We start from the raw sequence: 59,275 nt of genomic DNA, 5'->3' as shown, positions 1-59,275 counted from the left end.
GCAAAGCATTTTCTGTGCAGCCTGTCCAAGCATCTGCTTCTGTACAACTGTTGCTTGGGCTCACTTTTCCTTTCACATCATCTTCGAAGAACAAGAAAAAAAAAATCCATCCACGCTACGGTAACGAAGCATCCGAACAGCTTCCAAGTCCTTTAAAGGAGAATCCTAAAAAGGGTCCTGAACATTTCCTCTTACCCTGCCTGGGTTCAAACTTCAACTCCAGGGTATGCCCAAGCCCCACCCCTTGCCTGTCATCTAATGAATATGCAAATACAGTATAATTGGCAGCCAATGGCGTGGGTTCTAGTCACATGGTGCCCTGGTAGGTGAGCGGACAGAAGTTGTGTGTCGGTGAACAGAGACGGCTCTCATTCTGGGGCGAGCGCCTGAGTGAGCGCGGACGGATGCTTGGGCAGTCGTTCCTGTGGCTGCGGCGGCAGTAGTGGTGGCAGGAGAGAGGAAGGGGGAGGGCCCCGAGGGCTACACACGCTCACACTTTCAAGTTCCCTTGGAGGGAGAGGAGGTGGGGCTGCAGCGAGAGGAGACCCGGAGCAGTTGCATCCGTCCCGTCCCGTGCTGTCTCCCCCTCTTCCTCTTGCCCCCTGCGCCCCGGCTCTGTGAGAGTTGAGGGTTCAGGTGTCGGTACGCGGCAGTGAGGGCAACAGGGCCAGGAGAGTGGGAAGCGGCGCCCAGGGTGCGGGGGAAGATGCCCATCCTGCTGTTCCTCATAGACACGTCCGCCTCTATGAACCAGCGCACTGACCTGGGCACCTCCTATTTGGACATTGCCAAAGGCGCTGTGGAGTTATTCTTGAAGGTAAGGGGAGGGGAGGGGAGAGATGGGAAGAGCTCCGGAGGGATGGGGGTAGTGGGGGATTTGGGTGCTTCTGTAACGCTTGTGTCGTCCCCTCCTCCCTCCTTCCCTTCGCGGCCCCCTCCGTCATCTCTCGTCCTGCAGCTGCGCGCCCGGGACCCGGCCAGCCGCGGAGACAGGTACATGCTGGTCACCTACGACGAACCCCCGTACTGCTTCAAGGTAAAGGGGTCATGTGGGGAGGGCCGGGCGGGAAGCAGGAGCCAGTCGCCCGGAGCTGCTAACCCCTCGCCCCCGCCCCAGGTGGTCCAGCGGCGCCCGGCGGGGTGTGCGGGAGGGGGCGCAGAGGGCGGGCGGAGCGGTGCCCGCGGAGGCTTCCGAGTAGCTGCGGCACCGGAGATCGCAGAGAGGGAGTCGGGGAACGGCAGCCCCGGGGAGAAGCCGCAGGACTGCCGGGCCGGCGGCGGCGACGACCGCAGCCGCCTCGGAAGATGGCGGACATTTTGCTTTTGTATGAGCCAGAGAGGGAGACTGAGGGCGCTGCTGAGATGGAAAGGAGGGAGGGGAGGGGAAGGAGGGCCTGAGACCCGGAGGGAGGCTACAGGGCGGATCCACCCCTTCGGGGCGCACCACGCGCCGCGGCGGCGGAGGGGCCCGCCCGCGTCGTCCGCGACTCCGCCCGGAGGTGCTCGGGGCCGGCGCGCGGGCTTTCCTGCCGCCCGGGCTCCGCCCTCAGCCCCGCCCCCCTCCGCGGCCCCGGCCCCGCCTCTCCCGCCCCACGTCGGCGCCGCCTTCCTCCCCGGGGCGGGCCCGCCCTCTCCCCGGCCGCCCGCCCGCTCTTCCCTGCCTCTTCTCCCTCTCTCCCTCCGGCTCTCCTCCCCTTCCTGCTGCGAGCGTGGCGGAGCCCGCCGCCCGCCGCCCGCCCGCAGGGCTAGCCTGCCGCCGTCGCACTTCTGCAGCCGCGTCCCCACCCCCACCTCATGGAAAATCTGTCCCCAAGCGAGCCTCCCACCCCTCAGACCCTGAGAACTCTTTTTCTGCTCTTCTGAGTCGCTCAGGTTAACCCTCTCCGTTAGTTACCGTACGTGCAGTTTCATTGGAGGCTCTGGGAAGCCCAGACGGGTGGGGCGCGGAGATGCCGCTTGGGAACCCGTCAGGTAGGGACCCGGCCTACCTATTTACATCACAAATGCGGTTTGTGTTAGCCGAGTAGGAATTGATCCAGGGGATAGAAGGAAGCTGGAAGAGGTCTCCATCTCACGCACTTATACTAGTCAACTTCCACGATTTGATCTGCAGTATTCTGACCCACAGGAGAAAAGTATGGAGGACTTCACCTCCGTGCGGCGGTTAATTTACGTTCCTAATGCTGAGGAGATAAATCTTTGCTTTGCCTGCAGTGACCCGATAAAATTGCACTCATTAAATCAACCTCCTTAAGAGTCCAGCTTGCATACTGCAATTTAAAATATATATTACCACAGTCCTTCTCGTCTTTTGCTAGACGCCCTCCCTTTTCCCCCCAGAATTAATCTTCATAGCGATGGATGGGGAGGCGCAGTCCGCAACTGTGGTGATCAGTTTCAGCCCAGAGGTGGCCAAAGAGTGTTCCTTCAGACCATTGAGACTTTAATTTTCAACTTGTAATTTAGGTTAGCGGTTGGATTCATAGGTTCCTCTTAAAACTTTGCTGGTTTCCATGCTTTGTTTTCAGTTTTTGATTTGTCTATTTAGAAAAACGGAGCAAGTAGACAGCTTTCAAAATGCCATAAGCATTCTTAAAATGTCAGTTTCCCAAAAGGGTGTGACTGGTTTTTTTTTCACATAGAAAAGCAGATGTTTGAACATCCTAAGTCTGAACGTCTGCACCCTATAAGTACTAATACAGGTAGAACTCCTCATTTGTAGTGTGTCATTTAAAGTTCTCCTTAATTTGAAGTAGTAAAAAGGAGAAGCTACAAAGCAGTGTCTCTTTTTTGTCTTTAAAGGAATAACTTATTTAAAACATTTTTTCTGAATACCAATACTCGTAGTTTAAAAATGAATCTTGATCTATAAAACTCACGTGGCAATATTTATAGATTCTTTGGAAAGGAAAAAGAAAGCCTCATCCCCTCTTACCCACCACTACATCTTTTTACCTATTAGTGTAACCACGGGGTGCATGTTACTTTCTCTTCTGCTTTTTCCACGTATTTTCGGCATGAATTATTCCAGGTTGCCACATAGCCGTCATACTAAAAAATTTTAGTGACTGTGTAAATGATCCATGCTTTTTTAGAGGCTCTGCATAGTTCTGGGAGCAGAGGGGAAAGTTGGATTTTGGTTTTAGTGGAAATTTCATGTTAACTCTTTATCTTGCCATCTTATGGGATACATTTTTTCCTAAAGTAAAAAAACATTCTTCCAAATTGAGTTTGATATTTTTTCTTTTGTGGATCAGCTATGGGAAAATACCTTGCAGTACTTTTATTACTATAGCCTTTGCTATCTTAGTCTTTATGCTTTTCCAAGATTATAGGTTTTCTGTTTTAGTTTTTCATAGCTACATGTGCTAAGAAATCGTCGGTAATCTGACTTTCTTTTCATTTTGCCATTTATACCTGAATTACCTAAAATATGCCATATCTTAGTAGCATTTTCCTTTTCTGAGTCTCTTTCAGCCACTCTCTCCTGCGGGCTCTGACCTTCCCCTCAGCATGTGGTAACTATTTGTTTTGTGTGTGTGTGATTTTTGGAAAGTCTGAAATTTTAGAACATCTGGTGAATTTTTCTTAAAATTTACACTAGTCTTTCCCTTGCTAGTAGCTGGGAGCCATAAATGTCTGTTTTCTGTCACACTGATTATCAAATGGGTCTTTGATTGTCAGCAGGCATCTCAGTTCCTGCTTAAAACTTCACTCTTCATTAAGAGTTGGAGGACCTTTCAGCAAAATGATGCTACATAGTATTTTATTTGTAGCTTACTTTTCTGTAGATAATGTGGAGTTTTTCTAAGATTGGAGGGCCACTGTTCATCTTTTCTCACAATAACTGCTCATTTCTAATGTCGTGGTTATATCCAACTCTACAAACTGCAAAATGCAGTGTATTTTCTAGTAAAAGATTCCATTCTGTTGGTGTTGCAATGGGGCATGATTTGTGCATTTGGTTGGGAGGCTTTTTTGTCCTAATAGGCATGGAACTATTCCCAGTATATCCACTTACTAGCTCTGACAATAAATCTTGTGAAAAGTTACTGTGACTGAATTTTTTCACTAATGTATACCGTTGAGTATGTGAATATAGCATTTCACCGAGGATTTAGTAACTTCTTACTGCATACCCGGTAGGACATGGCTGTGTGCTCTTTTAAAATTAGTCATACCTGTTACTTGCAGTCAGCTTTGCATGGATGGAATTACGTTTGATTTGGGGACCATGTCGAAAACATATGAAATGGACTACATCTGTTTCAAGTGTTGCTTTGTAGACAAGTTTTATACATAGTGTCCGAAGTATCAACACTACCTTTAGACAGTGGTATCTCTACTGTACATAGGTAGGATGAAACGTTGTTTAGTGTTTTAAAATTTCCAGTGTAATCTCATAAGATTAATACACAGTGTTTAAAAGTGTTTTTTTTTTTAAGTATAATTGCTCTTAATAGTTTTGGCTGAGGTCCTGTTGTCTTGGATGTTTTGTTTTGCTATGAATCATAATTTCCTTTTATTCAGTGAATAGCAGTGGTATGCTTGTCATTACTACTAACTGAGCAAAATTGAGGGTGCCAAGAAGAAAGTGGGGTATATAATAATGCAAGTATTCAAAATAGTTTGGTGTTTTAAGCTACTTTCTTAAGATGATTTCTTTTTTATTGAAGAAGTGTTTTTTTGACAAAGAGCCAAAATGTTTTTTTAACAAAAAAAAAAAAACAAAGTAACTTTTCTAGAAATAGCTAAAACACATGTGTAAATGGTGGACAGAAGTTTTTTATATATAAATAGGAAGAGATGTATCAAAGACATATCCCAGTCTAATTTGAAAACACAGAGCATTTGAAATAGTAAATGTCCCCTTGTGTGCTGCTGTTTCACATCCTGTAGCAGTTTGCTTCCTGGTATCTGCATGCCTTTGTCAACATGTAGCAGCAAAAAGCAGCATTTGGCTTACAGATTTAGGAAGTAAACATATGCTTTTTTATGGTCTGTGTCCCAAACATTTATTGGTATTTTAGCTAAGGCATGACTTTTCATATGCCCATGAGTATTTTATGGGCCTTATTTGGAATAGGTGTGGCTTTTAGGGGACCCTTTCCTGTGCTAGGAAGCTGAGGAAGTACTTTGGGTAGAAGAGTAGTAAGTGGCCTGTAAGAGTAACCTGAGACAACGGAAGGTGCATTTAAAAACACAAAATGCCACAAAGGCAGAGCCTTGACTTACATGATGAATTGTTTTCCCCCTGATCTCCTTTCCTTTTCATCTTCCTCACTGGTCATTTGAGGCATGTAATGATAGTTAATTTGAAACATGAAAAGGAGAAACCATCGACAAAATGGAAAAGCAGATGGGAGAGAATATTTGCAAGTCATATCTCTGATAAGGGTTAATATCCACAATAAATAAAGAACTCATACAACTCAATAGCAAATAAGTAAATAACCCAAGTTTAAAACAATGAGCAGAGAGGATCTAAATAGACTTTTTCTGAAAGAAGATACACTGAGGGGCAGCAGGGACTTGAAAAGATGCTCAACATTACTAATCATCAGAGAAATGTAAATCTAAACTACAATGAGCTATCAATGCATACCTGTTCGAATGAGTGCTATCAAAAAGATAAGAAATAAAAAGTAGTGGTGAGGATGTGGAGAAAAGGGAACGCTGTGCACCACTGGTGAGAATGTAAATTGGTGCAGCCACCGTAGAAAATTGAACTGCCATATGATCTGGAAGTTACACTTCTGGGTATTTATTAAAAAAAAACACACACTAACTCACAAAGATATATGCACTCCCACATTCACTGCAGCATTATTTACAACAGCTAAGATGGGGAAGCAATTTATGTGTCCATCAATTGGTGAATGGATAAAAAAATTGTGGTACACACACACATACACACACACACACTGGAATATTATTCACCCACTAAAAGGAATGAAATCTTGCAATTAGCAGCAACATAGATGCACCTTAGGGCATTATAGTAAGTGAAATAGGTCAGGCAGAAAAAGACAAATACTGTATAATCTCACTTTTGTATGGAATCTAAAAAATATCTTTATGTTCATAGATACAGAGAACATATTAGATGGGTAGTTGCCAGTGGCAGAGGACAAGGGGTGGCAAAATGGGTTGATGAGGTCAAAAGGTACAAACTTTCATTTATAAAATAATTATGTCCTGGGGATGTAATACAATGTTATGTGTACATACATACATACATTGGAAATAAATGCTTACAGATTTTTAGGCAACCTACAAATTAACTACAGTTTATTGGGAAATATTTTGGGAGTAAAGTATCTGAGAAGGCTTTTCCTCTAATAGAAGAGCAGAAGACAGAGGAGTCAGACCTTTAGCTTATACAGTTAACCCTTCATCACTCATGTGCATACCACTTTTGCTAGTTGTACTTTAGTTTATGGCTTTGTTTTGCACTGAATAAAATATTCTTTGTTTGAAAAAAAGGAGAATGTTATTAGTAGAAAACTAGATCTCTGGGCAAAAGAGTAAGTGCTATCTTCAGACTAGGTGCCGTCTAGAAGGTGGCACCTGGAAGATGACTGGAGAGTGCTGACAAAATTAGGCAGTCCTGTCTGTTCTGTATGCCGAAGCTGTCTTCTACCCACTCGTCCCTATTTGTTCCTCCCGTGTTTCAAGTTTCTTCAGTCTCCATCTATACTTTTGTTGCAGCAGTTACTCGGATGGTCTCTCTACTTCCACTCTGGCTCGCCACTGAGTCCCTGCCTCACTCCCCCTTGCTACTAGATCATTTAATCTTAACATAAAATAAAATGTCATTCCCCTATTAAAAATCCTTAAGTAGTTTCCCATTACATTTCAGAATAAAATCCAAACTCCTTCCCCTGACTTCTTAGGCCCTTCATGATCTGGTCCTTTCTTAACCTTTCCAATCATGTCTCTCCACTCTCTTCTCATGGACCGCAGGCTCCAGCCACAATGAAATCTTAGGGTATCCTCTCCATCATCACTATGCCTCTTGCTTCTATGCCATTGAATATGTTGTTTCCTCTGCCTGGGGCATACTGGTTGGCCTGACATGCTTCAACTCTTCAGTCTACATTCTCAAAAGTCATCTTGACACTCTCTCTGCCCCAGCCCTACTCTAAATGGTGTAACAACTCCCTCTGTGACCTTCACACATTGTCCAGATCTTAACCACAGCAGACAGTATGGTGTATGGTGATGGCCAGTGTTCGTGTTAGCTTCCCTAATGTCAACACTTTAGGGGCACGTATTTGAACTTTGCTGCATTTGTATCCCTAGTATCTGAAGGAATGCCTAGATTTTAACAGGGATTTGATAATTAGGGGGAAAAAAGGTTTGAAGCAATATGTAAGTGTGAGTGCTGCCTAGTCCTCCTCTTCCCATTTTCACTTTTCCTCAGAGGATGACTGCTATTAACAATTTGATATGGTCGATGTTTATTACAGCTCACATTTTCATCTAGGTTTGGGTTTATAATATGGTTGAATCACATTTTTCACAAGACCAATGCAGTTGTGTCCTCTTCCTTTTGCTTATTGAAGTATAATTCATATACATGAGAATACAACCTGAATGACTGTGCATTTTTAAAATCTTTGTATATTCATGTAACCTCCACCCCAGACCAAGATACAAAGCATGCTCATCAATCCAGAAAATACCACTTGTATCTTCCTGCAACCCCATCATCCCCTGCAGGTAACTGCAGGTTTAAATTTTATCACCATTGTAGTGATCTGATAGAAATAGTGTTTCTTCTGGAAAATGAGTCAAACAGTGGGTTTTTTCTACAGCGACCTCGGCATTCATTTACTGTACATTCATTGTCCATGAAACACCCTCTCTGGACTAAGTTGTGTTATAGGGGCTTAAGGTAACACCAAGAAAGACCTGGCCCAAAGAGAGATCAGAATAGTAAAAGAGGTGATCTTAGTCACTAAGGGTCTTAAGGTGGATCATTGGGGAAAGATGACTGGAGAGTGTAGGTGAAGGTGTGAGAGGTGTCAAGAACAGTGGACTCATTTTATTTTTTAATGAAGTACCATTGTTTTACATCCTTGTTAGTATTTTGACAGTGTAGGATTCCTCCACTCAGGTGTGGTCACCGTAGCTCTCCCACCACCAAAAGACCCACAGTCCATTGTGCTACCCCTCCAAAAAAAAAAAAAAAAGAACAGTACACTCCTAACCAATGGGTTGGAGCGGGGAGGGCACACAGGATACAGTGAGAATTTAGTTTATCCAGTCAAGATTGTGAGTAGGTGACACTGCGTGCAAAGGAACTGTGAAACCTGCAAGCTGCAGATTGTACTTTTCTCCCAGAATGAATTGCTATGAGGTGGATTTGAAGAGAGCTAGATCAAGGCTAGTTGGCTGGGTGCTTGTTGGGTTATCATTAAACTGAAACATATCTTGAGGTGGGCTGAAGGGAGGGGAGACTCAAAGGTAGGGGAAGCCCAGCAGCTGTAGTTGAAACTGCTTAGTTGCCTTAGTGCTGGCTGCTTGAGAGCTTTTGACCTTGAAGTTGGGATTGAGATGGGAGGGATGGCAGGAGGGCAGGACACGCATAAGGAAAGGACAAACATTGTCCTTTTCCCTTTGCCTTTGCTTCAGGCAGATAATTAAAACCGCTCTGAAGACAGGGTTGTTGGTTTCACAGAGTGGTCAAATGGAGCAGCTGCTTCAGGTCTTGGGTGGGGGGCAAGATATGCTTCCCAGGGAAAAGCAGGATTGAACATCCTCTGCATGGGGGGCGGAGCATGGACAGGAATGAAGAAGGGAACTGACGGGTTTAATTTAAAATCCTCAATGAAAAACTCTTTGTAAACATGGCCTCCAGTTCCCTTTCACAGAGTGTAAAGAGAGATGTGGGCAGTCCCTTTGTGTGCTGCTGGAGGCCTGGGACAGGCTAGCTCCTGGATACAATGTTCTAGATGGTGATTAGGTTCCCAGACCTTCCTCACCAGGAAAGCGTTTTTAACCCTTAAAGTCACTTAGCCTTACAGCTATTGTGCTTGTTGTTGTTTCTTCTGGGAAGTGCATTTGGGTTTCCAAGGTGATGTCTTAACAACACTTCCTTCCTGCCTCACAGCTCTGGTGGATTAGTGGTCCCAGTAAGGGATGAGGCCATTCAGAGGGATCCAGCAAAGAGGGTGAGGGACTGAAATGGCAGTGAGGGTGGCCCTTCTGATGTACCCATGATTACTCTTTTAGATTGGCTATATTTACACCGCTCAGCACTGCATCCACTAGCCCCTTGTGGTTATGGAGCCCTTGAGACTAGCCCTTGGCTAGTCTGAATCACGATGTGCTGTGAGTATAAATTCGACATTGGGTTTTGAAGACTTAGTACAAAAAAGTTATAAAATAGCTCACTAACAAGTTTTATATTGATTACAAATTTAAACCATAGTATTTTTGATGTATTGGGTTCAATAAAAATATTATTAATTTCAGCTGCTTCTATGTTTTTAATGTGGCTACTTGAAATTATAAAATTATACCTGTGGTTTGCACAATATTTCTGTTAGATAGCAGTGTTGGTCTATATTCTTTCTTAAGATACATATGATGTTCAGGGTCCTAGAAATTGTTTCCGAAGGAAGATCCCTTCTCTGTTTAAATTGAGTCTGTAAAGGACTCATTTGTGCACCAAAGGTTATCACAAAGTTCAGAATTGATAGGTTGATCACCTTTGGCCCTGGGACAAACTACAAAAGCATCCCATTCTTGTTTGTATTGAAAGCCACTTTTGGTTGCTTAGACTTTTGGATATAGCTGGTGATCCAACTGGTTGAATTAGATGTTTTTTTCCTCCTGAACTCAGTACAATTGGATCTATATGTGAACTCCTAATGCAACTACAGTAATACCAAATTCTATTTGTAATATGCACTAAATATTCCCTGCTTTTTGAAATATATAACATATTCCTTGATAGATTTATATAACTCCTTGGCTCCAAGCATTCCCAGGAACAGAACTCATCAAGAAAAGCAGGATAAAGGATAAATTCTCTAGCTTAGCATAGTGTAAGACTAAGAAACAAAAGGGGCTTGTATCACTTCTCTTATAAGAGGCTTTCTTGATGTTCCCTAGCAGAGCCTTTCTCTTCTATCATGGGAAGTCATCCGTAGCATTAAAAGGAGGGAGGAAGCTCACACAACAGGAGGGCTTGCATGATTATTACTTTCTCTAAACTCTGTCCCTCTCTAGTGGGGATTATGGGAGTGATTATGTTCTATTTTGTAACTGTAATGGTTTCCATTTAAGGAATAAATACTAACACCTAATCCTAAGGCTGGGTGAAAGCGCGGATATGCTAATGAACAGCCTCTGTACAAGGTGTACCAGTTTTATAGCCCCAGTTTGGGATCCTTCTAAAACCCATCTTAGAGTTAAAGGTATTATCTGGCTTTCACAGATAGAATTTCACTTACATTTACTTCCTTATAATAATGAACAATAATTTAATAACTTTCTAATAATAGCAGCTGACATTTACTGAGTAATGCTTATGTACAGGGCAAAGTGCCAACGAATGTAGTGCTTATTTAATTCATCTTCCCAACCAGCCTAAGTCCCGGGTATTCTAGTTATCTTCATTTAGCAGATAAGGGACCCAGAAAGGTTAAGGAGCACAAAAGAATGGTAACCCAGGTCTGTCTCTATTCCAGAGTGTTAAGTAATGAGCCACTTCACTTTTTCTGTGAATCATGATAGAGCATTACTTTTAATAACTTCTCTCTGGTATTTTCTCATTCTCATATATGTCCTGGAACTGTGTTTTGTAAGACACAATTATCGGGCTATTATTTATAGTTACTTTTGATATAACAGTGCTTGGTATTATAGCAAGCACTCAATGAATAAAAAATATTACTTCTAGTGTTACCATTTTTATTATTTATCTGACTACTTCTAGGTGAATAACATGGTATATTGTTTGTGAAACACTTGGGCCTTTGATGCCCCAGAGTTATGGCCCTACTCGGGACAGATGTGGTGTTGCCAGGACTCTCAGCTGCTGGAGCTTGAGATAATATATCCATTGGGGGTGGCGGTTGACCTAGGTGGCCTAGGCCGAGCAGGCTATAAGGGAAGAGTGTGGTAGTCTTTGCCTGTCTGGTGGCCTCCAGAAATGGATTTGCCATTTTCACTTTGTCAGTGTCGTGATAAATGTTTTTCTTATAGGGAAAAGAAAGATCTTCCCTGTGTGTTGCTATAACCATGCAGTATCTTGTAATCCAAAACCTGTGGGCAAGGCAGGCGTGCTTTTGTAAATGCACCATTCTGAATGCACCATTCCATCGCTGCAGAGTTCTGTGTCTTGGCCGGTGCCTCGCCTCCTGGCCCAGTCCTCATTCCGTCCAGGTCCCCGCTCTCCTCTGGCCTCACTGCTACCATCACCAGATATTGAACCAGAGAAAAGTTCTAGTAAGACTATTGTACTAAAGTGGAGGACGTTCATAGAAAATAGAGATCTGCATATTAAAACCTGATTATTATGCTATTCATTAATGGCAGTTGTTCCTTTTTTTTAATCTTTTTTTTTAAAGATTTATTTATTTATACAAGAACCGGGGTACAGGCCAGATGTGCAGGAGAGTGAGAGGATTCACCAGAGACAGAGAGGGGAACAGAACAGGCGGACTGACGAAATACACTGCTGAGGGGAGCAGTGGGTGAGACAGGAGAGGTCTGCTGCGCCATGTGGGTTTTCTCCCTGGCTGGCTGGGATCGAACCTCTGCTGCGGAGGCTGCAGACAGCTTCACAGTGCGGCGCTCAACCGCCTGAGCCACCAGGGAGGCCCTGTTCTTTCATTATTTATATCCCACCCTGTCAGTCCAGTAGTTCAGTAAACATAGTACTAAGACACAAACTCTGAACTTGAATGCCACTGAACAAAAGACTCAAAACATTTTATGTTTCTGTAAGTAAGAAATAGAGTGCTAATGAAAAAAAATAGATATGAGTTATTAAAATCTTAGGATTTACTCTATTGCTACTTGGGTCAATGGACTAATGTTTATACTCTGTCCTCCACTGCATTTGAAACTGTTACTGCTCCTTCCTCCCAGAAACATCACCTTCACTTCTGTTTCTCTAACCCTTTCTCTGATAATTCTTTCCCATCTTTCAAGTTCTTTTCCTTGGTGAATGTATCCAGTCTCACGCATAGTTCCAAATATTCCTTCTGCATGGACTTTACTCCACTTTCAGCGTCTTACCCCGCACCCCTGGCTGACTACAGAGCATCTCCACTTGGCTATCCTGCCACCAGCTCGGAGTCAGCATATCAGAGAGCATCCCTGAATCTAAAACCTATTTCCTCTGCCGTACTCCCTGCCTTTTAGGGGAAACTCCCAGGATTGAAAGCTTGGCATTATTCAGCTTTGAACCTGTCCTTCCAACTCCTTCTAAGCTCCATCTATCATCCCTTGGAAATGTCTGTAATATATGTTCCTTCAGCTCAATTTCAGCTGTCCTCACTTGAGTCCATGGCCTGGCCTTTTGGGCCTTGAATACGATGACAACCTTCTGTGTTGTCTACCAAGTGTCTCTCAAATTCCTACTCACTACCCACACCAACTGCAAAATTTCTAAAAATCAAAGCTGGTTTCAGCATCTCATTCCCCCTACACAAACTTTCAAAGAGCCCCCACACCTATGGAATCAAGTCGAAATTGCTCAGCCTGCCATTCTGAACCATCTGGATTTGTTCCACATGTCCGTATAAACTCATTTCCCATCATTTCCACATAAAAGTTCTGCAGTTCAGCCAAACCTGTGTCTTCCACCCCCGGAGTGTGCTCCCCATTTCTGATGCTGGTAGTTAACCAAAGAGGAGATAGAGAGCTGGGAGAGCTGGAGGCCTTGGGGAAGGAGAGAGAGTGAATTCCATTAAAGGTGTGACTTGAGGGACAGGATGTGACAAAGGTGCTTTAAAATTTATAACGATGAAAAGTTGCACAAGGGGAGGGGCGTGGGTAGCTGGACTATGACCTTTAATGGTCGATTAGCCTGAACTAGACCAAGATGTTTGGATTTAAATTTGCCTGGAGGCACTGCTGTTTAATCAGAAGCCCAGGCTGCGTTTGTCTCTGCAGAAGGGAACTCACATAACTAAACAGTAGACAATAGGCTTCTAGGGAGACTAGCCTTTAATGCAACTCTGAGTAGAACTGGAAGGTTTGGGGGTCCCTTCTGTTTATTTCTTGTAGGAGGATGCTGAAGATATGTAGAGCGAAAACTCCACTTAAAAAAACCACATTTGTATATAGATACTGAAAACTCCATTTCTTAGTGATGTTATGAGCTGTGATAGAAGCTCATGGTACTTTAATAAAAGACAGGTTTTTAAGTGGTCACAGTGTAGCTTTTCTGGGAAATCACATCATCTGTTGTCATGTCCATCCTGCAAGTTGTGTTTCTTTAGCAGCTCTGTCAAGAGTGCTGGATTGGAAAGTGCAGCCCAAGTTCTTAGCTGAAGTCTGCTGCTGATTAGATGGATACACAACCTGCAAGTCACTTAACCTTTTATCGAGTCAGTTTCCTTATCTGTAAAGTGAAGGGATTAAACTACATTATTTCTACTTTTCTTCCCAAAAAGTACAGGAGAGAATTGTATTACTCAAAGGCAGGATGTGGAATAAAGAGGCTTGGGATTCAGGGTGATTTCAAAATTACTTTAAATTTTAGAAAACAGTTCTTGACTGTGCTTAATGTGCTGTGTCACACACTCGCGGTTAAATCAGTAAATGTTACTCCATCTTATTGGTCTCATTTTTACTTGCCACTCACAGTTCAGGACATATTTTATCAATGGTTACCTCTGAAGAGTGGAACTGAGAGCTTGGCAAAGACATAGACTAACTTTGCATTTCTGTTGGGGTTTTTAACAATAAAAGTATGTTACTTTTATAATGTAAACAATAGCCTTTTGGGTAATTGTATTTTTTCATTGTAATTTTTTATTCAGATAACATCGGTTTCCCACACTATGTATGATTTAGGGGTATAGGATCACAGCTCTTCAGATGTATGTGACCATGCCACACCTGCCACCAAGGCACCCGAAGTCCTCCACCGTAATCCATTGGGCCCTCTCCTCCTTTTGTTCCCAACTTGTCCGCTTCTCCCTTTATAACCTCAATTCAGTAGTTAAATTTCTAGGGTTTGGTTTGGTTTGGTTTGGTTTGTTCTTTTGTATCTCTGTACTGCACATGAGTGAAATCAATCTGGTATTTGTCATTTTGCTTCTGACTTCCAGTTCCATCCACACTGTTGAAAATGGCAAGTGCTCATCCTTTTTTATAGCTGAGTAGTATTCCAGTGTGTGTGCCATCTTCTTAATTTATTCATCTATCTCTGTCCTTGGGCATTTAGATTGTTTCCACAACTTAGCCATTATAAATAGGGCTACAATGAACATAGGAGTGCCTATGTCCCTTTGAATTAATGTTCTGGTATTATTTGGGTAGACATCTAGGAGTGTAATTGCTGGATCATCTGACAAATCTATTTTTAATATTTTGAGAAACCACCATACTGAACAACTTTTTATTTTTTTATTTTTTAAGGTTTATTTATTTATGCATACAAGAGCTGGGGTGTAGGCCAGAGGTGTGGGGAATGGGAGGATTCACTAGAGACAAAGTGGGGAACAGAACAGGCAGATCTGCTGAAATACACTACTGAGGGGAGTAGTGGGTGAGACAGGAGAGGTCTGCTGTGCCACGTGGGTAGCTCCCTGGCCAGCCGGGGGATCGAACTCATGCTGCAGAGGCTGCGGACAGCTTCATAATGCTGTGCTTAACCCCTTGCGCCACCAGGGAGGCCCTGAACAACAGCTTTTTAAAGGTGGCTAAACAAATAATGATGAGTCTAAAATATCTGCAAAGTACATTTTTGACTTTTCATTTCTTATCCTCAGAGAATTAGAAAAAAAAGGTTTTTGAGGTAATCATCTAAAAAATTAGTCTGGAGGGCCTCCCCTGGTGGCGCAGGCAGTTGAGTGCCGCGCTGTGAAGCTGTCTGCAGCTTCTGCAGCGCCGGTTCGATCCCAGCCAGCCAGCAAGGGTCCCACATAGGGAAGCAGACCTCTCCTGTCTTGCCCGCTACTCCCCTGAGCAGTGTACTTTGTCAGTCTGCCTGTTCTGTTCCCTGCTCTGTCTCTGGTGAATCCTCTCACTCTCCTGCGCATCTGGCCTGTACCCCGGTTCTTGTATGAATAAATAAATAAATCTTTAAAAAAATAAATAAAATAAAATAAAAAATTAGTCTGGAGGAAAGATATGCTATAAAGTATTTAGACAGTGATGAATGTCCACTGTGCTATCACCTCTATTCAACTCTGCTGTGTTTGGGTGGCCTAGTCTCCCTCCAGTCCTTGTGTATTTTTCCAGGGCCACCTTTGTTCATTTCTATTTTGTGTGTTCATAAAAATGTCTCCTATTACAACTGAACATCTAAACAATTGAACATGTGGTCTGTAAAATAGCTGTGTGTGTGTATTTTTTTTATAAAGGTATTGGTCAATAATTATAGTTGAAATCGATTGAAAGTAAGAGGAAACATTTAACATTTATATCTGACCAAGTTTGGTAAATTATTTGCAACTCTAAGATATTTTTCCTTCACTACCAGAGCAATTGACTCTTTGAGGAGAAAAGTTTCTAAAATTCATTTTCTACATGTTAGCATGCTCTGGTGAAGATCAAATTTCTTTTGATCTTATCGTGCTTTCAAGTGAACTCTGAGAGGTGTGTCACTTTATAATTTTATCCTAATGCTCTAGGGGTAAGAATTGAAAACTCACAAATGCATTTTACAGATATTTTAGACTAATCCTTGATTATTAGGCATTAAAAAAAACTCAGTAGGCATTTTTAAAAGACCTGTAACACAAAATGTTGAATTTTTTATCAGTGGAATCAAACTGTGAATCATTTCTTAACCCAGTTTACTTAAAAATATGTGCTCCTGGGTGTGTTTAACCATCTGCTGAAAAGCTATTCAGCAGCGCATGAATTGTTAAAGTTTCTGCAATATATTGGGGGGCAATTTCTTTTTTTTTTTTTTTAATTTTATTTTTATTTATTTTTTTTTAATTTTATAGAGGCATGTTTTATTTATTTATTTGTTTGTTTGTTTGTTTATTTATTTATTGTTTATACATGCACTGGGTACAGTCAGAAGTGCGGGAGGGTGAGAGAACTCACCAGAGCCAGAGCGGGGAGCAGAGCAGGCAGACTGACGAAGTACACTGCTGAGGGGAGCAGCGGGCGGCAGGAGAGGTCTGCGCGCCATGTGGGACCCTCCTCTGGTGGCCGGGGAGCAGCCGGGGATCGAACCGGCTCCGCAGAGGCCGCGGGCAGCTTCGCAACCCAGCGCTCAACAGCTGCACCACCGGGGAGGCCCTGGGGGGCAATTTCTTAAGAACCGTTTTTAAAAAATAGAAGGCTTCTATATAAACTAGATTTCTTTTTTGTGATCTTGACTGGTAGTGTTTCCTGAAGGGTGTGATTAAAAGTTGGGGGACTGAACCACAGAATGATAGCATTCAGAGTGCTCAAGAAGAGAACCTATCAACCAAATGAAATGGACAGAGCATTTTAGCAAGTTCAGAACACTAAGAAGTGTCCTTGGGGAAGTAACTTTGACAAAAAAGAATCCAAAAGAACTGGGTAATCTTTTTATTTCCCTTTTCATATTTATACACTTTTAGAGTTAGATAGGAAATGACACAATTATTAACCACCCCATTTGAAATAAAGAATTTTGATTTCATGAATGAAACACAAAATTCATTGCTGTATGACAGTAATATATTTCCTGTTATGAATATTCCTTGAATTTGTTTCTAATATTGCTATTTATTCAAAAAGAACATTCTTTTCTACGAAGTAAAGCTTAAAAGTGCACAGCAGTTGGAAACTTTATTCCTTTTTAGAATAAAATATTTTGATTGATGTTACATCGGTTTACAACACTGTATAGGATGTAGGGGTACAGGTTCACACCTCTGTGGATATATGTCACTATACCCACCATGAAGGCACCAGTAGTCCTACCACAGTCAATTAGTGCTCCCCATTCCCCCTCTCCCGACCTCTGGGAAACTCAGTTCTGCAGTCATATTTCTAGGGTTTGTTTTATTTAGTTTTGTCTGTTCCTTTGCTTTGTTTCTTTATATTCCACATATGAGTGAAATCATCTGATACTTGTCTTTCTCCTTCTGATTTATGAGAACTGGATATTTATAAAACAAGGAATTTTATGAGAAAAAGCTCTGTTAGTCCACATCAAAACCACAGATGATAGAATGCCTCCTTTGAACCTAGAAGTTTACCAGTACTTTGCGTCAAGTGATGAAACTAAGAAAGCGAGATTAGGCCAAATTGCGATATTATTAAGGGGGGAAATGCACCAGACAGGGTCAGAAAATATAACACAAGAAGAAAGTTTTAAAAAGAGGTACAAGAAGCAAGTAATTCTGTTGTCTTTAGGGTCTTCCAAATGCACTCCTCACAATTTTAACAAACTGCTTTCTAGGTGGACTATCTGTAAAAAAAGACATTTTAAACTTCCAAGGTGATTCAGCTGTCACAGTATTGTGTTTGCCCTAATGAGGACAAACTTTGTGTTATATTTTTTCAGAATAAGAGTTCATTTTGTGAGAAGAAAGTTCTTGAAGTTGTAAAGCTTTAACTCGCACAAATATTCCATATAAGACTAAGGGCAAAGACTAAGGGAAAAATCATTTGTCTCTTCAGGAAAGAGTTGATTGGAAAAGCAGGGCTTCATATTTTTCTGTGTCGTTCTATCTCACTGGGCCGTTTACCAACACAAGAACAGTTTGTGATGGCAAAGACCATAGGATGCTAAGTTGGAGGAGAAAGCAAGTTGGTTGAAAAATGCTGTTGAAATTGATTTATTCACATTGTCTGCGATGCCGCAGGGCAACCTCCCTCCAAACTTATGGAGCTCAGATGGAAAAAGGGAAATAGTTTATCTTTCAACAAGAAAAATGATGACCTGGCTAAATTTAGACTCCAGCTTTAACTTGTGACATCTGGCAAAATACTCAAACCCTTTAATCATCTGGTTTGTGACCACCTAGAAGAGCCCAAGGTCAGGTCCATGCCAGGTCTCTAACATGGCATTGGAAAAGGCCTATATTACCAAGCTGATTTCATTTCTTTTAATGAAAGATAAAAATTCCTGTGAAAGAGGAGAGCAACACGTAGTTCTGTAGATTCCAAGGAGGCTTTTTACTCACTTTCACAGGCTTGCCAACAAGCTAGGAACTTGGACTAGACAGTTCAGGGAAGTGTCCGGATAGACTGTAGGTGTGTGTGACCAAAATGGGTATGTGCAGTGACCGGCCCCCACGTCAGAGGGACGTAGCAAGTAGCACCTTCCAGCAAGAGCCTCCCTCGCTGTGTGAGGGAGGCTGGCTCGGCGCAAGTTAGAATAGAGAATGGATTAGTTTTGCTCTGTGAAAAGATTCACTGTCATTTCCTTTCACTAACTGCCACCCTGGAGAATATTACTTCTTCATTTGTTGAGGTACAAATATTCAATTTACACAGTTTTTAAGGGGCACGTCTCTTATGGAAAGTTAGTCAGCTGCCCTAAATATCTTTGTTACCTTGTGGGGAAATTAATAGCATGTGTGTTAAATCTGCACATTATTAGACTGGGTCTAATGAGATCTTTTTACAGAAAGGGGTAAAGGGTAACCTCCTGAGACAGAGCTGGGCTTTTCAAAAGGCCTCTTGCGCCCCTCCAACATCCCTTTAAGGACAGTTAGTTTGCTTTTACCTCTCTCTTGTTTATACTTCCTGGCAGGATTCCTGATGGGGAAAAGGGTTCTTCTGTTTTTTTTTTTAAAAAAAAAAAAAGTAAAAATCAATGAATCAGAGAAACCATTTTCCCCAAATGGGCTGAAGTTCAGGAAGGACAAGTATTAGCATGCTGAGGTTTGGGGGAGCCACTAAAAAACACCCTCCCTTCCCTCCTCCGTTGAAACCAAGGGAGAAATAAGACAGGACTCAGCCAGAGTTCCAAATAACAGTTTTATTCCTGATAAAAGGCTTTTTCCACTCTGGAGGATAGAGCCTAGATGTGTATTTGCAAAAAGCTTCCAAATGGTTCACATGTGACAGACATCCCAATGGATCTGTTGTAGGGGCTGAGCCTGACACTTAAAAACCGTATGTCAGAGAACATACTAGAAAATTAGAGTTTTAGCAGCAGGCCTGGAGGGAGCAGGCCCAAGCCCACCTGTCAGATGAGAAGATGGGAATAAGGGTGCAGAGGGTAGAGCAAAATACTTCTTTTAGACTTTGCCCCTCTGAGGAGAGGAGTACACATTCTCTCAGTTCTGTGGTGACATGAGTGGAGCCTACATAATGAGTGGGGAGAGCTGGCACAAGAACCGAGGCCACTGACAGACTGAAAGGCCCATACCTTTTCTCTTGATATTCAAAGAGGGTTTTAGTTGACTATACAAATTTAAACCAGGCCCAAATTCACCTATTTGCTAAGACAGAGGTATTTCTTTCTATAAGTCAGATCTACATAAAGAATGGGTATAAGGTATGGTATTATGGGCTACAACAGGGACCCTCCAGTTGTTTTTTCAGCCCTTTTGTGGCTTGAAGACAGAAACAGCTCCAGGAAGGGTAAAGGACTTACTCTTAACAACTTGCCTGGTTAGTTTGTGAGGGCCACAAACAGACCTCGTCACTGCTTCCTACACCCAAGTGGTTTGAATTTAGACAGCAGGGGAAGGTAGGCTTAAACGAAATTTGGAAATTCTATTCCACTTCCAAACTTAAAAGCTCATATAACCAGACCCATCTCTGAGGTGAACATGTGGAATAGGTGGAAGAACCTTTAGTAGAGCGGTTTAAATTTGTCGGGTCTAAAATTAGACCACCTGAGTTCAAATCCTAGCTGTGTCAGGGCCATTAAGCCACAAAAACTCGCTGAGCTTCTCTGAACTTCAGAGAGCTTGTCTGTAAGATGGAGATAAGAATAGCACCTCCCTCATGAGGCTCAGATGAGAAGGTTACATGAAAAATGCTCTCCTCAGCTTATGTGAGTTCCTGACACAAAGGTACTGATAAATATCACCTATAATTATTCTTTATCATCATCATCCTTTTACCTCTGGAAGACTTTTAAACTTGACCTGTGAATATAATAAACTCTTCGTTTAGGATTTCACGCATCTGAGGTTACTCCTTGTTCTGAACCTCTAGTCTTTGGGTCTCGCAGGCTAGAAGCTTTGTGACCATCTTTTGCTCTCTCTCTCCTTCAGGCCTATGGTCTGTCTGTCACCAAGTCCTATTCTGTTTGTTGAAAATGTTTCTCAACTAACCCCTGGCTCCCTCCTAACTCAGGCCTTGATTCCCTGAGGCATGGATTACTAGTCAAGTCTCCTAACTTCTCTTTTTCTGACTTCAGATTCTCTTTCCCCAGTCTTTCTTATTTGTCACTGCCCAGTCTCATCTTCCTGAGACACTGCTTTGATCCTGTTTCCCCAGCCTTGGAATCTGTAATGAGTGTATTGTCTACCGAATCAAGGCGAGATCTCTTATGTGGCCTTCAACTCCCTCTGAACATCTCTGTACCATAGCTACATAAAATTTAAAATTATCTGGTAGCCATATTTAAAAAAAACAGGTGACATCTTTGTAATATATTTGATTTTACTGAAAACATCCAAACACTTATCATTTCATCATGTAATCAATATAAACATAATGAAATATTTTCATTCTTTTTTTTACCCTTTACAATCCTCAAAATCCCATGTGTCTTATGCTTACATCACATCTCAAGTCAGACTAGCCATGTTATAAGCGCTCACTTTCCACTTGTTTCCACTAAGGGCTACTGCTTTAGCTAGTGCAAATCTAGAGTGGAACTTGACACTACTGCCACCCCACAAAGTAAAATAGACCTAACTTTTACTTCTTTCTCGTTTGTTAAAACAAAATAGTGGTGGCAAGACCATGCATATTTTGTAGGGTTGTCCTAAGCAAATGTGAAGTGTGAAAGTGCTTTGTAAGGTATAAAGTTCAGTAAGAATGCATGGAAGTTATCAGGAGTAAAGGTTGTACTGGCATGATATGTAGGATATCTTTGGAGTATTACAAAAGAAAAGAGTGTATTAAGAATGAAAATTGGCTGTCCTGGATTCATTTTTTTATGAAAAAAATAAATTCCAAGCAATGAGTGGAAAGTATAAATATATACTTTTCCCACTAACTCTTCAGAATTAGCTTTTTGGGAGAAATGGGTCATATTAATAAGGTTCCCTGGGCATTTAAGTTAATCTGCAGACCTTTTTTTCCCCACTCAGTATTCTCAGAAATGGACGTAGGGGTAATTAGTTGTTCTCTTAAAATAGGAGCTAGACAACACTAAGAGGCTTATGGCTTATGGCTTTTGGTAGCGAATGTAGCCCAAATGTTTCATAGTACTGAGGTAGGTGCGTTGTTCAAATTTCTCATATTATCCAATTCATTGCAAAGAATTAGAATTAACCAAAACAGAAAAGTCCAGAATGCCAGTGATTCAGATGCATAAACTATTTATAAAATGCTCTTAATTCATATATAAAGGAAAATTAAAAGAGCAATTATTCTGACAGATTGATGAGTAAGAAAGCTAGCAATCAGCATCATTATTACATAATTTACAATAATGATGAGTTAAAATGTATCGATACTTGATTAAGTGGTACCCAAAGCTTATCCCAGCTGTTTACCAAATCAGGTAGTCCACTCATTTTCCTTTAGTCATGTCTTGAAACTATCCTGCGGCTCTCAGGAATTCAATACTTGTTGGTGCTGTAATGTGTAACTGCACATTCTCAGTATGGAAGTAAGATTGCTAAATGAAGTAACTCCAAAGAAAAGTCACATTATAAAGTGGCTTCTGGGTGAAAGACCCCACCATTCACAGGTTTGCCCAAGCCAGAAATCTCAGCCTGGTGTATTACCCTTTCTCCCTGACCCATCCCTTTAATTAGCTACTAAATCCTCATGACTCCACTCTGAAATTCTTTCATCTGCAGTCTCCTCTGCATCCCCACTGCCCTAGCTCAGCTTTCATCACTGTTCTCATAAGCTGTTACAACAGTCTCCAAACCAGTTTCCCTGCCTCAAGCTTCACCCTCCGTTCCACCCCACAATTTATTCTCCAACTCCCAGCAGAACAATCTTGCTAAAATACAGATCTGATCATGCCACTCCCCTAATTAAAAACCTCGTTATTCCCAGGGCCACCAGATAGATCCAAACTACTGAGCATGGTGTGCAAAGCACTTTACAGTCAGAGACAAATTTATCGGCCTTGCCTCTGCCAGGTACCCAGATCAGCGAGTCCTGTGCTTTTATGAACTGTCTCCTTACATCAGTCTGGGGAGCCTTTTAATCATCTCTTTGTGCCATTAGGTTTCCTCAAATGCACCCTCTTCTGTGAGAAGCCCTCCTTCACTCTCTGGCTGCTTGTTCCTTCAGCCTCCATAACTACTTTTCTTATTCCTGTGTGGCAGGAGCTCCTCAAGGTCTACTTCCTCTCACGCCCAGCATGTGTCTATAGCATTCTGCCCAGCGTGGCATAGTTGGTCCATAAAAACTTGTTAAATAACAAAAGAATCAATGCTATCTGCCCCCACCCAACTGCACAGCTTTCTCTTCCACCCCAAAGAAGAAAGCTAGTCTTTAAATTCAGTGTGACTTATAATCACCTGCTGATATTTCTAGGCACAGACAGTCCCTGAGTTCAGTGGTTCTGTTTGCATTTTTTGACTTTATGATGGTGCATAATATGTTATGGATATTAAAAGAAAAAACTAAACACATCTTTAATTTCACAGAATCCCAGACTGTTGGACTGCTGTGGAATACCTCCACTTGTGTGGTTATGCAGGTTGTGTGCTGTTCAACCCTAAAGGGGGTCATTCTCAGGGTGTGAATGACACTCATCTTCAGGGTTGTGTGACACACAACCTAACACAGAATCCCAGCTTATCTAATCTTTCTTTTCAAATAAGAAACTAACAGATTTGCTTAAGGTCATGCAGATGCTTCATTGTAGGGTGCAGCCAACAATCTGCCCCCTTTCTGCCTGTTGGCCATTCTGCTGATCCAGATTGCTAGAAAAGATAGTGTTTGCTATAGTTGTATGGACAATGGACAATATGCCTTTAGCTAAATATGAAGTTTATCTCTATTATTTGTTCTTACCTCCCACCTGCAGCTGTTGTGGCCTGGTTGGCATGACTTCACCATTCAGCACACCACACTGCTGGCCCTCAGGGCTACCAAGACTCAAGTGACTGTCCCATCAAGTTGCCAAGCTGTGCTGTCCGCTCCCTCCCTTGCTGGCCTATTCCTTTGCCACTTGCTGTTAGCTACATCTTTCTTCTGGCTTGTCTCCTTGACATTGTGTGCTGCTTTGTTTTTATACCCACTGCTGACAAATCAACATGATCTTTCCTTCTATAAACCACACAAGCACAGCATGTTGGCTGTTGGCCTTGGGTCTTTGGTTCTTTGCTGATATTCATAGCTACTGAGAGTGCCCAGGAGATGCTACCTCTTTGCCAAGCCTTTTTTTTTTTTTTTTTGTTTTCTTTCTCCTCTTATTCTAGATTTGGGGCTTTCTGAATGCTTGAAGATGTAGAAAGGGTTGTCTCCAAATAGTTGTGGCTCTATTCCTATAATCCCCCCTATACTCTCATTTAAAGTGAAAATATTGTTTGGGAGGAAGAATCTGTTTAGAAAAATTCATGTAGCTAATTGTCTCTATCAAGAACAATGCATTTTAAAAATAACTACTCCTTCCTTTCCCCTTACTCCATCACATCATCAGTGTCAAGCTAAGGTAAATAACTGAGGTCTTTTGTTAGATTTGGTTGACCCTAAATAGAAAACTGGACCTCTTGAGCCAAAGACCTCTGGTCACATGGACAAATGCATTGTTTGCTTGAGTTCTTTGCTCTTGGTCAATAACGCTGGCAGATCTTTCTGAAACTGCTTGCTTGAGTTCCAATTGATCAGTTAAGATAGAGAATAGAATTGGATTAGGAACTATTAATCAGGTACAGGATTGATAGTTGCTGTTTAGTGGTTGTTTGCACTATATGTATTGTTCATTGAATAATCAGAAATTTCTTTATAAATGTTTGATTTTCAGGCTGGTTGGAAGGAAAATCATGCAACGTTCATGAGTGAACTAAAAAATCTTCAAGCTTCTGGACTGACTACTCTTGGTCAAGCTCTAAGATCCTCATTTGATTTGTTAAATCTGAATAGATTAATATCTGGAATAGACAATTATGGACAGGTAAAACATTTTTTTGAGTGAGTATAACTAACTTATTTTGGTTCCTTGGGGGTAAGAATTTTAAATTCGGCATGGTTAAGTTTTCTGCTACTTTTCATAATCTTCAAGGGGGGTTCATATATCTTTTAAATGCAAAATTTTAAAAATAGATCCCTCTATTTCCAAGTCTTGTATGTGACTTGATGATAAAATAGTTTAAATTGCCTACCCATCAGATCATCAGACATTTGAGAGTGGGATGAATAAGTTGCTGAGAAATGTTGGAACAAGACAATTGAAGAGACACTTTTAGTGTCCTTAACTCCCTCACTCCTCCCAAGCTCTAGAATAAGAGGAAGGCAGAGCAGCTTGTGCTGTGCCACAACTGTCCTTTCCTACTGCAAAAGGTGTGCTCAAAATAGCCAGAGGCACTTTGCAGGTTGTAGAGCATGAGTCAGTAATGCCCCTGTCAGGATTTTGACTCAGATCAATGGGTTCAGTAGCATGGATACTGATACCATTATAATCTCTTTAATATCTTTCTTTTATGATTGCTTGGAAAGCAGAGAAAGAGGCTGTTTGAGTGCTATAGTTTGGGGAGACCCTGAATAAGAATTCCTCTGTTCATTCTGAATGCTATCTCTTCAAAGATTGTTGATTCCTACCCACTTCACTCCCTAATCTTTTCCATATACTTGAGACAATTGGCAAGGCAAATATAAAAGTTGAAATAAAATTTTATTACTTTACACAGCTCTAATACTTTTTAAATATATTTTAGGGGAGAAATCCATTTTTTTTAGAACCATCTATTTTAATTACCATCACAGATGGCAACAAGTTAACAACTACTGCTGGTGTTCAAGAAGAGGTGAGATTTCATTTATTTAAATTTCATTTAAATGGCAAAAGATATGCAGCTATTTCTGTGGAAGGCATAAATTTCCAGTTAAGAATAAGTTTGATCAAACCTTCCATCTTGGTAATCCTTGAAAGATTGCTTCATTTTATTGAGTACGTGAAAGAAAATTGAAGTCTTCTTCATTTTTGTATACACTGTTATGATGAACCATTTCAAATTTGCCTTGTTAGCTTCATCTTCCTCTGAATTCTCCTCTGCCTGGAAGTGAACTAACCAAAGAACCTTTTCGTTGGGATCAAAGGCTATTTGCCCTGGTGTTGCGCTTGCCTGGATTAGCAGCTACTGAACCAGAGCAATTAGGGAGCGTACCAACTGATGAATCTGCTATCACACAGATGTGTGAAGTCACAGGAGGTATTGATCATAATTAATATTCCTAAGGGAGGAATTCAGGGCAGCAAAGTGTAGTTTTTCTTAAGTGCCGTATCTGGTCTTGTTTTCCTTCAAAATCTTTTAACTCTGCTGCTTAAATTCATCATTAGTGCAATGCTTGCTGCCTGTGTAGTTAGGATTATTTTAAGTTATATTTTAGGACTTCAGTGCTTGCATTATTAAATAGTATTTTACTTGATCAAACTTGTACTATTTTTTTCCCCTTCTACTATAGGTCGCTCCTACTGTGTTAGAACACAGAGAATGTTGAATCAATGTTTAGAATCTCTAGTTCAAAAAGTTCAGAGTGGTGTAGTTATTAACTTTGAAAAAACAGGACCAGATCCACTTCCTATTGGAGAAGGTATGGTTGATAACATTTTTTTTAACTCTAAAGTGGTATATAAAAGAGTGGTTTGAGATTGAGAAGCCATTACATCAGTCTTCACTGTCGACATGCATTCAGGTGGTTACAAACACCCATCCCAATAGCTCCCCTTCATTCATTTTGTTTACATGTCAGTGGCCAAATTCTAGCAACTCTAATTTAATGTCAAGTCTACTTAAGAAACTTTCTTCTCTTCCTATCCATTTCACACTCCTTGGTCCCAGTCTTGAGATGACAATCATTCACCTCTGTTCACGAAGTTTCTGTAGATTCATGATGGAGTTAACACTTAACTAGTAATCTGGGTTGGGTCTTATGAGAAGTGCCAGGCTATGTTTATAAAATTTGCATTTGTTACCACAGGTCAGCAAGACATTGTGAATGTTTACCCAGGAAATGCTAGTTCTGTGAGAGCCTGTACCAGTATTCTACCAGCCGCCTTTTAATTGCTGAGCCATCTTTCTTCAAATGAAGTTTTATGAAAGTTCATCATCTCAAAATGCATGAATGCAAAGCTACTTTTGTATAGGGAAAGGCACTTTTCCCTCACATTGTACCTGCATTACAAAGCTTCCACAGAGCAGTGTTCTAGGCTATGGCTTCTCCTCGTTTCTGCCAGCTCACATACATACATACATACTGTTGTGCCCCTCTGTTACCACCGTGCTTTTCTGATCTGTTCATTGCATTTTAATTGCCTTGTACATAATCAGTGGTAGCAGCCTAGGGAAGTGAAGGGGGCAGAGGGACACATTTCTGTTTGAAGTGGTGGGTCCTTGTAGTTTCTGATCTTTTTGCTATTTTTTTTCCTAGGTTCCTTTAAAAAACTGTTGGAAAAACAGAGAACTCCTCTCCCTAGGAAAACAGACATAGGCCACAGATTGACACTTTTGTTTTAATTCCAGTGGTTTCTTGGACACCAATTTAAGAACACTTGCCATCGAAGATAGGCCTCACAGCCTATTTTATTTTTTTTTTAGTTTTAATTTTATTTTTATATTCCCCATACAATTGCAACCCCCTTATTTTGACCCCAATCCCTCCTTTCCCCGCCTCCACCCCCCATAGAGTGTCTCTGGTTCATAGTTGTTTGTTGATTTTGATTTTTACTTTCTTATAGTTATTCTTTTTCCTGGTCTCTTATTTAAGTTTTCTAGATTCCTGTTCACAGCCTATTTTAAATTAAATTAATGTATAAGAAGGACATGTTATATTGCTAGCCATTGACTGCTTAATCCATCATTTTGTGTTTGTTACCTTACCATGAACTTTCAGCTTTTATACTGGTCTACTGGATTTGGTGCCACGTAAATAGCTCAGATTTACTTTTTAGTTGTTCCACTTCCCATTTGTCTACTGTTCTTAATCTTTGAGATTCTGATGGAATTTGAGAATTCTCTCTTCAGGAAAATGCACATTCCCAGCATTGTGAGCTCAGCTTAAGGGAATTCTCTTATAGTCATGCACCACTTACCAACATTTGGTCAACAGCAGATCACATATATGATGGCAGTCTCAATAGGCTACACTGTGGAGCCTCGGTGTGTAGTCTGCTCGACCATCTAGGCCTCTACAAGTACTTTCTATGACAATCATGTAATGATGGAATTGCCCAACAATGCATTTCTCAGACTGTATCCCCATCATTAAGTGAGACCTGACTGTACATGTGTTCCCTAGATCTTCATGGGCCCCCAGTCAGTATCCTGATCTAAAGTAATTACTTGTCTAAAGTAATACTTAATAAGGAAATCAAATGATCTATAGCTTAAGAAAAATGAGACTCAAGTCATTAAAACATAACTTTTACAAATACAATTTAGGCTCATGAATCATCACATTAAGGGTGATGTAACTCTTGTGCTATTACAGGCAGGGCAAATGAAATATAATTAAATAATTCATTAAAAAATTCAATAATTAAAAAATGCATTCAGGATACATTATTGAGTATGATTCAGTGCCCAATTTCCATGGAATGTTAATGGTGGACACGAAAACTATAACAGATTAGACCACAATATACTTGATGCATTAACTTTGTGTTCCCGCCCCCAACCGTAAACGTAGATTGTATTGTCAGCACTTCTCTACCATTGAGTGAATGTGGATAGCTTTTGTTCTGTGACCATTGGCTCTGTGTAGTAAAGAATACTCTTTTCACTGACGTGTGAGTAGTAAGTATCTAAATAGAATTTATGACCTATTTGGCAGATTCCAAAAATGTAAAACTATACCAGGGGATGAATAATTTCATTTGCTTAATTTGGAAAAATAGCTGTGTAGTGGTTTGGTGTGTTTAATTCATTATGTGTCCAAATCTCAGAAAAGTGAAAACTAGTTTTATAATTGCTCTTCATATAACTGCATATTTTGGTAGTAGGTTAAGGATAAGGGGGTGGAAGTTGTATTCGAGGGGATAGATTAGATGGAAAGAGTTGCTGGAGAGAACATGCAGAAATCCTGGTGGTTACTCTTTCTTCCATTTCTCAGGAATCACTGTTTTGGTTTTGTCCTCTGCTTTGTTTTCAGCTGAAAAATTTGTAAGAGAAGATCAGCAGCTGTGAAAAGAAATTCATGCCTCAGTCTGTCTTTTGTTTAACTTTTAGATGGATGTGTGGATTCAGCTAGGCCAAGCAATTCATTTGCTGCTCAGCCATGGCACAGTTGTCATAAGCTCATTTATGTACGACCTAACTCTAAAACTGGCGTTCCTGTTGGACATTGGCCAATTCCAGAATCTTTTTGGCCAGATCAGAATTTACCTTCACTAGTAAGTGTCATGAAACAAAATGTTAAACTTTCTGGATTTTTAATTTTCTGATTACAGTAAATCTTTTAAAATAGCTTTGAGGCTTTAAATCCATGCCTTCTATCTCTTGTGGAATTCTAGCTTGTACCTAAGAGCAAGGGAGAACTTCTCTTCTGTTCAGGCACTTTTCATTCTTTCTTTTTGCCTTTGCCACTTGAACTGTCCTCTTTGGATATAAAAGTGTCATTATTGGGGCCTCCCCGGTGGCACAGTGGGTTGAGCGCAGCACTTTGAAGCTGTCCACTGCCTCTACAGTGCTGGTTCGATTCCTGGCCGGCCAAGGGGATTCCCACATGGCCACAAGGCGTGGCAGACCTCTCCTGTCATGCCTGCTGCTCCCCTCAGCAGTATATTTCAGTCATCTGCCTGTTCTGCTCCCTACTCTTTCTCTGGTGAATCCTCTCACCCTCCTGTGCCTCTGGCCTGTACCCCAGCTCTTGTATAAAAATAAATAAATCTTTAAAAAAAAGTATTGTTATTTTGATGCTGTTGCAATCTGTAACTTGGTTTTTATTTCAGAGCAGCTGACTTGATTTACATGGTAAGTACAATGTCTAAAATTTGCTGGCATTGGTTTTCATGTACAGCCTCAGGAAATGAGAACATAGTTTGCACCTTGCTTGGATATAGGTTCTAGAAACATTCAAAACAGAAGTCATTCTATTTCCTCCTAAGGAGTCATTACACACCTAGTAGGACTTTGTGGACCTTTTTGTTGCCGATAAATTTGTATGTCTTGGCAGTGTACCTTATAATGACAGGTAACTAAACAATATTTTCAGAATGATCTTTAAGCAAGGGCTTGTCTTTTTGCTCACTACAGTTGGAGAAGAGGGTTTGATGTTATCTTTACCCTTGGTACCAGGGGAGTTGGCTTTTGGGGAGGGAAGGATGGTGTGTAGTAATGAAGGAAGCCATATGAAACCCACTCTCTCTTCCTCCTCCCTCTCCCCAGGCTATATAAAAAGGTCAGCAGAATCCTTCTTGTGGGGTGGGGAAGACGAGGCACAAAAAGATCTCTTCTCTAGCTTAGCACCTGCCTGCTTCAGCTAATCTGTATTCCATCTAAGTTTCAGAAATTTCTAACATGAACTGCAGTTTCCCCTGATTACTGTTTTTAGGCTCCTCCGTTTTTTTTTTTTTTCAGGAGTGGACATAAAAAACCTGAATGTAAGACTAAAGAGCCATTTCAGCCCTTGCTGTGGGTGAGGGTAAATCTCTTCCTGCTTCACTTGGGGCCCCAAGGTGGCACCCTTGTCAACGCAATGCCCAGTTGCTCTCAGTCCCTTCAGATTCCACAGTGAATGTTGTAGTTAGGGATTTACTACATGATGCCTAGCAATGGGGCTTTATTCATGTCTTTACTGTCTTTTTCATAGATTTAAATCTAATAAGCCAGAAATATTTCTCAAGTTTAATTCAAATTAATACCAGGAGAAACTAGAATAAAAGAAATTCCATGTTACACGTGGCTCATGTTACCATTCCTTGAACTTTATTTTTTAAAAGATTTATTTATGCATACAAGAGCTGAGGTGTAGGCCATAGGTGGGGGGAGGGTGAGAGGATTCACCAGAGACAGAGTGGGGAGCAGAACAGGCAGACTGACTGAAATACACTGCTGAGGGGAGTAGCGGGCGAGACAGGAGAGGTCTGCTGCACCATGTGGGTCAGCTCCCTGGCAGGGGATCGAACTAATGCTGCAGTGGCTGTCAACAGCTTCATGGTGCTGAGACTTAACCCCTTCAGCCACCAGGGAGGCCCTCCATTCCTGCCGCTTTAAAAGCACATTTGAGGCCTATTTATCTCAGCCCCAGAACATCTTATAAGCTTGTAAAGTGTAAAAACTAGTGATCAGGGTTTTCCTTTTTATAAAGCAATTGAAAGTTTTGTCACATTCATATTAGCTTTACAGATCTCTCAGCAAGATTAGAACCACTTCTCACCCTTGTCCTGGGAACTTGTCCTATCTCCTTATCTCTCCAGAGTACCATTATTGTCCTCATCTTTCTCTCTGGTATTCTCCATTCCCACAAGCGAAACCTGTTAGTGAAATGGGTGCGCTATCAGTCTGCTCTGGTATCCTGGCACGCAGGCCTTTGCAGCCCAGCCAAAAGCATCCCAGCTCCAGCTGTTCAAGGCAAGCATAAGGGTGTGAGAAATGCTGGAAAAATTCATCTGTGCCCTGGAGTTGTGACGGCTGATTATCTCTCTGGTTCTGTGTTGCCCTTTCCATGCCTTTACAAAATTTCATCTTGCTTGTTGGTGGTTCCAAGTCTGTCATTACCTCATTAAGAAGTTTCATGGATTTCTTTTTTGCTGGTAGTGCCTGGATGCTCTATAACCTCATGATACAAATCAGTGAAGGGTAGGTAGTTCTTGGAGGTCACAACATGGATCCAGAATTCAGGGTTCATCCTACAGATCATAATGACTTCTTAAACATATTCAAAGCAGTCTTTTTACTTTACTGAAATTGTTGTTATTAGTGTTATAATTTTCCTTTCCTTTTCCCAATGGTAGAGATAAAGAATCTGACTCCCCACCCATGGAAGCCATGATGATGTCCAAAGAGCAGGAGCCCTCCTTCTTAAAACACTAGTCTGTATCTCACCTATGGTTTAACAAACCACAAAGGGGGTTGTATAATTGTCAGAAATGTACTCTTGCTTGATAATAGACTTATTTTCCCCTCTTGTTTTTTAGCCTCCACGAACATCTCATCCTGTTGTGAGGTTCTCCTGCATAGACTGTGAACCAATGGTAATAGACAAACTTCCCTTTGACAAATATGAACTTGAACCTTCACCTTTAACTCAGTACATCCTGGAACGAAAATCTCCCCATACCTGCTGGCAGGTACTTATCCTTAACTGTTGGCTAAATGTTTCTGTAACCTCTCGGGTTTCTGGGAATTATTTTAAGAAGTTTCAAAGATTAATCGGGATAATTTGGCTGAATCTGTTAATAGTGTTTCTTGCAAAAGCTACCATGTAAGCAACAGGGCCATGCCAATAATTTCAGACTGATATGAAGCATTAGCCTACTGCTCATTGCCAGTAAAGGCAGTAAAAGCTGATGAAATCTGTGGATTTGGGGATTTGGAGAACTCCCATTCAGAGACCCCAGATTTAGAAAGCCTAACCATTGCCTTCAGCTGTGGATTCCTAAAGCAAGGTTTTCAGGCTTAATTTGAAGTTGACAGATTATATGTACAGGATATTTTTGGCAAAAGAAAAAGAACTGTAAGCCCGGAAGCTATTTTCACTGTTAGTGTAATGTAATCAAACCCTTCCTGCCGTAGCAAGTACGCACGGGCTGCGTAGTGCGAGTTTACTGGGATGAGGCAAATGCACAGACAAATGCACGCATACTAGCTCTTCCCAGTGTCTGACTTCAGCCAGAAGGGCTTCCTGACTGGTTAGTAGATTCCACCTTTGGATTTTAATTCATAAACATCCAGACATGGCAGTCACAGCTCTTTTTATTTAAGTAGAATAAGGAAATCCTACGCTATGAGAATGTTTATTCTCTTTCTAAACTACAGCACTACACAGCAGTCAGTGATTGTTAGGCTCTATTTATGCAAGGAACACTTTCACACTGTCATCTGTTTCATCCTAAAATGTCAGATTATTGCCACTAGCTGTCTTTGGGCTACTTGAATTCTTCAAAGTTGCTAAAACTGTGTGGAAAAGAAAGGGACAGGCTTCATGAAAGGATATAAACGTGCAAGAAAGAGAACAATCTCATAAATATGATACTGAGCAAAAGAAGTCAGACATAAAAGATCACATATATGATTTTACTTTATGTGTGTTCAACAAGAGCTAAAAAAAAGTTACTCTGTTAAAAGTGAGGATGGTTTTCTAAATTCCTGCTATGAGTGAACCTAAATAAGGGACCAGGAAAAAGACTAACTATAATAAAGAAAAAAATCAAAATCAACAAGCAACTGTAAACCAGAGACACACTACGAGGTGGGGGGAGAGGAAGGATTAGGGTCAAAATAAGGGGGGTGCAGTTATATGGGGAATATAACCAAAATGAAAATGCATATATCGTGCAAAAATGAAAAATGATGTAAGAATAATATAAAATAAAATATTTTTAAAAAGTCAGGATGGTGGTTTCCCTTGGGGGTGCAGGGTAGCAACCAGAGAAGGACATGAGGGAGTTTCTGATCATCTTCTATTTCTTGTTCTGGGTGCTGATTACATGTGAACACTCACTGAGCCATATACCTACAATTCATGTACCTTTTTAAATGCATGTTTATATTTCAATGCAAGTCACTTAAAGGTGCTAGAAATGTAGAAATAAGGATTTTAAAATACTAATTTCAAATCAAAATAAGAGGTTTGAGTTAATGGGTTGAAAAAATATTTACAATAAAAGCAAATAAAATTACAAATTGTACTTTTCCCCCCAAAAAACTCTTTTCTATATAGCACATCCCTTGAAAAGCTTATTGAAAGAAACTTTAAAAATCCTGTCCTCATTTCCAGTACCACCCCTCAGATATGTGCTGTCTTTCTTCTGTACCTTATGTTACTTTGCTGTAGAGTAGTTTTAATACGGTGACTTAGTGGGAGCGAAAAGGAATGAGATGAATCAGGAGCCAGGAAATTTGGCAAAACTATAATGGAGACTGGATTCTAATCCTAGCTCTGCTACCAGCTATGTTGCCTTGGAGCGAGTGCTTACTTTCGCTGAGCTAGATGGTCTGCCCCTAATGACGCCTTTGAACCCCCAAATTCTATTAATTTTCATGTGGTAAAGAATTTGGATAAACTCAAGGGACTTATACGAAAAAAGGATGAGAAGGGAGGGAGAAAGGGAGAGGAAAGGAAGGAAGGAAATAAAGGGAGTAAGGAAGGAAGGAACAAAAAAACAGCATTTTTTCTAGAGAATCAGTCTAACACTTGATGGCGGTACGGATGAATCTTTTTTATGCCTCGTGATGCTTTTTCCTCTCTTGTAACATACACACTTAGGAAATAGGGGGTAACCAAACATTTTTTGTTATAGTTAACCATTTCTATTAAAGTTCAAATTAAGACATGAGATCCGATAGAGATCATGAGTCTTTAGCATGAGTCATGTTTTAGCATAACTCACTGTTTTATGGAGCCATAAATTATATAGGAAAGAACTATTCTTCGCTATACCTAAATGTAGTAAGAATTTAGTGGACCATTAGCTGACATCGCTAGTACCAAGAGTTAGCAGGTAAATAGACTCTGTTCAACAGCAGCGTATAACTGTTGTCTTAAATGATTCTGTTGAAGGACATTAGAAAAGGACACAGTTTATAAGTCCCATTAGTATATTAATACTAATGCCCTGATTTGGGAAAAAAGTGAACATGGAACAGAGAGTAGCTAGAAGGTTCCAGCGCAGTATAACAAGTGTATAGAGGCTGAAAATATAATATATGCCAACTCAGGAAATCAGTAAGGAATAAATTCTATGGAATAAAGATTAATATTTTAAGTGTTTGCTCTACCAATATAATTTACAAGAGAAAATGACTTCCAGATGAACCAAAGTATCCCCTTGCCTCAAAATAACTAGCACCCGTGCCTGGCTTGTAACAGGCTACTTAATAAATATTTATGGACTGAAAAATGCATAAATGGGGAGGGGAATGGAGCATCAAAGGGATATACAGCAAGATTTGCTAGTAGTACACATGAGCAGTATTAGCGTAATCCTTTAAATGGGCTTTGTTTTTATAATCAAATGCTTTAGACTTGGGCCCATGGTCTATTTTCCTAAAAGTCTCCACTCTTATACTTTTGAGAAGTCAATTTGTTTTCATTGGCTGGTCTCACTTAGCAGAATTTCAGCCTTATTTTCCATTGTGCTAACCAAGTAAATATTTGGGTATTGCAGCCTGTGGTCTCTGAATGGTTATTGCATAGTGCAGTTCATTTCTTAATATAATTAAAAAAGAATTGCAAGCTGGACATTCCTATTTAGTATGATCTATTTTGACATAACCACAGGCTATGTAATTTTATGTTATAATGAAATTGTACCGTAAGTGTCACTATGGGATATTGCTGTGAATTTGGTTTACATAAAATCCTTATTGTTTTAAGTGTACATTGCTTCGTGTTCTTCTCAGGTATTTGTTACTAGCAGTGGAAAATACAATGAACTTGGATATCCATTCGGTTATTTAAAAGCCAGTACGACTTTAACTTGTGTAAACCTCTTTGTGATGCCATACAACTACCCAGTTTTACTCCCTCTTTTAGGTAAGTGAAGTCTGTGCCATCTACTCATCTTTCAAATAGGACAGAAATGAAAAATAGATAATGGACTAAGCATTTTTAATGGAGTCAAAGAGCACTTGGTATCAGGATATATAAAAATCTGAAAACTTATTTGGAAGGATGGAATTTGCTTACTGTTTCTGTTTGGTTCCTTTTCTTTCTGTTGTTTTAACATCAAACAAAGAGACACTTAGCCTCTGGAGCATGCTTCTTACACTGTTCTTGAGGTTACAGGCCCCACTGCTTCCCCCCACCAACCCATTTGAAGTGCACTTGGCTTTTTTGTAGGCTAGTTTGGGCCAAAAAATAGTACTGATAGTGAGTAATGCTCCAAGGATCTCAAGGTTTTCCTCAGAAAATAGGGCTTCTGTGGGGGTATTGACTGCACTCATTACGCCACGAAAGGATATTAAATGTTTTTGAGGCATCTGTTTTAGGCAGGATAGCAAGTTAAGGAAATATGGATAGGAGTAAATTCTGCAATAACTGCAGTTGTAAAAGCCATGGTTTCCATGGCAAAATTCTAAAAGGAACAACTCCAGAAGCTGTAACTCAGATATCGCTGGAGATGTGTGTGGGGATTTTTCTCATTTAAAAAGCCACATCTGTTTAGAGTCACATGGTACCATGTGGCATCCTTCTAGTTGCAAATTTGTAAGCATTTTTCATTTGGTGGGGATTCTTAATTTTTGTGAAAAGGATGAAATATTTACTATGTTTTAATGTGCTTATTTAAAGCATGAGATTTTATTTAAAACTAAAGATTTTTACTGTTATAAATCTTTAATAAACTGAAAAAGCAACTCTTAAATGTTGCAAATGAAGAATGAACCAAATATGTTAGCATGGTTCCCTTGTGTAGCTTATCCTCTTTATTTCCTATTCCAATCAAAAAACATTCTCTAGTAGGTGATTGTCACTAATATACAATATGGCTTATATATTTGGGATTAATAAGACTGACAATAAAAGTGTCTATTTTCTGCATTTGCTACTTTTTCTTAAATATATCTTTATAACTTTTTTTTTCACCACTACAAAAGTGACAAATGACACTAGATAATCTTCACTTAAACTGTAAATAGTATTATTTTTCTATTTTTGAGTACTCTTTATATTGAGGTAATTGCAGTTACATGCATTTGATGAAATAGTAAGAGAAATGATATCCAGATTATATATAGAACTTCTAACATGTAACAGCAACAAAAACCCAAATAATCTGATTTAAAAATGGGAAACGACTTGTAGACAGTTATCCAAAGAAAATATACACATGGCCAACAAGTATATGAAAAGATGTTCAATATCATTAATCATTAGAGAAGACAAATTAAAACCAGAAGAGATTGCCTCATGCCCACTAAATAACCACTGTGGGGGGGGGGGGCGAAACGCACCCAGAAAATAGCAAGTGTTGGCCAGAATGTGGAGAGATTAGAATCCTTGCCCATCCACTGCAGGAGGGTGTGAAAATGGTGCAGCCATCATGGAAAACAATACAGAGAGTCTTAAAAAATTGAAAATAGAATTACCATATGATCCATGAATGCCACTTCTGGGAACATATCCAAAAGAATTGAACACAGGTTCACCAAGAGATATTTGCGCACCCGTATTCATAGCGGTCTTATTAACAATATCCAAGAGGTGGAGGCAATCCAAATATCAACAAATGAGTGTATAAAGAAAATGTGGTATATAATGCAATGGGATATTATTCAGCCTTTAAAAAGAAGGAAATCCTATCACATGGACAAACTTGGAGGACATTATGCTAAGTGAAATGAACCAGTCACAAAAGACAGATACTTTATGATTACATTTACAAGGTAACTAAATTAGTCAAACTCATGGAAACAAAAAGTAGAATTGTGGTTGCCAGGGTATGGTGGGAGGGGGAGTGGAGCTACTACTATTCCATATTAAGGATATAATATAAATATATAGGACTGTTTCTGAAGTTTCAGTGGGCAGGGATATTTAGTGGACAAAATAGGAAATTTAAGTCACACATATTTCATAAAGCCCAGAAATATCACTACATGACTGCATAGTACAATAACCATCCATAAAGGTGACCCCTTTTTTCTTTTTTAATTATTTAAGCACTAAAACTTATGTGGGCTAGATAAATGAGGCTTCACTGGATTAATGTGCTGTCATAAGAATCAGATTATTACAATTGGCAAGAATATTACTCTCAATCAGGAAATTACGACATTATTAAGGCATTTATAAGAACTTTTCTCTTTTTCTTGAATATATCACATTTAATTTACCTATTTTGAAAACAACCTTTTTATTGAGATATAGTTGACTTATAACAATAGTTTCAGATGTACAACATTGATTCCACATTTATATGTTGCATTTATATAATGCTCACCACTATAAGTTTAGTTAACATCCATCACCGCACGTAGTGACAATATTTTCTCTTGTGTAAGAACTTTTAAAATCTACTCTCTTAGCAATTTTCAAATATATAATGCAGTATTATTAATTATAGTCATCATGCTGTATATTACATTCCCAGGACTTATTTATTTTATAATTGGAAGTTTGTACCTTTTGACCCTTCACCCATTTCACCCTCATTCACACCCCAGCCAGTCATCTGTTCTCTGTATCTGTGAGTTCAGTTTTTTTTGGGGGGGGGCGGGGGGGAGAATCACCTGGGTTTTTTTTTTTAATAATTAAGAACTGGGAACTTGCATAAAAAATAAAATTTGGCTCCACATACAACCAATTTTGATCAGGAGGAGGAAAAGAGACGAGAAAGGGGATAGATAATTTGATGTGTATCAATCACTATATCAGGTAATTCCCAGGTTACTCTGTGTGTGTGTGGTTTTTTTTGTTTTTTCATTTTACACTGTTTTCACATACATGATCTAGTTCCTCAGGAAAATCCTGTGTGGTAAGGCAATTATCATGAAACCCTATTTATAAATGAAATGGAGGCTAATAAAGGTGATTTCTCTAAGCTCCCTCAGCTAAGGATGTGGCTGAGCTTGGACTCAAACCCAGGTCTTCCTCTTTGAAGCAGAAATGAGAAAGGAACTAGAGAAAATATCGATGGTGTGTGAGGTGTTGGCAGTGTCATTTTACTCTCATGCTACACTCATCTCCTCAACTCTCAGATGTTGATCAGCTCGTTTATTGACACCTCTACTGCACCACCCCAGAGGCTCCACGTGAATGGAGATCTAATACGGTAAAAATTATTTTCTGAGCTCCAGAGATGGTGACTAAAACAGTGCACCCTAATTGCTCTCTACCCTTAATCTCGACTGTGGAAGATGTTCTTTCTGCCTTCTTCATTTGTTTACATAAAATCCAGCAAGAATTAATTAGACTGATTGTGGGTGGAAAAGTGGAGTCATCGCAATTGGCATTGTTAGAAATATTATTATTGATTCTGATTATTGAATATTTCTATATCTAAATGTCTCCTCAGTCTTATGGTATTTAAAAATCTGCCTAATTCCCAAAAGACTCCCCATAAAGACACAGCACAGCATAACAGGATATTTCCAAAGTCTCTTGTTCCTTATTGCCAAGATATGATTTGTCTTCAGAGGACCTGCATGCTACAATGAGCCTGAAATCTGTTCAGATCTGTTTTTCTTTGTTCTTGCTAGGTCTTGCAAAAAATCTACACTTTATGACTCTCTAAATTCATTGAAATTAGTTTCAGCAGGAGTGAATAATTTATTATAGCAGTACAAGGAAGAAAATATATAGTTGTTTTCTGTAAAGTAATTCAGAATTTCAAGAGTCCTACTTACAGAGAAATTATGCATATGGTATAGGGATGGTTTTGTCTCTGGAAGTAACCATATGTTTTTTTGATAAAGCCAATAAAGCCTGAGGAAGCAAAATAGAAACTCAATTTATAATATCTTTGATATTTATAGTAAGTGTGGCACGTTCATATTGAATATTCACAATGAGAATAACTTCATATTGTGAAATATGAAATAATTTTGAATTATTACATTAGAAAAAAATTTTCCTACCCTCGGAGGAAATAAGTGATATTTTGGAAATTTTCATGTCTTATGTGTAATGTATTTAGGTCATTAAAATAATTAAATGTGAAAAGATAGGGACTATCTGCTTATTTAAGGAAAACATCTCCAGTTATGTTAATATAATTGCTACACAAGAAACATATTTAGTTGTACAGAATTTAAAACTTCAACGTAACATCTCCATTTGCTTTTACTAGTGCCATCACCGAATTGTTAGCTTAGTATTTGAGAGATCTGAGGTCTGTCTTAAAATGCCTGAGGCTGAAATCAAAGAAATCAAAGAGGGGGGAGTATCTAGCTAAACAAATACAGGCTGATCCAAAACATAATTTAGAGCTTGTCATCATTGCCTACAGAATAGAGACTTAGCTTTTGTGTCCGTATATTTTGTAGAGTATCTTACCTTGACCTTTCAGCAAAAAGTATAAGACCCTCTATTTAAATAAAAGAAATACTCCATCTACCAGAGACCATGGATTCCCACTCAGCTGAAAATGACCAATATGAATGTTACCAATATTTAACAGGTCAGAAAAATATTTCACATGGATCAGAGTCAGTGCTTTAATATTCTAGTTTATGTAGCTTCATAGATGGAAGAGAAATATGTATTTCATTTTCTAGAAAAGTACTGTATATAATGTTGATAAATAGTACAACCACCAAAAGTGATAATCAAATCAATTCCAGTGAAAGGTGCAACTAATACAATGAAAACTTGAGATGTCTAGGAAGTGATATGGGTGGCCTGATTTAGATGTTAGAATTTGGGGCTGGAATAATATAATATTTTATTTGGTTTTCTCTTACAGATGACTTGTTTAAAGTTCACAAGCTTAAGCCAAATCTGAAGTGGCGACAGGCTTTTGACGGCTACTTAAAAACTCTGCCTCCATACTACTTATTAGTATGTATTTATGTGTATATATTTATTAAGTGTATGAGGGATGATTCTTGTCACAAGAAATGTCAATGAACCAAAAACTTTACCCCTGAAATAAGATAGTTATGTATTAATTTATAAATATTTGTGTCGTCATTGTCTTCCCAGATTATGTGTAAGAGCTTGGAGATATCCTGGCAGTACATAAGAAAACTGTTTCTTTTATTTCCTTTAACTGCCATGGTTATTTGCATTAAAACACATTTCTATTTTTCTCTTATTAAAACTAACCTCATGAAATTATAATTGGGGGATAAGAAAAATAGGTCTGGATTCGTGTTTTATATTAGTTTCCCTTTTTAACTCTAGAAATTGTGAATATGGGAATTTCCCTCTGGAAAAAAAAATCTGAGGACATTTCTGTTTACTTCATGCCTGTAAAAAAAAAAGTGTCCCGGACACAGTATGAAGTGGGGACCCTGTTGGTGGTGGAATTCAAAGAGAGTCAAAAATTACTTGGCCTCATTTTCATTTTTACAATTTGAGGAAAGTATCCATGATGATTTTGAACTGGCCACAAAAACTAAATCAAGATTATCCAAATTATTTCAGAGGTGGATGTGGCAAACTTTAAACCAAGTTTCTAGAGGTGAAAAGGCAGAGCTTTCAATGGTACCATTAGTCACTGGGAGGAGAAACTGGGATGTGCTCGTATTTACCAGGGCAGGAATGGGGTGTACAACAAAATGCAAAGTGAAATGATTTTTATGACTTGAGAATTAAGACTGAAAGCAATTGACCTGTTTGAATTTGCTGTTACTTGCTCTTCTTATCCCACTCTCTTCTGATTTTTTTACTTTCTGCTTCTTGCTTCTCTGCTGTTTTCATTGCCACTTTTGAATGTTCCATGTTTGGTTTTATGTGCAGCACCTTGACTTCTAAGAAATGAATCATGTCCCTTTGCCCCTTATAACTGAACTTTGAGTATTTTAAGATTTATTCTATTCTTACTGTTGTGTATTTTGTTTCCTTATAGCCATTAAAGAAAGCACTAAGGATGATGGGAGCTCCAAATCTGATATCAGATAATTTAGATTGTGGACTTAGTTACAGTGTTATCTCTTACCTTAAAAAACTCAGCCAACAGGTAGTATTGGTAAAAACAAACAAACAAAAATCCTTTGCCCTCAGAAGTGCATTTCCTTATTCTGTAGTGTAATTGTAACTTTTCAAATTAAATGTGTCTATATTTCTCCACTTTATGGATTAGTAGTAATGTGATTCTCTATGGCTTCTAGCTTCACCATTCAACTGCAGTTAAGGGTCTGTCAGTATCATTGGATGCTGTGCCATTTCTTCTTTCGCTTGCCAGCTTGTTCTACCCACAAGCCGGTTGATATTTTGTGGCCTAAGAGGGGCAGAGGCTTGATAGAATTATCTCATGGGTCACATTGTGTCTATCCTCAACCTAGTTTCTCTGCAAATCACATTGGGCTAGAGCATCCCCCCTTTTTAGATCAGCACACTGAGGTGTGGTGTGATTAAATGAATTGCCTGAAATTAGTTTTTAGGCAAAAATATCCATCTGCTTTTTCTTGGAGAGGGGGAGATGGGGCCAGTGTTCCTCAAACTGGAGGGTGGTAGGCCCCAGGGGACCTGAAGAGCGGAGTCCAATCTCCCCTCTTCTTGTCCACCATCTGTTTCTCCCCTGCCACCTCATTCACCATTATTCACCTTGTCCCTTGCCTGCCCCTCTCTATTAGTACCTCATCCTCCACTCACCCCTACTTATCATACTTCTCACCTCTACCTAGCCCATTCTTGCAGGATGGAAATGTTTGAGAACTGCTAAGTTAGACCTTTACTGCTATACAGATGTGTTATGTGACATGACAAATTAATGCAACACTTTTATTTTCTTCTTATGCACAAGTGCATCCCCAGGCAGGGGACAGTAGTAGCATTTGCAGTGACTGTACTTCAAGTTGCTTATGAAGTTGGCCTTTATAAGACAGAACCAAAATGATGGTTCTGGAATGCTGACACACCTTGCTAGGAACTGGCAAAAACTTAAACATTCTCCGGAGTTTACCAACTCCTACCAGTCCAGTGTGCTCATAAATGCAAAAGAAAGTAAAGGCAAACCTGTATTTCTGATCTACCAAATGTCCCCTTACCTCTTTGCCTCTCTGCTAATAGATTTTTGTTGTTGTTGTTAATGTTTTGTTTTGGTTATTTATTTATTGGTTGACCTATTGATTTTCTTTTTATTTGATGTTTACCATAGGCCTTTAAGGCTGTGTCAGCAGGTTATGGCCACAAGGAAGAATAGTGAACAGAGTTGAAACACATGCAAGTTCGGCGACCTTCGGGGACACATTACTTGTATAGTTTTATAAACGAGCATTCAGACCATTTAAGGAAACTTCCTCTTCATTTGCTCTTATTCCTTACTTCATGCCTTACTTAAAATAATAAACAATTAATTCCAATATTAAGGAAGATTAATTAATGCCTCTGAAAAAACCATAAGAAATTCAAAATTGCTTTGGGCTTACTGATGGAATTCCATCTTTTAGACAAAAAAGAAAAGATCATTACTAATTTATAATAGCTCTAATTACTAATTTAATTACTAATTTAATAATTCTATGTCACCAGTGTTCCTCGAACCAGCTCAGATGTATGTAAATCACAAAATATGCCCAATACATTGCTACAACACACTCTGAAGCAATATTTATCAGTATGATATAATATTGTCTATTAAAAGGATTTTGTAATTGTAAAAATTATATATACTGAGTACATGTTGTAAATGATATACTCAGTAATATTTGTTGAATTTAACATTACCTCTAAGACTTTTTTGGATGATCCAGTATTAGAGATTAGCAGCTTAATTTTTTCAGATATAATGCCAATCAATGTAATCTGAATTTTAGCTCTAGTTTACATTTATAAACACAGTCTTAAAACCACTATGTGAGGGACCTAAATGAAAATGTTGAATTAGACTAAATTTTGCAGTACCAAAATATTTCTTTAAATGTCTATGAATGTAATTATTCATGATTTCCATTCTGATATGATTCAATCATAATTTTGACACTAGACAAAAGAGAAATTATATTGTAATTTATCTTTCTAGCCCCCTCTGTCTGTTTGCTGTGGTAGTACAAAGAAACACAGGAAAATGTTTAGTTACCTATTTTTCTGTGATTTGAAATTGAAAATTGTTCTGTGGGGTTCTTAAAGTGTTATTTTTCTTAAGTAGAAAAATGGCAGTGATAATTTAGATCTTTCCATAACATACTATGTACTTTCATTTTAGACCAAACTAGAGTCAGAACGAATACTAGCATCAGTGGGGAAGAAACCTCCCCAGGAAATTGGAATCAAAGTGAAAAATCATTCTGGAGGTGGCATGTCCTTAACTCACAATAAAAATTTTAGAAAATTATTGAAAGAAATCATAGGGGAAACTCCATCGAGGCTGACAGAATTGAATACCAAAGAATTTGCTGGCTTCCAAGTAGGGCTTTTAAACAAGGTAAATTGTGACATAAATAGTTTGTATTTGTTTAAACTTGACTGATACGTTTATGTCTTCCATAGGACTTTAGTTTTTAAATAATTACCATCATGTTTTGGACTTAGAGTTATTAATGGACCGATTCAGGAATTGTTCTGCCATCAGATACCAATAAGGAATTAAATATACAAACTATGTTTGGGGGAATAATGCCCAAGATTAAGGGGAGAAGTGGCCGCAGGAGGCAGGGAGGGCCTTGGGCCGTCCTGGGGACCCTGTCCCCGGGAGAGGAGGGCCGGGCGTGGCTGAGGGGGCATCCCCGGGCAGGGTGGTGGGTGAAGCGCCCCAGACGGCGGGGTGGCCGGGAGAAAGGCCGGCCCGCCCAGCGGGGCCTCGGGTTCGGCGCTGTCCCTGCCGGGAGGCGCACGTCGGGCAGACCCCGCCGGCCCCAGCGCCCCAGCCCCGGGCCTTGCTCGGCCGCGCGCGGCCGGCCGGGAAGGAGGCGCCGGCTCCGAGGGGAGGCGAGGCGAGGCGAGGCGGCCGCCGATCCCTCCCCGCAACGCCTTGGGAGGCCCTTGGGCCGCGGTCCTCGCGGGGCGGGCTGCGGCGGGGCGGGACCCCGGCCGGGCTCCCAGTCGCGGCCGCGGGGCTGCCGCAGGTGTCGGTCTCGGGCCTCGGGGTTGCCCGGGTCGCTGGAAAACCATCTTCCCAGTGGCTTTCCCGCCCGGGCCTGGATTAGAACTCAGGGCAGAGCCAGCGAGGGCAGATTTCCCACTGGGGAAACCCCAGGCCCTCGGTTATGTCGAATACCACGCTCGTCACGTCGATGCTGAGGGGGTGAGCGTGAACACGGAGAGGAAAGCCTCGGGAGTAACTGAAATTATTTGTTTCCTTTAAAGCAGAATTTCAATCCGCAGACATATAGAAATGCTTATGATATTCCACGCCGAAGTCTCTTAGACCAGTTAACAAGAATGAGATCCAATTTGCTGAAAACACACAAATTTATTGTGGGACAAGATGAAGGTAAATGAACAAAGAATTACTTTTTGTTGATTAGGAAAATGTCAAGCCTGACTTATATGAAGGTGTTTATTACATAATGAGTAGGTTATTTTTGTGATACTTTAATGTTCAGAATACTGATTTTTGGGGACTCTCTAGATGTACCCAAGTACAAGTTTATTGTTCTTGGGCTTAAAGGGAAGCATGCGTTAATCAGGACGTATTACACTCCCCATGTTTAGCTCTTTTGAGCCTCAAAACCACCCCATGAACTACTTATTATTTTGATGCCCTATGAATATGGAAACTAAGAGTAAGCATTTTAATAGTTTACTCAGGAATAGGGAATAGGAAAGTACAGAAACTAGGTCTTTCAGATTTTGGATTTTGGAAATTGATGCCCTGACATTGTACCATTCACCCAATGAATTCATTCAGTATTTCCTCATTTACACTCAAGGAATGAAACTGAAAGTATCTAGGATAATTGGTGGTGGTTTACGATTCCCCTTTATTCCATGTTGATGACTTTAAGAACAATCAGTTGTCCATTAAAATTAGAAAATTTTATCCTGTTCAACTTCTGAAATTATGCGTTAAGTTTTGAAGGGGTGGGGGGGTGACTTTTTAGGGAAGAGAACCTGTAGATTGAATCAAAATCTCAAGAGGGTGAGTAAGGCCCACTAACCAAGGTTCTCTGGATGGTAAGAACCTTAGGCTTGCTTTGAAAGGTAAGGCGGTTGTTCTTAGCCTGGTACTTTGAGTTTGTAGGCAGCAGTGATGGTGAACTGAGTGATGAATGGAACAAAGAGATCATTTCAGATCCTAGAATGCTAGATTTGAGATTTTAGATGCTCTCAGATGCCAAAATACACATCACTAAAGCAGTCTGTGATCATGTCCTTTCAAAAGGATCATGCGCTTCAGCAACGTAGCATCTGTTTCTTTCCAGATTCCCTTCACAGTGTTCCAGTAGCACAAATGGGTAACTACCAGGAATATCTAAAGACGTTGGCTTCTCCGCTTCGAGAAATTGATCCAGATCAACCAAAAAGGCTGCATACTTTTGGCAATCCATTTAAACAAGATAAGAAGGTAGGATACCTTTTTCTATGTCTGTCTACATTGTGATGATTTTGCTATAATTATTTTCTTCTGGAAGAGATGACTATAATTCAAAGGTTCTCCTGTTTATTTAAAAGATAAAATAAAACTCTAGGGCTGTTTGTGAATGGAAAGTGGTAGCCTCCTGATGCAAGAGTGTGTTGGTTGAACAAAATAATAACTGACATTTATTGAATACCTAATCATAGCTCATATTTTATTTTTTAAAAAGATTAATTTATTTATGCATACAAGAACTGAGGTACAGGGAGAGGTGTGGGGTGTGAGAGGATTCACCGGAGACAGAGTGCAGAACAGAACAGGCAGATTGACTGAAATACACTGCTGAGGGGAGCAGCAGGCGAGACAGGAGAGGTCTGCTGCTCCTTGTGGGTTGCTCCCTGGCTGGGGATCAAACTTGTGCTGCCGTGGCTGCGGACAGCTTCATGGGTTGCATCTTAACCCCTTGCACCACCAGGGAGGCCCCACAGCTCACTTTTTAACAAAAAGATTTATTTATTTATGCATACAAGAGTTGGGGTACAGACCAGAGGTGTGTGTGTAGGATGGGGGGCGGTGAGAGGATTCACCAGAGACAGAGTAGGGAACAGAACAGGCAAACTGACCAAAGTACACTGCTGAGGGGAGCAGCGGGCGAGTCAGGAGAGGTCTGCTGCACCATGTGTGTTGCTCCCTGGCTGGCTGGCAATGAAACTTGCGCTGTAGTAGCTGTGGACACCTTCATAGGTTGCGTCTTAACCCTTGCACCACCAGGGTGGCCCCCCCATAGCTCACATTTTAAGTGATCACATTTAATGCTTGCAACCATTCTGCAAGGTGAACATTACTGTTTCACTTAAAAGAGGAAATCAAACCTCTCAATAGTCAGATATCTTTTTTTATTTTAAATATTTTATTTTATATAATTCTGACATCATTTTTCATTTTTGCGCAATGTATGCATTTTCATGTTGGTTATATTCCCCATACAATTGCACCCCCCTTATTTTGACCCTAATCCTTCCTCTCCCCGCCCCCCCCAGTAGTGTGTCTCTGGTTTATAGTTGCTTGTTGATTTTGATTTTTACTTTATTATAATTAGTCTTTTTCCTGGTCCCTTCTAAATTCCTGCTATGAGTGAGACCATCCAGTATAATAGTCAGATATCTCACCCCGAGTGGCACAGCTAATAAAAATCCCACATCTGGGGGGGATGGGGCAGGAAGAAGAAGGACTAGGGTCAAAATAAGGGGGGGTGCAATTGTATGGGAAATATAACCAAAATGAAAATGCATACATTGTGCAAAAATGAAAAATGATGTCAGAATTATATAAAATAAAATATTTAAAAAATCCCACATCTTTGCAATTTCAGTCTGTATTTATTCTTACCCCCTACATTAATTTCTTTAACATTGATATCACCATTTATTTCCTGTTTCTGTTATTCAGATATCTAGTGCGCTATCTAGTGATGAATATTCCTCTTGAATGTGATATTGTTTTATATGGATTGTCCTACTAGAGATCTAAATATCTAAATGTGAGGTGTGTGTGTGATATACTGATTTGACCGCTTAAGCACAAAGATAAGTAAGGATTACTTTTACTTTTAGAGGAGCTCATTGGTCTTAAGGTGCAGACCATATAGTAATTTGTTCTGTAATAAAACTAGACTGAGTATTCTAGTATTCTATCTCTGCCCAATCCTTAATTAATTTGAATTTTTCTCCATCTTTTTTTGTATTTTGGCTTCCTCATTTATAGCACTGAGAATAATAATCACACCTAATAGAGCCCTGTAGAATATTGACTTAGTATATGTATGTTGTTTAGAACATTACCTGACATGTCACAAAATGCTCAATAATTAAATTTTCCCCATTCTGTATTGTTAAGTTTTTGAGAAAAAGCAAGTGCTTTGGAAAAGGCATTTATCATGATTTTATTCAAATAATGAGGGCTCATATTTTTTGGTTATCCTTGAATGAGAACAGCTTTAACTAATCTATACTACTGACTCTGATCTTTTATCTACCCCAAGAATGAAAAGCCCCCTTATTTCTGTCCACCAAGGTGAGCATATTTGCATCGCTGTGAGTTTGCCATTGGGGGAATTACATTTTCCATATACATGAAGCATTCTATACCATGATAATCACATATTTCTTAATGGTGAGTTTAAATACAAATGGACAACTAAAGTGGTTTTTTTCCCTTACCAAGAGTTGATACAAAGTGGTTTGTACCTACTCTGAAAGGTAACTGGGTTTACAGTTACCCCTTGATTTTCAAAAGTTTGTATTAAGACACCTTGCTTTTACAAATCACTAACATTACTACAGATTTCCCTTCCTATTCAAAAGTAGAGCCCTCCTGTGAAACCTTTTCTGTGAAACCTTTTGTGAGCTGAAATGGTCTAAAGCAAAGAAGCAATTACCCATTAATTTATATGGAAAATCATTCTCAGACCCCAAAATAATCTACCAAATCATACCAAATAACACATAAAACCTAAAACCACACTAACATATAGTAAAAGTAGGAAGGTGTGGTTAAATACACAGCCTGTATAAAGTAGTTTCCAGGGAAGGATCTTGGTGGTACCACTCATTGTACGGGTGCATGGTTTCACTAGATCAGCTGCTGCAAAACCAACACTGAATGCTATTTTTCACTTTTCACCCTTTGTTGTAAAATCAGAAATCCGCTTTGAATTTCTTTGCTTTAGTGAAAACAGGTACTTGTATCCCCTGCTTTTCAAAAGTTCGTGTTATGCACCACTTTACTTTTATAGAAGACCTAAATTGGTACCTTTTTTCAGTAACAAAGAAACACAAAGATTTCTGATTTTGTGACAAAAGTGAAAACAGTCTTCAGCATGAGTTTTGCAACAGCCAATGTAGAGGCAACAGGTACCCTGAACAGTGAATAGAGACAGTAGCCCTTCCAAGGGCCTTTCCTAGGAACTAGTTTTTACAGGCTTGTATTTATCATGTCATTCCTGCTTTTACTGTATGTTAGTGTTATTTTAGGTTGTACACGTTATTTGGTAGGTTATTTTTTTGAGGCTAAAATGCTCAAAATTTTCTTCCATATAAGTGAATGGTAATTGCTTCATCACTTTAGGCCATTTCACTTTACAAAAGTTTCAAAGGAGTGCTTTCTTTTCAGATTGCAGGTGAAAACTGTATTCCCATTTTGGTTGATGAGAGTTGCTCATTCCTGAAGCATTCTGATTAATAATAATTGTATACAATGTTTGACCTTGAACAACATCTTGCATTTTAGTTTCCTCCTTGTTCCACTTAGGCTGGATTAAAATTGAGTTGTGCTCTCCGAAAACAGAGACTGTGTGGGACATGGTGAAAATTTGGTCCATGGTGAAGACCCGTATTGGTGATGACATAGTAATGCTTGATGGTATTTGCATATGAGGCAAGCTTGCAATTTTGTCATAGTTAGATTTTTGTCTTTAATGAATTATGTTCATTGATGTTTTCTAGGGAATGATGATTGATGAAGCGGATGAGTTTGTAGCAGGGCCACAAAATAAAATCAAACGTCCTGGAGAACCCAGCAGTCCTGTGTCATCTAAGAGAAGGCGGAGTATGTCCCTGCTGTTGAGGAAAGCACAAACACCACCTACTGTAACTAACCATGTGGGCAGACAGGGACCACTCTCAGGCTTGTGGTTCCCATCTTATCCAACACTCATAAAACCCACCCTTGTACATACAGGTATAGAGTAGTGGCTATGATTGCCTTATGGCTCCTTGAGGACTAAGACACTAAACAGTTTTATTTTCCTTTGATTTATTTCTCTTATCTTTAGCTTTTCTCATTAAGTAAACTATTATTAAATCATCAATGTGGTAGGTACAATAAACCTTTTTTTCAAGGATCTCAGTCTATAGGAGAACCACACATGGATCCACATAAAGATCCATCCTTGCATAGTCATTAATACAAGATGAAGAAATGGAGAGATATGAGCATGTTGCTTTGCCAGTCAGGCCACAATGAAACACAATCCTTTAGAGTTGCTTTGAGAATCAGAAGGATAAAGCAATAGGGGGAAATGGCTCAGTCAGAGGATGAGTGTGTGCTTGCTGCCTATGTCCTTACCTCCTGTTCATGCCTTAGCCCAGTGTAGCCCACCTCTGCCTCCTCCATCCACTGAAACAGGTCTCATCCAGGCCCCAGTGTGCTGCATGCTGCCTTGCTTCATTGCATCATTTGGCACAGTGGTCTACTCCCTCTTCCATGGAAACTTTCTTGGGTTTCCAGACAGCACAAACTCGTGCATTTCCCTTTAATAAGGGCTCCTTTTCATGCTCTTTGCCTGATTTCTCCACTCCTTTCCACTCTAAAGAGCGTAGGACCCCACAGTTCAGTCCTGAACCCTTTCCTTTTCACTGCATACCTTACGTAATTCCAGGTGCTCTTGGGACTTTAAATAAGGTTTCCATTTCAACAGTTTGGATATTTATACCTTTAGACTACAGTGTGCTCCAAATGTGAGACTCAAATTTAACTGTGACATGGTATCTCAGCTTAGGTGTCTAGTAGACATATAAAACTCAATAGGTTTCATATGTTGCATCTGACCTTCTGACCTCCCCCTCTCCAGAAAGCTCTACTTGCAGCTTTGCCCTGTGCCGCTGACACCAGCTTTATCTGCTGGAAACAGCCTGCTGTTAATGCGTATGGGGGTGGGGAGATGGAGAAGCCCTGGATTGTAGTATTTGCAGATTCCCACAGTGGAAATCATGTCAACATTATCAATGCCAAGCTATCAGCATGAGGTTGTTGAACTTGAGACAGGAAAAATTGACACAATCCACTCCAGCAAGCAGTTGTGCACCAGCTCCTGCACACTCCTGGCACTGTTATTTACCCAGTGCTTCAGGGGAAAAAACTTGAGTCACCTTAATGTATCTGTTTTTCTTCTCACACTTCAATCTCTTAGCAGCAAGTCCAGACAATTTGACAATCAATATAATTCCTGTTTTCCACCATGGTGCCGTCATTTCTTACCAAACTACTATAACAGCTTCCTATTCTTGCTTCTGCCTAACCGTTTTCTGCCTGCAGCCAGAGTGATCATGTGGACACAGAGATCCGATCCTACCGTGTCCATCCCGATAGCCCCTCAAGCCCTCCTGTGCAGTCATAACCCAATCCCAACTCCCAGCCACAGTCTGCAAGTGCTCTGCGACCTGGGCCTGCCACCCTGTGCTAGCGGGTCTCCTCTGGGTCTCCCTTCTGTTCTGCCTGCCTCTATCCTTTATGGTCCCTGCTTGTCCCTTCCTGTGGGCCCTCCCTTGCCCTGACTGCAGCCTGGATCTCCATGTGCACAGGGCCAGCTCTTTCTCCTCCTGTAGACTCTGCCTACAGGACACCTCCTCGGAGGGCCCCACCTGACCATGAGCTCCATGGAGCCTCCCCCTCCTGCTCTCTATCACCTCACCACTCACTGCTTTCCTAGGACAATTCAGACTACTTGCTTAGCAGGTTGTGCCCTTGCTGCCTGACCTCCCCATGAGAATGGAAGTTCTGTAAGGGTAGGGTTTGCTCTTGTTTGTCTTCTTCACTGCCGACCCCCAGCTCCTGGCACAGAGGAGGATGAGTAAGAGGAGTAGAGTTGTGAGACTTGCAGTGAAAAGAGATCCTGAGACAGAGAAGAGGGGTGAGGATAATCATATGCTGACAGGGATCTTCGGTGGTGGAATGCCTATGGAACCTTCAAACCTAATGGCTAGCTCTGTTTGCTCAGAGTTGTTGAGGTAGAGAACGAGGTTGAGGGGGGCCATCAACTCTGCATCAAGCTCAGTGAAGCATGACATTTTATAAGTAAATTACGGAAATCATGACACCCAGTGGGACTTGCTGCTTTCCAGCTTGTAAAGCACAACCAGCGGCTACGAAACCCCGAGTCAGGAAATCTAAGAATCTTTGTGAGCTGTTTGTCTTCCTTGGTTTCCACATGTATTCATAGTGCCATGAAGAGCAGAAAGGGTTGTATTCTCTTTCCTGGGCTCGATTTGAGGGTCTCAGACTTCATCTACCACATCCCCTTTGCTTTATGAAGTAATTTTTTCAAAGCTGGTGAGCACCAGGGTCTACCTGCGGGGCTGCTGTCATGCACCTACCTGGCAGCTCAGCTTCTCAATTTGGTTTCCAGATGTTACTGTCACTCATGAAGTCCATGAAGAGAAGATGGAAAATGGTCAAATCCCACCTGATGTCTTTTTGTCAAAACCTGCTGCACCAGAGCCCGTGAATATGGCAGGAGATGGTATTGCACCCAACCAACTGGATTTCCTGCCTGACGACTTCGCTAATCTCAGGAAAGATGGCCTGATTCACAAACCTGGTAGTAGTACACTTGGAGGAGGAACCAAAAACTCTAGTGTCTCTGCGGATGAACGGAAAGTCTCGGCAACATCTGCTTTGAGAACTGTGCCAAATACGTTGCAAATAACTCCTGCTATGGCACAAGGAATCAATGCTGATATAAAACATCAGTTAATGAAGGAAGTTCGAAAATTTGGACGAAGTAAGTAGTGAAAGAATACCTATCCTCTCATTCTGCAGTTGAGAATAGATTCAAGCTGTCTCCTGTGGCATATTTTGGGATGTAGTGGGTTTTCACTTAAAGTAATTCCTCTTGCATTAACTAAGAAGACTTAGTACAAGTTTCTCTCCTTGTCTCCTACTTACTGTAAGTTGCCTTTTGCTGTAACAAGTTACCACAGATTTCATGACTTAAAACAACACAAATTTTTATCTTACATTTGTGGAAGTCAGAATTCTGAAATTCTTTTCAGTCAGCTAAAATGAAGGTGTTAGCAGGGCAGCATCACTTCTGGAGATTCTGTGAAGAATCTGTTTTCCAGGCTTTTCCGGCTTCTAGAGGCTGCCTGCATTCCTTAACTCATGGCCTCTTCCTCAACTGCCAAACCAATAATGTTAGCAACTTTTCTCCTCTCTAACCTCTGCTCCCATCCTTACCATCTTTTCTCTCCGACCCTAACTCTATTGCCTCCTTATGACAAGACCAGGAATATTTGTGATTACATGGAGCCTACAAGCATAAAGTTGGATAACTTGCCATCTGAAGATCTATGACTTAATATGACTTAATTACATCTGCAAAATAAAGTTTGTTTTGCCATAGAAGATAACATATTCATGGGTTTCAGAGATTGGGGCCAGGATAACTTTGGGGTCCATTATTTAACCTACCACATTAAGTTAGTGCTTAAAGCATTTCCTTAGTATGTATGTGTGGATATCTTGATTTGAGTATTTAAAATACAAACTATGTCTAGCTTTCCACCCATGAGGAATGATTCCCAAGCATGTGTGAAGAGTGAATTTTATTTCCCATTCATTATTTTTGAAAATTCTGAAGTTTTGTTTTCATATCTCCAGAGTATGAAAGAATTTTCATTTTGCTTGAAGGAGTGCAAGGACCTCTTGCAGTCAAGAAACAGTTTGTTGAATTTACCATCAAGGAAGCTGCAAGGTGGGTGTGAAGAGAAGCTTATAGCAGTGGGCCAAAGCAGGGCATGGGGAGGAATAGGCTTAGCCTTGGTTTTCTCACACCCTGGCCTTCCCTCCTGGTTAAGGCTGTCTCCAGAGGCATTTTGGCTGATATGCTCTGAGTCAAATTCATCCATGCAAATCTTTTTTAAAAAGGTTTATTTATTTATGCATACAAGAGCTGGGGTACAGGCCAGACATGCGGGGGGTGAGAGGATTCACCAGAGACAGAGTGGGAAGCAGAACAGGCAGACTGACTGAAATACACTGCTGAGGGGAGCAGAGGGCAAGCCAGGAGATGTCTGCTGTGCCATGTGGGTTGCTCCCTGGCCGGGGATTGAACTCGTGCTGCAGAGGCTGCAGATTGCTTCATAGTGCGGTGCTTAACCCCTTGCGCCACCAGGGAGGCCCCATCCATGCAAATCTATGGCGCCTTCTAGGCTCACCAGCCTGAGGTGGGCTAGAGTCCTTGGTTAGTATTGTATTTGCCAAGCTCTGTCTTTCCAGAGGACACATTTTTATTTCCATGTAAATGTCAGTTCCACTTCATACCCCACATGGTGCTTTGCACATCCTAAGTGTTTTAAGTGTCTTTTAGTTAATAATATCTCTTTATTTTTAGGTTTAAAAGACGAGTCTTAATTCAGTATCTTGAGAAGCTACTAGAAAAAATAGATTCCCACTATCTTCCCAACAATGTTAATCACATCAACAGCAGATCATCATGCTAACATAAAGAACAAGGAGAAAAAAGACAAGTTGTCTGTGCTATAGGATGGAGTGGAATGTTGTTGAAGCTTCCTGGAACGTTTCAGTCCCGGGACTTGCCTTCCAGAGACCACAAGAAAGCTGTGGAGTTTTTGATTTTATGATTCTCTGGCAGTAAAATCTGGGCTTTTGCCCTAGAAGTTTTCTTTGAAAGTATCAATTATTGTTTTGTTGTTTCTTTTCCCAGTCGAGGAAGGTGATGGTGATGTTATTAATTCAGCAGGTTGAATTCAGTGAATACTGCTGTCCCTACCACAGGTGATAAGGGTGCACTCTTTGAACTTTGCTGTTCTGGGCATTTCCAGGGCACGGGTGGTGCTGACTATGTCCTGCAGAAAAAAGAGGTCTACAGAATTCAGTCGGTCATCTTGCATGTGCTGAACAAAGTTTCAAAAGTTCCTAGTTGTGCCTTTTAAACCATGCAATATTCAGGATAGTCTGAATCAAAGAGTAAGAAAGCTGCTATTGGGGTAACTTATTTCTCTGTGGGAGGGGACCAAACGATCTACCTCCAACTCTTCTATTTTGTCTAGAGACATTACAAGTGCAACCTAAGGTCACCCCCACCCCTGACATTTATTCTTGTGTGTGATGACAGAAAGTCTTCAGGTGGACTTGTACCCTCTGTGCTTTGGAAGCACCAAAAGAAAAAAAATCATGTATATATTTCCTTTAATGTTTATACAAAGGTTTATATGGAGCACTATTGTTATGTTTGTATTAATTTGCAAAAATTTACATGTACAAAAATTTGGGCTTTGCAAATATAAAATAAATCATTTTATTGATTTTCACAAGTTCCTTAATACTAGAGACATTTCTAGTTTTGTCTTTCTTGTGAAGGCCTTCCTTCCTTTCAGGAAAAAATGTGTTAAACAGATTAAAATGTTAACCTAAGGACTGAAACTTCCAAACACCATTCACGGAATTGAGTGATATTGCTAGAATGGCAGAGATGGGTACTCTGAAGCAGTAGGGATCAATCCCACCCCAGAAACACTGAAAACACTGGTCCATTGAGAAGCACTTGGCTTACCAAGTGCCTTGGTCGAGCCTGAACACGTGGCCACGGGGCACCAATTCCCCATGCCACATGAGCTGCACATCCCACCCTCGGTGTTTTCTGACTCTTCAAGTACAGCGGTGGGAATGCACAGAGGTGCCCCATTATCAAATGACAATATTCTATCCAACGTGAGAATCAGCAGGTGCTGAGGTCACAGTCCTTTTCATGAGGAAGTAGCCCCAAATTCCTTCCTGCTCCATTATCCTCTCTCTCTCTGTTTCTTGGAAGAATTCTAAGATGGTTCCAAGTCCATTGTTGTGTGGTGTCACTCATTAAATTACAGGACAAAAGTGATGTTGCAGATGTCACTAAGGTTAGGATCATTTCGTCCTCATGAAACGGGTGGTCAGAGGCAACAGGGCAGGAGGCCAGATGGAAGGATGGAACAGCCACCCACCTGCCTGGGCTCTGAGACAAGAAAGCTGCCAAAAAGCCCCAAAAGACAAAAACCAAAACCAAGGGCTATAGCAATACAATACCCACACAATAGGGGCCTATGGGCTATAGCCTAACAAAGGACAGTGCCCTATGAGAGGAGAGGTCGCTGTCTGTGGGTTCTCACCCACGTGCACAATTGCAAGAGACCTCAGGCTCCAGGAACAACAACCATGGGGTTTATTTTACAAATGGGAAATAAAGAGCTCACTGTGCCCACATGTGGCCAGCTATCTCACCCAGATAGTGTCAATGACAGTCTCCACCGGTCACCAGGAGTGCTGGACAGCACTGGCCAGTAGTGATGTTCATCACTGGTCCCTCAGAGGTGGTGTCAGAGACGCCAAGTGTCAACAGCTCTCTGTGAGTCATTTGGGCTACACCAACAACAAACAGCTCTTTCAGACACCAGGCCCAGGCCTTTGGTGCTCCTTTCAGGAAACATCAGAGACTGGTCCTCTGGTCTTTGGCTTTTCTTCTCTCCTCAGAAGTTGGCTGCTGGATGCTTTTGTTCTTTGGAAGCCAGGAAGGGAGACTTCCCATTCTTTCTTCTTCCTTCAGAGGCTGGAACCATCTTTGAATCTCAGCTACTGCTGACCCTGGCTTATATCCTCTTTCAGGGTGCCCCACCCACAAGTTTGATTGGACCATTTTTCAATCCTGTGGCTGATTGTACCATTTAGCACCAATCAGCTCATAGCTCACACCTGATTAGTCTATACCAGAAAGTGCACTGTTACATAAAAGGGCTCTCAGGAGCAACAGCCACAACAGACTTGTGGTAGGGCAACAGGATGAAAGAAAAACACTGCTCTTGCGGCTCCCACCGCTGAGGTGGCTGGGTTCTGGTAACACTCATGTATCGGCATTAATGGGAGCACCTGGTGCTACGTGGTTGCTGGCTCAAAAATGGAGAGGTCCCCATGAAAAGTTCCTGCTAGTGGCCTGGAAAGGGTGAATGAGCCCTAGCTAACAGCCAGCAGAAAATCAAGGACTTCAGTGCCACAGTCTACCTCTACCCCACAATGAATTAGAAGCACATTCCATATTCCATCTTCCAGATGAGAACACAGGGTAGCTAAAATCCTGATTTCAACCCGTAGACCCAAAGCAGAGAATCACATCAAAACCATCCAGACTTGTGCCTCTCTGGTGGCCTAGGGTTTAAGTCTCAGCACTATCACCACTACAGCCTGAGTTCGATCCCTAGCCAGGGAGCTAACCCACAGGGCACAGCAGGCCTCTCCTGTCCCTCCGGCTGCTCCCCTCAGCAGTGTATTTCAGTCAATCCGCCTGTTCTGCTCCCTACTCTGTTTTTGGTGAATCCGCTCACGCCCCCTGCACCTCTGGCCTACACTCCAGTTCCTCAGTGCAAAAACAACAACAAAAAAAAAAAAAAAAAACCAAAAAAAAAAAAAAACATCCAGAATTGTGAGCTACAGAACTTGCAATAATAAATAGCAAATGAACAACCCAAATGCCCAAAAATAGATGACTGGATCAAGAAGATGTGGTACATATATACCATGGAATATTACTCAGCATTCAAAAAAGATAAACACATGCAATTTGCAGCAACATGGATGGCACTGGAAGGGATCATGCTCAGCGAAATAAGCCAAAAAGAAAAAGAAAAATACCGGATGGTCTCACTCATAGCAGGAATCTAGAAAACTTAAATAAGGGACCAGGAAAATGAATATAAGAAAGTGAAAATCAAAATCAACAAAAAACTATGAACCAGAGACACTTTTTGGGGGTGGGGGCGGGAGGGGAAGGATTGGGGTCAGAATGGGGCGTTTGCAATTGTATGGGGGAATATAAAAATAAAATTTAATATTTAAAAAAAATAAAAAAAAAATTAAACAGAACGAGAGAATTTAAAAAAAAAAAATAAATAGCAAATGGGGGTTGTTTTAAACCATTTGGGATAATTGGTTTTAAGCCATTGACTTTCAGCAAAGTGTTTTACAAAATAAAACACGAATATGCTCTCTGAATTTCCCAGGTAGCCTCAGGTGGCTTACACTGAGATCAGTTGGCTTGAGAAGCAGCAGGTGAGGCCTGGGTTAGAGGTAGCTGTTCACAATATGCACACCCTGCCTTATTCCCTTCTTTCAGAACAAAACCAGGAACAGGTTAACTTCCAGTCTGGTTCACTGGACTAATTCTCAATGGAAACGGTGGCATAAGGGAAGAGACATTGTGGGTGGATACAGGAAGAACCAGGGAAACCCACTCCCGAGAAAACCAGTGAGGACACTGGCAAGGCATGTCCAAGGTTTTCAGCAGTCTGGGGATTACCGAAATGCTTGCAACAAGCTGAAGAGTGTTGATTCAAGAAAGAATGGCTGGATCGCAGTAGAAAGAATGGCTGGATAACCATAGCAACAAGGAGATTTGGGATGTTTTCACCAGAAATATCCGGCCCTGATCCTCAGGTCCCTGGTAGCCTTGAAGCCAGTGACTTCTCGTGGCCAGTTGCTCTGAACAGCAGCAAGTCATCAGCCAAGGAGAGGGAGACACTGGCTGGAGGTCCCAGCAATCGGTAGTCCCAAACAACTGTCACTAGATAACTTGTCTGATGACTGCCTGCGAAGGACGGTTCTCCGGGCTTGTCAATAACGACGTCCTCTGAGAGCTGGCTCTGCGGGAATAGCCCTGTTCATCCTCTGAAGGTGCAAGGTAGGAATTCCTGCAGTGTGGGGAGAACAGCGAGGGAGGACAGTGGGCAGCCTGTTGGAGCTTTGAGTTTTCTGGGAATACTTCTCAGGTTTCCCCTACCGATCATGTGTCCCAGAGGACACTCTTCTTAACAAATGCTTCTAAATAGCTCATCAGGAATAGTTGTTGTTTTGGGATGATGTTATTATTTTCCTCTTTTAATCTGTGAATAAAGTGTACCGGTTATATTGCCTGTCAGCTCCAATTTCACCCTGTTTCTCCTCTGTGATAATGTTCAGGCCTTTAAATATTTTTTTATTGTGGTAGTTGTTCTAGAAATGTGTCTGCGGAGGGCGCTAGAGCGCACGAAAGGGGCAAGTCTGGCCTCCTGGTGCTGGGTTGCGGCCACGGCGGGCTCCTGCGGCATGCCAGGCTGCCCCGCGCAGGCTCCACGCCCGGCCGGCTCGTCCAGTGCTCCGCGGCCTGCTGCAGGCCAGGGAGGCTGCGGCTTCCCGGAGCCCCTCCCAGGAGCACATCCCAGCTCTGCAGAGACACCTCCCCGTGCGCATCGCTCCGCTCCCTAGAGGGCGCGTTTCCAGCGAGTCCCAGAGAGCTCTGTTCTAGCTCATTCCACCGGCGAGGCGCGACTCCACTACCATTTTGTGAGTTGCTCCCGGGCTGTCTCAAGCAGGCGAGGAGGGCGCTCCTTCTGACTTTGTGCCGTCCCTTTCAGGAATGCGAGATTGCTTTGAAATTTGAACATCAATGCAATGCACCACATTGACAAAAAAGGGCAGAGAAACATGATTTTTTTTTTTAAAATAAGTCCCAGGGTATTTATTTTTTATTTATTTATTTTTGTTGTTGTTGTTGGCCCCTCGCCGGCGGCCGGGGAACGAACCGGCCCCTCGCAGCCCAGCGCTCCACCGCTGCGCCCCCGGGGAGGCCCGACATGATCATTTTTTAATAGATGGTTGAATTTCAACATTTATTCATGCCAAAATCTATTAGTAACTTTGAACAGCACCCTGGGGAGGGTTCTCTTCCCCGGCGCCGTGTCTCTGCCC

The 59,275-nt window shown here is 40.9% G+C and overlaps 1 protein-coding gene across 6 annotated transcripts; it reads left to right on the top strand.

Moving 5' to 3' along the window:
* Positions 1-325: 325 nt before the first annotated feature.
* On the top strand, positions 326-54,844 carry SAGE1 (sarcoma antigen 1). 6 transcript variants are annotated; one of them, XM_037511890.2, is made up of 18 exons: positions 326-817; positions 959-1,036; positions 24,251-24,400; positions 25,161-25,250; positions 25,472-25,655; positions 25,909-26,037; positions 28,671-28,834; positions 31,580-31,732; positions 35,007-35,139; positions 40,010-40,104; positions 41,117-41,227; positions 43,415-43,633; positions 44,518-44,641; positions 45,573-45,715; positions 49,231-49,333; positions 51,912-52,286; positions 53,165-53,258; positions 53,898-54,831. In XM_037511890.2, exons 1-18 carry the CDS (start codon positions 707-709, stop codon positions 54,004-54,006), a joined length of 2,565 nt encoding a protein of 854 aa, XP_037367787.1. In that variant the 5' UTR covers positions 326-706; the 3' UTR covers positions 54,007-54,831. The 6 variants fall into 6 exon arrangements, 5 of the variants coding, with proteins under 5 accessions (XP_037367787.1, XP_037367784.2, XP_037367788.1 ...); XM_037511887.2 differs by having other exon boundaries at positions 44,515-44,641; XM_037511891.2 differs by lacking the exon at positions 41,117-41,227 and having other exon boundaries at positions 53,898-54,844.
* Positions 54,845-59,275: the final 4,431 nt, after the last annotated feature.

Source organism: Talpa occidentalis, unplaced genomic scaffold, assembly GCF_014898055.3.
Source record: "Talpa occidentalis isolate TD23 unplaced genomic scaffold, MPIMG_talOcc4v2.1 talOcc4.15, whole genome shotgun sequence".
Classification (NCBI taxonomy): domain Eukaryota; kingdom Metazoa; phylum Chordata; class Mammalia; order Eulipotyphla; family Talpidae; genus Talpa; species Talpa occidentalis.
The sequence above is the reverse complement of the archived record's forward strand: the minus strand, read 5'-3'. Positions and strand labels throughout refer to the sequence as shown.

Excerpts from the sequence above, each read along its gene's own strand:
- SAGE1 (XM_037511887.2), top strand. The coding sequence starts at position 707 with ATGCCCATCCTGCTGTTCCTCATAGACACGTCCGCCTCTATGAACCAG. Across the intron at positions 24,401-25,160 it reads GAATAGACAATTATGGACAG|GGGAGAAATCCATTTTTTTT; the intron begins GTAAAACATTTT and ends AATATATTTTAG. Across the intron at positions 49,334-51,911 it reads GTCATCTAAGAGAAGGCGGA|ATGTTACTGTCACTCATGAA; the intron begins GTATGTCCCTGC and ends TTTGGTTTCCAG.